This window comes from Hemiscyllium ocellatum, chromosome 23, assembly GCF_020745735.1.
Source record: "Hemiscyllium ocellatum isolate sHemOce1 chromosome 23, sHemOce1.pat.X.cur, whole genome shotgun sequence".
In the NCBI taxonomy this organism is placed as follows: domain Eukaryota; kingdom Metazoa; phylum Chordata; class Chondrichthyes; order Orectolobiformes; family Hemiscylliidae; genus Hemiscyllium; species Hemiscyllium ocellatum.
This window is the reverse complement of record NC_083423.1, coordinates 17,170,808-17,242,896: the sequence shown is the minus strand read 5'-3', so window position 1 is coordinate 17,242,896 and position 72,089 is coordinate 17,170,808. Positions and strand designations below refer to the sequence as shown.

Genomic DNA, 72,089 nt, shown 5'->3' with positions numbered 1-72,089 from the left:
TGATAAACAAAGCTACATGATCCCAGAACCAATGGATCAGATCTAAGCTCTTCAATCCTGTCACATCCAGTCATGAGTGTTGATGGACAATTAAACAACTCAATGGAGGAGCAGGCTCCACAAATATCCCCAGCCTCAAAGATAGGAGAGTCCAACACATTAGTGCAAAAGATAAGGCTGAAGCATTCACAGCAATCTTCAACTAGAAGTGCCAGGTGGATGATCCATCTCATGCTCCAGTGGTCACCAGCATCACAGATACCAGTCTTCAGCCAATTTGATTCACTCTATGTGATATCAAGAAGGCATTGAATGGTATAAAGGCTATGGGCCTTGTCAATAATCTGCCAATTGTACTGAAGACTATGCTCCAGAACTTGCTGCTCCCCTTGCCAAGCCGTTCCAGTACAGTTACAACACTGGCATCTACCCAACAATGTGGAAATTTTCCAAGCATGTTCTGTACACAAAAAGCAGGACAAATCCAATCCAGCCAATTACTGTCCCAAGAATCTACTCTCATCTATCAGTAAAGTGATGGAATGTGTCATCAACAGTGCTATCAAGCAGCATCTGCTCAGCAATGACCTGCTCAGTGACACCCAGTTTGGGTTCCACCAGTGCCATTCAGCTCCTGACCTCATTACAGCCTTGGTTCAAACATGGATAAAAGAGCCGAATCCCAGAGTTGATGTGAAAGTGACAGCCCTTGACATCAAGGGTGCACTTCACTGAGTATGACATCAAGGAGCCCTAGAAAAATCATATAAATGGGATATCCAGGGCAAATACTCTGCTGGTTAGAGTCATACCTGACACATAGGAAGACGGTTGCAGTTGTTGGAGGTTAGCCATCTCAGCTCCAGGACATGTCTGCAGTACTTCCTCAGGGTAGTGTCCTGGGACCAATCATCTTCAGCTATTTCATCAATGAACCTCCCTCCAACATAAGGTAAGAAATGGGGATGTTCACCAATGATTCCACAATGTCTGCAACTCCACAGGTACTGAAACAGTCCATGTTCAAATGCGACAAGATCTTGACAATATCCAGGCTTCAACTGACAAGTAGCAAGTAACATTCGCGCCACACAAATGCCACGTAATTACCATCACCAGTAAGAGATAATCTAATCACTGCCCCTTGACATTCAATGGTGTTGCCGTCTCTGAATTCCCCACTGTCACATCCTTTGGCAACTCGGCTGAACCTATCATATAAATACTGTGCCTACAAGAGTTGGTCAGAGTCTAAGGATACTGCTGTGAAAAATTCACTGCCTGAATCCCCAAAGCCTGTCTACCATTTACAAGGCACACGTCAGGAGTGTGATGGAATAGTTTCCACTTGCTTGGATGAGTGTAGCTCCAATAACACTCAAGAAGCTTGACACTATCCAGGATAAAGCAGCCCACTTGATTGGCATTACATCTACAAACATCTACACCCTCCACCACTAACACCCAGGAGCAGCACTGTGTACTATTGACAATATCCTCAAACAACACCCTCCATACTCATGACTATCTCCAACTAGAAGGACAAGGGCAGCAGATATATTGGAACACCCACCACCTGCAAGTTCCCCTCCAAGCACTCACCATCCTGACATGGAAAGATATCACTGTTCCTTCATTGTCACTGGGTCAAACTCCTGGAATTCCCTTCCTATGGGCATTGTGGGTTATCCTACAGCAGATGGACTGCAGCAGTTTAAAAAGGTAGCTCACTACCACCTTCTCAAGGGTAACTAGGGACTGGCAATAAATGCTGGCCAGCCAGTGACACACACAGAAGTGAATTTTTCAAAAATGATATTAATTTGAAAGTCAGATCAAGGAATAGCAATTTCTTGGGACTCAAAAACAGAGGACAATACCTGCTTCTATCATCCTGTGCTTTTACAGTAAGGCTTACTTTTGGCTTTTTATACTTCTGTGACACAACATTCTCTCCAATGAAGATAACCAAATCTCAGCATCCCAGCTGATGGACAGCAGTCTCAAACTAGAACCCAAACCTCAATCCACTGGTCGATAATATGTAACCGCAAGTATCACAGTGAGACTTGATGATAGAAGACAAAAGGAATAATTATATATATTTGGTTTAAGATCTACACAGTGCTTTAAAAAACTTTTTATTCTATATTTTCATCAGGTTAGATCCTGGGTTGTTCTTCAGTTCAAAAAAGTGCTTCTATGCTTTAAAAGGTTGGAGATTAGTTCTCTAGTTTAAATCTGGAGCCACATTCAAACCAGACAAACTGATAATGTAAACATATTTTTGAAGCAACATTACCAATACGTTAGAAACGACACTTTGGATTTTCTCAAATAAAATATTTGAACTTGTTATTGACAAGATTAATTGTTCTGGAAATATTTTGTGGGCATTTGATTATAAGCAAAAACTAATTATTTATTCTGCTGATTTATGTAATGGTGATTGTAATATTAAAATAGCCACTCAGTGTATTTGTTTGAGTACATTTGGTGGTCAGGGAAATTTTCTTTCACTAGAAGCAGTCACTAAGGGAAAACAAGGAATGTAAAATCACTTTAGAGAAAGCAAATATTGTTCTTTTAATCACATGTAAACTAATCACATGTTCATTTCCACAGAGCTGTGGTTTGCATTATCTGTGGAATGCCAGATTGAAAATGTTACTCGGCTTTTGCGTTGATTATTCCGTAGATGAAATAATCTGTTTTGGAGTGGCACCAGCTTTGATGTGTGAATTTTCATATCGTTAACACATGGTACTGATAAGCCGGTTCTAAAATGATCCTTTTTCTAAATGGTTCTTTCCCTTGGACGATGGTGTGAAGATAAATTCTGTGCCAACTATATTATTTTAGCTGAACAATACTTCTTATGTAATTCTCACTTGGAATTTCTCTCTATGTTTCATTTGGTTTGTAACAGCTACAAATGGTGCGGATTTTTCTTCAACCCGTCAGATTATTGTAATCAGCCAAAGTCCTACCCTCCACATAGATTATGATGAATTGTTAGCTAACTGTTCTTGTCCTGAAGATCCCTGTGTATTTAAAATTACATAGAAGGTACAGCACAGAAGCAGGTCATGAGCCACTGCTCCATGCTCTGCATGAGCCTCCTCTGGCCACCTTTCTCTCAGCATTTCCCACCACAGTAATGCTCTTCTACAATCTCTTCCATCAAGCAGAAGATATAGAAGCTTGAACACATGCACTCACAGGTTCAAGAACAGCTTTGTCCCTGCCATTATTAGACTGCTGAATCGTCTCTGTAACTTCAAATAATGCTGATCTTGCTTTGTGCATGTCCTGTGCAGCTGTAACCTGTATGCCTTGCTCTGTCTAATCACCTGATAATCTGTATGCTGTTGTTTGCTGTGATCTACCTGTACTGCTTACAAACCAAGGCTGTTCACTGTACATGTAAGTACAATAAATCAAAGCAAATCAAATCAATATGTCTTTTCACAATGTGTGCACGACTCAGAGAAGTTTCAGATCTGTGCTCATCAGTTGTTTCATGATTACCCATCACAATAGATAGAGAAACATGATCTCCAGGGATTGGCTAATGTGAGCTCCAAATTGATGAAGATGAAGATTGCAACCACATCTTGATGGGACACTTGATAATCTGACATCTTGATAATTGGAACAGGTTTTTGTTTAATTAAATTTTTAGATATGTCCAAGTGTTCCTCCATAAACTGAAAAATTCCAATCAAATTTTCTCCACCTGTTCCATGACCAGATTCTTTGTTCCACTGTAAGTATTCCATTCTACGTTTTCATCAACTGTTTGCTTTTTAGTTTTGTAACTGTGTCTTACTATGTGCTATCTAATTTACTTAAGGTTTATCTAAAAGCAGTAGAAAGGAGGAGTTAACTGTAATTGTTTAATTTCAAGGCTTCCATGGAGCACATCTTTATAAATTGTATCTGACTTGAGCCCCTTTCTGTAATTGCGAGGGGCTGCTTCTAAATATCTGGATGCACTTCAGTCCCATGCTCCTGATCCTTCGAGACCCAGTCCAGCAACCTTGAGCAGGTCAGAGGAGATACCTGAGCCTGGCCAAAGTGGTGAGCAGTGAGGGGGGGTGGTTGTACCTAACTGTCTGCACTTCCCTCACAGTAATGTCCTCTCCAGACTATTCTGGGAGAAGACGCACACAGTGTCTGATTGAAGCCTTCTGTGACAGGTGAGCACTCTGATGCATCCTTGTCCCATGAAGCAATATTTTAATTTAAATTTGTAAGTTTCCTTTGCAGCATTGATTTTTGTTTCACTGCCCTTCAGGGTGGGCCAGTCATAATTTGTCCTTAAATCAATTGATTGGTTTTATTTAAAACAGTAGAAAGGAGGATAGGGACACTGAATTATCCCCAACCACAGTCTTTGGCGATTGGTACCCAGAGCCAATATGACAGTCAGGTTTTCTCTACTCTTGGTAACTTAGAGAGTTGTCTGCTGATATGTGAGAACATTAATGTATTCACACATTGTTAATTAAGAGCTTGGTGGTCCCTTTACTGAGTAAGTACAATTTAGCAATTACTCCCCAAGTTCTTCTCTTGAATTATTTTGGCACTCTCCAAAGGATTACATATAGTACATAGAACATAGAACAGTACAGCACAGAACAGGCCCTTCAGCCCACAATGTTGTGCTGACCATTGATCCTCATGTAAGGTAAACCTAATGAATGAACCCTCAAATTTCTGTGACCATCTGCATGTCCAGCAGTCTCTTAAATATCCCCAGTGACCTCGCTTCCACAACTGCTGCTGGCAACGCATTCCATGCTCTCACAACTCTCTGTGTAAAGAACCTGCCTCTGACATCCCCTCTATACTTTCCGCCAAACAGCTTAAACTGTGACCCCTCATGTTAACAATTTCTGCCCTGGGAAAAAGTCTCTGGCTATCAACTCTATCTATGTCACTCATTATCTTGTTAAAAATCACACAACACCAGGTTATAGTCCAACAGGTTTGATTATTCCAGAAAGACTAGAAACAGAAGTATTTAGGTACTGACGCACCAGTGGGAGTGTTCATGCAGACCACACGGTTATATAGTTCCTTAATTGGTAATATCTAAAACACAATCAAAAAAATAAAGAGAGATGCACGCATTAAGAGTTATAATGAAGGAAGAAATTCAATTTAAAATAATTTCCAAGCCAACTTCTTCTCAGCCGGCCCTCTATCCATTGTCTATTTGGTTAGTCTGATTGTTGCAAAGCCTTTCTGCCCTAGTTGCTATTTTGAAATAGTGCCAGCATAAATGCAATGTAGATGTGCCGCTGTTGGACTGGAATGGACAAAGTTAGAAGTCACATGACACCAGGCTATAATCTAACAGGTTTATTTGAAATCACAAACTTTCAGAGCGCTGCTCTTTCATCAGGTGAAGTCTTGACATAGGAGCAGCATTCCTGGGATGGCAGGCCTGATGTATGACAAAATGCTGGATTGTTTAGGACTATAATCACTGGGGTTTCAAAGAATAAAGGGTTATCTTATGCAAACAGATGAAATTCCATCAGGACGAGATGGCGTAAATGCAGGAAAGATATTTCTGATGACCAAAGAGTCCAGAATCAGGAGTGATAGTTTTAGAATATGAGATAGACCATTTAATTCTGAGATGAAGAGAAATTTCTTCTTCCACACAATAGTGAGCAGGTGGAATTCTCTGCCATGAAAAGTGGTTGAGGCCTAATCAATGAATGTTTTCAAGGAGGAGATAGATATAACTTTTGGGGCTAAAGGGACCAAAAGGTATGGGGAGCAAGCAGAAACCATATACTGCACAGGATGATTGACTATGGTCATAATAGATGGTGGGACAGCTTAAAGGGCTGAAGAGCCTACTCCTGCTCCTATTTTCTATGTTTCTATGCCAGTCCTTTCTCAGAACTGAGAAAATAATAAAACATACCACACCATCTCCATTAACGAGCTAAAAAGCATGTTCCTTTAGTCAACCCTTTCAGTGTGTCAGACAAAGATTCACTCCATGTCTTATTAACATTTTTTCTCAAGACAGAATGACCTGTACCCTCACCTTACACAGAACCAGAAAATTCTGGAAACATACAGCAAGACAGGCAGCATCTGTGGAGAAAGGAAGTGCTAGAGTGCTTAATTTAATGCCCCCACCCCCAATCATTGGTGAATTTGGAGGTGAATGGGGCTTTATTCAGCTGGAAGGATGCCATGTGGACTAGACTCCAATCTCCATTTGTTGAGTCCTGCAAGAAAGGCTCATGGACAAACCAGTCTCTTCGTTAGGATGATAATGGCTACTTCATGGCATTACCCCTTGTTGGGTTTGTTTCCAGCCTCCCGGAGAGTCATTCTCCGAAAAGCACTTCAGGAACCTGGCATCAGAAATGAGTTCCCCTGTAGGTTGCCCATCTGCCCTTGTATCTGACCTGACTCTAATCCCACTCCTCATCGTCACTGACCTTTGACCTGGGCTCCGTTGTTGATTCTTGGTCTTTGGTGGTTGCGTTGTCAGCAGCTGTCACTGCTCCAGGAATGGACAGTTGCCAATCTCAAATTGGGTTGGTTTTCCAGCCCCTCCCAGGGTAGTCCAAGGGATGATGGTGGCCACTTAAATGCCTGATCGCCACTTACCACAGATGCTAAATGAGGGCAGTTTTGGCTCTCCAGTTGGCAGACAAGTCCCCATCACCTCAATGTTTTAAAACTGTTGTTCTGATAAAAGGACAGCTCCATTTCTCTTTCTCTCTTCACATACTGGTCAGAGCATTAGGGGCCTGATTTTTTTAAATGACTCTCCGGCAGTCTGTGTTAATTTCATCTTATTTATGTGCATTCAATTTACCCAGTAAGAGTTCAGCATGAGCTTAGTGTGTCTCCCTCATGAGACATCAGTCAACTCTATGCTTGACATGTGGCATCATCATTTTATTCTGATCTCTTAGCCTTGTGCTGTGGACCCACTATTTCTCAGTTTCTGTTTTATTTCATGTTTCCAGCATTCATAGCATTTTGCCTGCTTTCTAACCTGCCCTTCTCAAGGAGAGTCTCACGTTAGATCATCTGCAGTTTCATCCGAAAATTGGAAATTTTAGGCAGCGACCTTTATTTGCTCAGGGTTGGTTCATGTCAATTCTATTAATTAAACCAATTAGTGACTAGAGCTACCATAAAACTACACTCTCCTGTTTTGAAGGTGAATAAAGTCATATTTCGCTGTTGGATGGACTGCCAACATCTGTTGTGTAGGCAGTCAACATTCTGCAGGCCTGTCCAACTAGGCTGACTTGAATATGCAATTACCTTGCCACTTACTGCCCACCACCCTGTCTCCCCCTTAACCAACCTTTTCACACCTACCTATAGTTACAAAATGAATGTTAACCCTTTACAAACCCACTTGAGCTTTGAAGTTACTTAATTACAGAAACACAAGATTTAACAGGTAAACAAAAGATAAGGTCAACTGAGTTTATCTTTTGACTTTCCAGCATTCACTTTCTAAAATACAGCAATATTAGAGACCATAAAATCACTGAATCATCAAATGGCTCCAGCACAGATGGAGGCCAATCAACCCATTGTGTCCATGTTGGCCCTCTACAGAGCAATTTGCCTAATGTCAGTCTTCCACCCTTTCCATGTATCCCTACCTTTTTGTTTGAGGTCAACTCATCACAGCAATTCTCAATTAATGTGCAACAAATCCTGACAACCTAATGTGTAATCTCTGATTCTACTCTCTTACACAATTTCAGTTTTCAATGCTCCATATCGTACAAAGTAATATGATCATACAACCCTAACCACATTAATAAGCCTTAAAATTCCTGACTTTAGCTTTAACATAAACACACAACATACAAAGTACTTTAACCCTTGTGTTAAAGTAGAGCAGGGGGCACTAATATACTGACAATACGGAAGCTATTTTAAAATTTGCTGACTGTAAGTTTAGACTTTTCCCAGTAAGCTAGGAATATGGAAGCAGCAAGAGGTGACGAGGCATTCACTAAATGTGCTGTGGTTTCAGTTTATCGGTACAAAGCCCTTACACAAAAGCTGCCCTCATGGTCATACTGCATTGGAATGTGGCAATATGTAATTGTTCAGTTCCGTGCAGTTACAAAAGGGGTTTGCTGCTTTCTACTGTGTCAGCACTGAGGTTACACTGACCAAAACTCACTGTGCCATTTGAAACATTGCATTAATTCTCTCTAAGCTTGTGTTTTCAAGCATTTACTGTTTTCCTGACAAATTCAAACTGGGTACTTGATGATCTTGGTTCAGTCCAGAATATTCGTATCAATATTGGACAAGTCAGATCCCAGACTGGAACTTGACTTCATAGACCATTTATTTTTTGTTTTTTTAAATGTGTACCGAACAGGCCACAAAAACTGGGTAGGCTGAATGTAAACATTGATTACAAAAACTTGAAAGTACAAATTATGTTATACTAAACAGGAAGTGCTTGTAACAAAAATAATACAAACATCAGAAATAAAAATTTAACCTGTTCCACTTCACCCAAATAACCTTAAAGACACCCCTCAGTGAATTGTCACCCTGTCTCCATTTTAATGTTCCTTTTTCAGGTGGTACGATTGTAAACAGTTTCTTTTCAGAAAATATCTGCATCCACTCAGTTGTATTTTCTTTTGTTAACGTCTCTTCCTGAGACCCTTAAACAAGCTGCTGTTTTACACCTTAATGTGAGTTGCCAGAAGCTCATGACTTCAACAGCTTTGTAGGATGCCTTTTTTTCTGACACCTTAAAAACCTACTGGTTCTGGAGCTTTTCTCTAATTGACTTCTAAGCCACTCAGGATTTGTTTCCTTCTGCCATGTCTGTTTTGAAGTCTGCGAAACTAACAGCACATCTGCTGTTGTAAATCTTATGCTCTGAATTAGCCTGCACACTTCCTAGCTATTTTCTGACTTTCTGTGTTAGGAGTCTCTTATTGTTCAGCAATTGCAGCTTTATCGTCTTCTTCCCTTTTTCTAATGTGTTGGACTATTCACCTCAAAGATTTTAAAAACAGCATTTAAATGAACTAATCTCCAAACTCTCTTGTGATATACATAGTTCTTCTCCTTTAACAAGTCAATGATATTATGTTATGAACCTTCATTACAATTATCTCTTCAATTCAGGTTCTGGATCAGTGGTGCTGGTAGAGCACAGCAGTTCAGGCAGCATCCGAGGAGCAGTAAAATCAACGTTTCAGGCAAAAGCTTCCTGATGAAGGGCTTTTGCCCGAAACATCGATTTTCCTGCTCCTCGGATGCTGCCTGAACTGCTGTGTCTTCCAGCACCACTGATCCAGAATCTGGTTTCCAGCATCTGCAGTCATTGTTTTTACCCTCTTCAATTCAGGTGCTATTGCAACCATTATCAATCACGAAATGATGCGTTCAAGTTCCATTCCAGAATTGAGCACAAAAATGTAGGTTCACACATTGGTGCAAACTGAGCAAGTGTGCACAGAGTTGCTGGTGAGATGTAAATGTATACCCTGTCTGCCCTTTCAGGTGATATCGAAAGATCCCATGACAATATTTCAAAGAAGATTTGTTATGTTTCGCCAGTGTCCTGGACAATATTTATTCCACAGTCTATATCTGGTTGTTATCATTTCACTATTTGCGTGAATTTGTCCTATGCAAATTGGTTATTGTGTATCCCACATTATGAATGTGATTACATTTCAAAAACACTTCATTGACTGTGAAGCACTTTGGGATGTCTTACTGTCATGGTAGGTGCTACCTAAATGCAGGTCTCTTGTTTTTCTTCAAGATACAACAGTACTACTCTCAGCCTGTTCTATATTTCCCAAAATGTGGTCTCTGGTTTGCCTGTTTGAGGTTAAACCAACTAGTGTAGAAGCTGTGGTTAGACATAACAAAAAGTTTGCATTTATACAGGGCATTTAATAAAATATCCCAAGGTATAGAATCGAATTCTGACCCACTGCTGGCCCATTGAGCAAAATCCAATAATGACATTGTGCAGAGTAGAAATAGATTGAAAATCTCCTCCATGCTAGGCATTCCAACATTGGCACTATCACTCCAACACTGCTACTCTGACATTGAGACTCTGACACTGGGACTCTGACAGTGGGACTCTGACACTGACACTCAACACTTGTCACTCCAACACAGACACTGCAACACTGACAGTCCATCACTGACACTCCATCACTGGTATTCTGACACTCTCCCACCATCACTGACACTCCAGCACTGCCACTCCAGCACTGTCACTCTAACTCTGACACTCCATCACTGCCACTCCAGCACTGTCACTCTAACTCTGACACTCCAGCACTGCCACTCCAGCACTGTCACTCTAACTCTGACACTCCATCACTGCCACTCCAGCATTGTCACTCTAACTCTGACACTCCATCATTTTCAGGCGAAAGTGTGTACTGCAGATGCTGGAGATTAGAGTCAAGAGTGTGGTGCTGGAAAGGCACAGCAGGTCAGGCAGCATCCGAGGAGCAGGAAATTCAATGTTTTGGCCTAAAGGTCTTCATCAGGAATTAGATTAATGATGAAGGACTTTTGCCCGAAACATTGATTTTCCTGCTCCTCAGATGCTGCCTGACCTGCTGTGCTTTTCCAGCACCACACTCTGGACTCCATCACTGTCACTCCAACACTGACACTCCATCACTGTCACTCCAACACTGACACTCCATCACTGTCACTCCAACCCTGACATTCCAGCACTGTCACTCCAGCACTGACACTCCAACACTGTCATTCCAACACCGTCACTCAATCACTGTCACTCTAACACCGATACTCCATCTTTGTCACTCCAACCCAACACTCCAACACTGTCACTCCATCACTTTCATTCCAACCCTCATACTCCAACACTGTCACTCTAACATTGACACTCCAACACTGACACTCCAACACTGTCACTCCAACCTTCATACTCCAACACTGTCACTCTAACACTGACACTCCAACACTGTCACTCCATCACTGCCATTCCAACCCTCATACTCCGACACTGTCAATCCATCACTGCCACTCCATCACCGTCACTCCAACACGAACACTCCATGCAGATGCTGGAGATTAGAGTCAGGGTGTGGTGCTGGAAAAACACAGCAGGTCAGGCAACATTCTGATGAAGGGCTTTTGTCCTAAACATCGATTTTCCCACTCCTAGGATGCTGCCTGACCTCCAGTACCAGACTTGACTCCATCATTTTCACTCCAACACTGACACTCCAACACTGACAGTCCAACACTGACACTCCAACATTTTCACTCCAACACTGACACTCCATCACTGACACTCCATCACTGACACTCCAACACTGACACTCCATCATTTTCACCCCAACACTAACAGTCCAATGCTGACAGTCTAACACTGTCACTCTAACACTGTCACTCCAACACTGACACTCCAACACTGACACTCCAACACTGACACTCCAACACTGACACTCTAACATTCACACTCCATCACTGACATTCTAACACTGACACTCCAACACTGACACTCCAACACTGTCACTCCAACACTGTCACTCTAACACTGTCACTCTATCACTGTCACTCTATCACTGTCACTCTATCACTGACACTCCATCACTGACACTCCATCACTGACACTCCATCACTGACACTCCATCATTTTCACCCCAACACTAACAGTCCAATGCTGACAGTCTAACACTGTCACTCTAACACTGTCACTCCAACACTGACACTCCAACACTGACACTCCATCACTGGCATTCTAACACTGACAATCCATCACTGACACTCCAACACTGTCACTCCAACACTGACACTCCATCACTGGTATTCTAACACTGACAATCCATCACTGACACTCCAACACTGACACTCCATCACTGGTATTCTAACACTGATACTTCATCACTGACACTCCATCATTTTCACTCCAACACTGACAGTTCAACACTGACACTCCATCACTGACACTCTAACACTGTCACTCTAACACTGTCACTCCAACACTGTCACTCCAACACTGACACTCCAACACTGACACTGTAACACTGTCACTCCAACACTGACACTCCAACACTGTCACTCTAACACTGTCACTCTATCACTGTCACTCTATCACTGACACTCTATCACTGACACTATCACTGACACTCTATCACTGACACTCTATCACTGACATTCTAACACTGACACTCCAACACTGACACTCCAACACTGTCACTCCAACACTGTCACTCTAACACTGTCACTCTATCACTGTCACTCTATCACTGACACTATCACTGACACTCCAACACTGGCACTCCAACACTGACACTCCATCATTTACACTCCAACACTGTCACTCTAACACTGACGCTCTAACACTGACAGTCCAACACTGACACTCCATCATTTTCACTCCAATATGGTCACTCCATCACTGTCAATCCAATCCTGACAGTCCAACACTAACATTCCATCACTTTCACTCCAAAACTGAACTCCATCAGTGAGACTTCATCACTTTCACTTCAACATTGACACTCCATCACTGTTACTCCATCATTGTCACTCCGTCACTGTCAGTCTAACTCTGACACTCCAAAACTAATACTCCATCACTGACACTCCATCATTGTCACTCCAACACTATCACTCCATCACTGACACTCCATCATTGTCACTCCAACACTATCACTCCATCACTGACACTCCATCATTGTCACTCCAACATTGACACTCCATCACTGACACTCCATCACTGTCACTCCATCACTGTCACTCCAACATTGACACTCCATCACTGACACTCCATCACTGTCACTCCAACACTGACACTTCAACACTGACACTCCAACATTGTCACTCCAATACTGTCACTCTAATTCTGGCACTCCATTATTTTCACTCCAACACTGTCACTCCATCACTTTCACTCCAACACTATCACTCCATCACTTTCACTCCAACATTGACACTCCATCATTTTCACTCCAACACTGTCACTCCATCACTCTCACTCCAACACTGTCAGTCCATCATTTTCACTCGAACACTCTCACTCCACCACACTGATACCAACATTGACACTCCATTATTTTCACTCCAACACTGTCACTCCATTATTGTCACTCTAACCCTGACACTTCAGCACTGACACTCCATCACTCTCACCCAACACTGACCTTCCATTATTTTCATTCCAACACTGACATGCCAACCCTGACACTCCAACACTGTCACTCCAACACTGATATTCCATCACTCTCACTCCAACACTGACAGTCCAACACTGATGCTCCAACACTGTCACTCCAACACTGACACTCCATCGCTGACAGTCCATCACTGGCACTTCCACTTTGGTACTGATGTACTGGCACTCCAAAGCTGGCAATTTCTACTGGAATTCGAAAACTGTACTCCAGTATTGAGCTATTGCAATGGCCTCCAGTGCTGACTCTTTGATAGTCTGACTCTGACACTATCAAATTGAACACTGCTATTCCTGGCTCCATCAGTTGCATGTAGGCTATGACACTATGTGAGCAGTGTCTCAGCACTGATGTTACAACTGCCGTTCCAAACTGAGCTGGCCTGATCAGTGGCCTGGAATCTCTGCTGGAGGGTCATGGGTATAAGGATGGTTGTTGTGTGTATTTGCTTTTATCCATCTCTTTGGTGGTTTGGAGAAGATATTGGCAGGTTTCCAGTTTGTCCGGCTATTCAGAGAAGGCTTGTGGCCCATGGAGGCCACTGTAAAAAAGGGATGAAATTGTTTGATAAACTGAAGTGTAACAAAATTGTCAGATCCACCTGTCAACAAACTAAGTAAATTTAGCTGTAGAGGACAGTGGGTACATTTTCCTCCATTTCATACTCACACTAAATGCATTTCCCACTGGAAAGAAACCTATCCAAAAGTTAGGTTTATATACCTGTTCTGATCTCAGTTCTGCGTCAGAAGTAACGTGATAACTGGTCTTAGCAGGATGAACTATGGCACAGTATTAAAATCAGCCAGGAATCTATCTCTGCCTCAATATCTGGGAGCTCTGCTCAAAGTCCGTGATTTTCCATTACTTGAAGATTAGCTCACGCCTTGGCTGGACAAACAACACAAGAGGAGCTTGTACTCATATTCTCCCACCACAATATACAGGCATCCACACATACTCACATCCTGGCCATCGATGGGCTATCCGCTACGGGATACTTTGCTCTGAGCAAAATGGTTTCCGTGATTGCTTGCATAATTACAAGTTGTCGCTCTTTAATATAATCCACAGTGAGATTTATTGAAAAATGTCATAAAAAGCATTACTTATTATGCAAATGCTCTGCTGAGCAATATGAAGATATCTGTCTATTGGAAACCCAAAGTCACCAAAAGGATTTCAGTTTGTGGTTGTGTAGTCACAAAATAGATATAATGGCATTGAATAAAATGTGAAATAGGGCAAAAAAGTCTCATCAGTAGTATAATGGGGATGGGTAAATCATCGGTGAGATGTTCAGATGGAGAATATGATCTCACTTTTGACTCCATATGTTCAGAAGGACAGCACAGCCTCACTTGGACTCTGACATTGGCACTCCGACAGTGATACTCTGACACTTGTACAGAAGGGGCAGACGAGGTCTATTAGAAAGGTATTTGGTATCAACGTATTGAAAGACAAGAAAAACTGAGATTTTTCTCCTTATTGTTGGAGAAGGCTAAGGGGAGATTTAATAAAGCTGCTCAAAATATTGAAGGATTATGATAGAGAAGATAGGGAGAAACCATTTCCAATGGCAAGAAGGCCAGTTTAATATCACTGGGAAACTAACTGGGGTAGTTGAGGAGTACTTGTTTTACATGGTGAGTGGTTGTGACCTGGAATCCACTGCCCGATGGGTTAATTGAAACAGATTCAATAAAACCTTACAAATTGGAATTCATTACATGATTTTTAAAAAAGTGCAAATTTGTAAGGAAAGACCAGGAAGTGGGACGAACTGGATGACTCTTCAAAGGAACTGGACCAGGCATGATGGCTTCCTTTTGTGCTGGAGAACTTTATGACTCTAACTCTAGACCTAACAGAAAAAAATGGTTTTATTTGCATTTCATTGCCTATTTTTGCTTCAAGATGAGGTGGGAAATAGGAAAAGATGGTCTAAGTAGAAATGAATAAAAAAGCAAATTTAAAATAACGTGGTCACAAGAAATCATTACAATAACTTTTTACTTAGAAAACTGAACCTGTTGAGAATCCATTTTGATGTTGCAAAGGGAGAGGTACAAGCCTCATTGAGAGAATTTTTTTGACGTGCCAGACCCAAACCGAAATGCCAACATTTAAACATTAAGGCTCTGGTTCAGAAGAGGTGAGAGATCAGCAGCAATCCCAATCCATTCTGGCAGGAAGGCTGCCTCGTACTTAAACACTTTAAGGAAAGGTGAGTCAGGTAAAGTGAAGTTTGTGAGGTAGATGACGTCCCCACCAGCAAGGTAGGCAGCCCAGAATCCAAAAGTGCCAATAGTCATTATGGTGTGGTTGCAGTGAGCAAGAATAGCAAAGTCTGTTTGTGGTTCAGATTCATTCCCATCTCCTAAGAAGTAAACGTCTCCACTGGAGGCATTGATGTTCTTACGACACCAATCTAATCCATTGCTTGTCACTATGAAGATAACATCCTTGTACTTATTTCTGAAGTATGCCATGGCTTTCTCCAGGTAGTTTCTATCTGCAATGACACCCTTCCATATCTTTGGCATGACATACACATAATCTCCTCTTCGAACATGAACACCAACAAAAGTAACATTTTGACGCTGTGCTGTTATTTTTGTTAAATACAAGTTGACCTTCTCTGTGACATACTCATGAAAAGAGAACTCACGCAGTATTTCTTCTCGAATGTGATGGTAGAATGTCCAAGAGGATGGATATCCAGAGAGTTTAATGTAGTCTCCTAAGATATTTTTATACTTTTCATCCATCCAGTCAGCAATGTGATAGTTTTTCCAAGGGACCTGGGCCTTTGCTTCTTGGTGAAGCATGGGAAGAGTAAGTTTGAAGATCTGAGACAGGCTATTCGCCATATTTGGAAAGATGTAGGCTTGTTTCTTGTTTAACCTGGCCAAAGCAAACAATGTTGCATATTGTCCCATGAGGTTGCCAAACCTCCCACTTGGTGTGATAGTCCACATGCCTTTGGAAGACCTGATGGCTTTGAAAGACTCGTAATCTTCATTTTTGAGGCAGTTTGAGAGATTGGTGGTCACCTGTAAGGTGGTGACATTTGCCAAATGTTTGAAAAAATTCTGTCCAAATAATGTGAGCTTATTATTTTCTTCACAATAACGTATGTGGTCAAATATGTACATGGTGAGCAATGAAAGTGTTGAAAGGAAAAGCAGTATTAGAAAGCAAAGCTGTTTCCCACTGAACAGAGCAGTATGACAACTGTTCATCTTCACAGACTCACTTAAATTGATCCGCCGCTATATCTTCAAGTCAGATGAGATTTTAATCAAGGACCTGTAAAGATACAATTAGAGAACTTATAAAATATAATGTAGTGCAATGTCAATTCTGAATCACTGTTATTGCTGACTGCTCATGTTGAGCAGATGATTAAAGGTGCAGGCATCATGCTCTTTACTTGAGTCTATTTTCTCACTCAGTGCCTTTAAAAAGAATATAGTTAAATATCGCACAACACCAGGTTATAAAGTCATAGAGATGTACAGCATGGAAACAGACCCTTCGGTCCAACCTGTTCATGCCAACCAGATATCCCAACCCAATCTAGTCCCACCTGCCAGCACTCGGCCCATATCCCTCCAAACCATTTCTATTCATATACCCGTTCAAAATCCTTTTAAATGTTGCAATTGTACCAGCCTCCACCACTTCCTCTGGCAGCTCATTCCATACACGTACCACCCTCTGTGTGAAAACGTTGCCCCTTAGGTCTCTTTTATATCTTTCCCCTTTCACCCTAACCCTATGCCCTCTAGTTCTGGACTCCCTGACCCCAGGGAAAAGACTTTGTCTATTTATCCTATCCATGCCACCCATAATTTTGTAAACCTCTATAAGGTCACTCCTCAACCTCCGAGGTTCTTGTCCAACAGTGTTAAACATCAGAGTATGCTCAGAGTGAAAATGTGGGGTTAGTATGAAATGGTTTTGCTCTACAGCAACATGAATTTATATGAGGGAATCCTACAGTTACAATCCTGTTGGCCCGAGGGGTGTGAAATGGGTATCAGGTCAGAATTTGGGGGCATTTGAGGGAATATCTCAGGAGGAGGTTTCTCACTCAGCTTCCCATGAGATCCAGATTAGGTCTCAACACTAGATTTAGGAACATTCCATAAGTTGAGCCTTTTCCACTGTTCAGTGAGAATCATAGCTGATCTGTACCTTCACAGCATTCAGTAGCATTGCGTTCACCTCCCTTTATGTTTTTGTTTAGGATAAACTCACCCACATCAACTGAAAATGATTCATTAAACTGGCTGCTGTTTGTGAGAGGGAGTTGAACATGTCTATTACCTTTGCAAGAAGAAGTGTTTCCTAACTACTTTCCTGAATGACCTGGCTTTGATTTTAATATTAATGTCCCTGTATCCTATACACTCACTCTAGCAGAAAACTGCTACTATCTAGCCTATCATTCTTTTTAAAACTCTAAAATATCAAGCAAATCACCACTCAACTAAAATATCCCAGGAAGTACAAGCCTAATATATGCCCTCTGTCCTTGCAATCTAACTCTCAGAACTTTTGTTGGATTGGTGCTGGCCTCCATCCAAGGTATAGCGCCCAGATTGCAGGTGAGGGTGCAACCAGGTGGGCAAAACATCCTGCACTTTCTATTCCAGTCCTCTGGACATAAGAGTTGGCATTCAATTGCATAACATTTCAACTGTACAAATGTACTCCATAAATTGTATCCAATCCATGCTTAGCTCCTGAGGGTCAATGTTTCAATGACAAGTGTTTGACCAGCTCTGTGTTTTACTGATTACACAGCCTGAGAAGTTCAATTTGCCCAATGGACTCAAAGTGACCAATGCAACTGAGCAGCACAATTTATTCTGCAGCCCATCCAAAAATAATTGACCCGGGCATATTATGGGGGAATCTGTGGAAAAGGTATTAGAAACTAACAAGCAGCATATTGGTCCAGTGGTTATCACTGCTGCCTCAAAGTGCCAGGGACATGGATTCAATTCCAGTCTGTGTGGAGTTTGCACGTTCTCCCTGTGTCTGTGTGGGTTTCCTCCAGGTGCTCTGATTTCCTCCCACAGCCCAAAGATGTGCAGGCTAGGTGGATTAGCCATCCTAAATTGCCCATAGTGTCCGGAGATGTGCAGGCTAGATGGATTAGCAGGGTTATGGGGTAGAGTGGAATGCTCTTTGGAGGGTCACTGCAGACTTGGTGGGCCAAATGATCTTACACTGCACTGTATGGATTCTATAATGAAAGCCCCCAGCCGCTCTGCAAAACATACTGTAGCTTATTTAACCACTGGGGCACGGTGTGGTCAGATGGTGCACTGCACAAGAGGAGGCAACTCAACAGTTTGAATCTGCAGTGCTACTCACTTAATCATGGCTGACCAGATTTTATTCTCAATTCTACATTCCTGCACATCCCATATCATTGTTCATGCCTTGGGAATCAAGAATATCGACCTCTACTTTAAAAATATTTAAAGTTTCTGCAAACACTGCCTTTTGAGGAAGGGAATTTCAAATACAATCCTCTGAGAGGAGAAAGTATTTCGGCATCTCTGTTTTAAATAGGTGATCCCTTATTTCGAAACTATGACCCCAGTTCTCGATTCTACCACAAGAGGAAACATCCTTTCGACAGCTACCCGGTCAAATCACCTCAGGATCTTAATAATGATCAAGAGTAAGCAGCGTGTGACCAGGAGTTGGAATAAAGTGTTGCTCCAGTTTCTGGCTATGATCAGCTTCTTCAACACAGACCAAGGTCACATTATGGTTTCACTGTGCTCCATCTGGTCTCAGGTTGACACTGGACAGTTTTTTTCTGTCACTGAGCTGCAAAAACAAAGTCCCCTTAACAAGTAAAACCTATAACCTTCAGAAAGTTCGTTGCAGATTTCCTTTCCTGTATCAGAACCAAGGAAGGATTAAAAAAGAAGGTTAGAAGAGAATTCTTACCTCAGATAACACTGCAGCCCAGTTAAATGTGAATGCTGGAACATATGCTGTGCTCAGAATCATGCGAACATTTAAATACAACTGAATTAGTGCTGGCTTCCATCCAAGGTATAGTATCCAGATGCAGGTGAGGGTGTAACAAGGTGGGGCAAAACATCCTGCACTTTCTATTCCATCCTCTGGACATAAGAGTTGGCATTCAATTGCATAACATTTCAACTGTACAAATGTACTCCACAAATTGTATCCAATCCATGCTCAGCTCCTGAGGGTCAATGTTTCAATGACAAGTGCACCCTTCCAGTTCCTTACTTTCTCACATGAACATGTTTATTTTGTGAGCAGAAGGGTGCAGTGACCGCAACACTAGGTGATTGGAATAACTGCAGTCGTGCATTAATAATTTATTTGAAGGCAACAGAATCTTTGGACCATCCAGGGAAGGTTGGTTACTGGGAGGGTGGGGAATTGAAGTATAAAATGTAGCTTTTTCTTGCACTTTTTTTTTCAGTTCAATGTGATGCTTTACCTGGTGTTGGTCACCATCTGACACTGTGTACTTTGTGAGCTCTAAGTAGGGGTGTTATGGACTAGGCCAGACCACTCAAAATATTCTTAAGCAGGCAGCCCAGACCTAACTTTGCAAGTTGTTCAGTAAGTGTACAGTGAAAATTACCCAGGGTAGGTTAGCTGGGTTGACTACCACATTTTAAAACAGACAAAACTTTATTCACAAAATTACAGAATGAAGCACAAAGAATAGAATATAGAATACCCACAGAACCCAGTCTATCCAAACTAGACTTAATTATACACAACAGTCCCAAACAACAAACTCCTAAAACAAAGAGTAAAAATGAAACAAAGGCTTTCAGGTCGAAGTTAGAAGGGCAGAAGGAGATAGAGTCTCGAGCCTGTTTCCACACAGCCCAGTGCTGCACTGACTCAAACAAGACTTCAGCTTCCAGGACAGACCACTCCTCTTCCATTATACCGGTTACTTCTAAAACATGAAAGCTTTGGCCAAGTCTCATCTGTTTATGTATAAATGAAAAGGTCTCCCAATACCCTTTTCATTTTGGTACCAATCCAGCCGATTCAGAGCCCAGACTGTTTTAACAATCCCTCTGAAAATAATCAAGGACACAGTATCTTTGAGAAAAGGAACAGCTTTTAGAAAAAAGGACCAGCTTTGTGACACCTGCCCCCTTAAAAATAATGAACCATCAATATCCAAAGATGGCTTCATTTTTAAAACCCTTAAAAAAATTTGGTTTGCAACCTAAAACCACACATACACACTCCACTCCATACATACGCAAACATGCACAACCACATTCGAATTCAAGACTTGGCACACCCGCCACCAAACACCTCTGTATCTCATCCGAATCTTGACAATGCATCAGCAATCATGTTTTCGTGACCTGCCACATGCACAATGGTCAACTTGAATGGCTGTAACAACTGGCTCCACCTAAACAGTCTGGCATTTTTGTCATGAAATTTTTCCACAAATGGCATTGGTTTATGATCAGTGTATACGATTGTCTCAGATGTGTTGCTGGTACTATAAACATTGAAATGTTGCAAAGCCAACACCAAGCTCAATGTCTCTCTCTCCACCATTAAATATTTCTGTTGATGAATGGTCAACTTCCTGGAAAAATACACGATGGGTCTTCCTCCTGCAGGAACACAGCACCGACACCCACATCACTAGCATTGATAACCACCTTGAAAGGCTTTGTGTAATCCAATGTGGTTAATACCGGGGCAGTGGTTAACACAGTTTTTAGGCTGTCAAATGCCTTTTGACAATCTGCTGTCTACTGAAACTTCCTGTCATTTTTTAACATTTCGGTGACTGGAGCAGCCAAAATTTGGCACAAACTTTTGGTAAATCCATTCAATCCCAGGAACCATAGTACTACTCTTTTCATCGACGGTGTGGAAATTTCACCAATTACTTTTGTTTTTGCTTCCCATGGGGTCATTTGTCTGTATCGAATAACATGGCCCAGGAAGGTGACTTGGGTTTTGGCAAATTCTCTTTTAGCTAGGTTTACCATCAAGCCTACCTTCTGAAGTCGATTGAACAAGTCCGAAAAATGCTGTAAATCTTCCTTCCATGCGTGACTAAAAATCACCAGATTATCAATATACACCACACAGTTGGGTAATCTGGCAATGACCTTATTTGTTAGTCTCTGAAATGTGGTTGGAGCGTTTTTCATACCAAAAGGCATGACTTTAAATGATATAGTCCATTTGGCATTATGAAAGGTGAAATTGCCTTTGCTCTTTCTGACAAAGGTACCTGCCAGCAGCCTTCAGCAAGTCCAACTAAGTAATGTAAGTTGCTGTCCCACCTTTTGAGACAGTCCTCCAACCGCAGAATTGGATATGCATCAGTCTTTGTAACTGCATTGACTTTGTGATAGTCCACACATAACAATTGGGTACCATCTGCCTTTGGCACCATGACTATGTGTGAGTCCAGTCACCGTAATTCACTTTGATTATGCCTTCTTGGAGCATGCTTTCTACCTCCTTCTGAACCTGTGTCAATTTTTGAGGATTATGTCTATAAGGATGTTGCTTAATTGGAACAGCATCTCTTATATCTACACCATGCACAATTAGGTTAGTACTTCCCAGTTTATTTCTGCATATCTCCCCATGTGATAGTAATAACTCTTTCAGGTAATTTCACTTCTCTTGTGGAAGGTAACTCAATAATTTATCCCAATTTTTGACACCTTCCTTGCTGACCAGTTTGATTTGTGGAATGTTCAATTCAGAATCCTCTGAACTTGGTTCTTCCCTCTGTGCTGTAATCATTAACACCTTCTCCTCTTGCTTTCCTTCTCTGTCAAAATACCTTTTGAGCACATTCACATGACACACTCTGTGAGATTTCTTCCTGTCTGGAGTCCTTATCAAGTAGTCTACTGCATTCAATTTCCTCTCTATTTGATAAGGTCCATTAAAACTTGCTTTTAACAGTTCGGTTATCACTGGAAGTAACACCAATACTTTATGCCCAATGGCAAAATTGTGAATTTTTGATTTCTTGTCTGCTTTCTGTTTCATTGTGTGCAGTGATACTTTCAAATGCTGTCTATCCAACTCCCCAGCTCTTTCTCACCATTCTTTAAAATTTGACACATAGTCCAAATGGGTGGTCTCTGAATTCTGACATTAATTTCTCCTTAACCAATTTTAACAGTCCTCTTACTTCATGTCCGAACAATTAATTCAAATGGACTGAATTTGGTCGATTCATTTGGTGCATCTCTGATTATTAAAAGCACAAATGGAACTTCCTTATCCCAATCATCTGCATAGTCCTAACTATAAGCCCTCAACATGGTATTTAGTGTTTGATGTCACCTTTCTAGTGCTCCCTGTGATTCTGGATGGTACGCATTAGATTTGAATTATTTTATTCCCAAGCTATCCATAACCTCCTTGAATGGTTTGTTTGGGAAGTTTGACCCTTGATCTGACTGGATCTCTATTGGTAGTCTGTGTCTAGTAAAAAAAAGATTAATTCCTCTACAACCCTTTTTGCTGTGATATTATGCAATGGGACTGTCTCGGGAAATCTATTTGACACACCCATTATTGTTAATAAATACTTATTCCCACTTTTTGTTTGAGGTAGGGGACCTATGCAATCAATCAAGACTCTTGTGAAAGTTCTTCAAATGCTGGAATAGGTATTAAAGGTGCAGGTTTTATTACTGCCTGTGGTTTTCCGATTAGCTATCATGTATGACACATCTGGCAAAATTAAACTGCATCCTTGTGCAGTCCAGGCCAGTTGAAAAGTTCTTGTATTTTAGCCTGTATTTTCCTCACCCCTAAATGACCTCTAAGTGGTAGCTTATGCGCCATTCGCAACACACCCTTTCTATACATTACTGATAAAACAAACTGATGAACTTCTGCCCATTTCTCATCTGCTTGAATGTGTGATGGTCTCCATTTCCCCACTGAGACATTATTTGTTAAGTAATAACACACAGGGATGCATTTGTACAAATGCCTTTTGATACAACTGCTTTAAGTTCTCATTTTTCTGCTGTAACTCAATAAGCTTAGCAGAGCTGAAGATACTTGCATGTTTACCTATTTGCTCCTGTTCTATCCCACTTATCTGGTCAAAAAAAGTCTTTGATAATGCTACTTCAGCTTCCTTGTCTGTTCTCTTTGATCTCTCCTGCTTCAGCTTGTGACTCCGTGATCTCATTACTACACAATCAGGGAAGATTCCTGGATAAATATCCTGCATTTCTTCAGTTGCCTAAGTCTCCACTGGCTTTTCAACTAGAGTAGGCTGCATGAATCAGCGATATCATTTGCAAGAACAAATTGTATTCCTGGAGCTGAAAATTTGTCCAGTGCTCCCGCCACAAATTCTCCACTCTTGTCTGGACTCTCTAGCCTCAATTTACATAATTGAGTGCTTTTTGTCTCACTGTCAATTCCCATTACCAGCACCTTTTCTGGCAGTAGTCCTTCAGTAGTACATATCTCCTCATCCTTCAGCATCACAGATTGAGAGGAACCTGTGTCCCTTAATATTGTAACTTCTTTATCTGCCACTCCTGGCCTATGTGAATAAACTTTACCCTTGCATGTATATTTTTAAAGCAAATCTGGCACATCCTCCTTAATCAACTTCTGATGCAGCTTTCTAGCTTCCCTTGTGCTTTCTGTTCTCATGCCAACAAAACTTCCAGGCTTGTTCAGTTTTCCTCTATGTGGCTTTCTCCTAGCCCAATAACACTGTGATTTCATGTGGCCCACGTTATTACAATGAAAACACTGGAGCTTTTTACCTTCTTCATCCACTTCAAGGGTTTACTTTTTACCCTCTGGTAAGTTATCCTTATGATCTTCACTGAGATCTACCTTTCCCTTTCGCTTTGTCCCAATTTCTATCCCTCATGGACTGAAATTGATTCTGGAAGCCAAGCCATGTTTTATGGACCAGCTCATAATAATCAGCCATTTCAGCTGCTAACCTTGCCATTTTAACTCTCCGCTCTTCCACATGTGTCCGCGCTGCTTCAGGCAGAGTATTTTTGAATTCCTCCAAAATAATTACCACTCTAAAGGCACCGTAGGTTTGCTCTACTTTTAAAGCTCTTATTCACTTATCAAAATTACTCTGTTTGATCCTTTCAAACTCAATATAGGTTTGACATGGGCCCCTCCTTAGATTCCTGAAATGTTGTCTGTAGGCTTCTGGTACAAGCTCATATGCACTTAAGGTGGCTTTTTTAAAATTTCCTCATATCCCCAGAGACCTCCTCTGATAGTGATGCAACGACTCACTGGCTATATCTACAAGTTTTGTTTGGATCAACAAAACCCACATGATCTCTGGCCACTGCATTTGTTTAGCTATTTTTTCAAATGAGATGAAAAAGGCTTCCACATCCTCCTCATTAAATTTAGGCAATGTTTGAACATACTTACACAGTTTCTCACTAGGCTTTTGACTACTAGGCTTGCTCATCCTCACGAGACTTGCTTTCAGCCTTGATCTCCAGCCTGTTAAACTTTTTATGTGTCAATCTTTGAAGTTCAAACACTGTCTTTCTTTCTCTTTTTCTAAAGCCCTCTATTCTTTTTCTTTATCTTCTGCTGCATTATTTTCCCTCTATTCAGCTTTTCATTGTTACTGCTTCATTTTTGCTGCTATTTCCTTATCTCTCGCCTCTGATTCAAGTTGCTTCATTTGCAATTGAATCCTTGCCATCTCTACCAATCCTGATGGTGTTTCCAGCAGGTTTAAATGCTGAGCTACTGCTGAAATTATCTCTCCTTTCCTCACACAAGGAAACAGCTCCAGCCCCAGCATGCCTGGAGGATCATCAACTCAGTGATGAAACCTGTTGATCATCCAGCTGAAGGAGTTGACCCTGACTGAGTGTTGTAGATTGGCACATTCCAAGGTCCAGGGCTACGTGTTGAGGGACGCGCTGAAGCTTGGGGCAGCTGCCACCAAGGCACAGTGGGGAAAGACAACCGTGTAATGTCTGCCTGCCTAAGCACAGGGGGCCGACGCAGTAAGAGGGCTTCGCTGACCCCCTTGCTAAATATGTGGATAGTAATCATACAAACCTGTACATATGGATGATTATTCTGTCTGTGTATGCAAAGAAATGGAATATTTATGTATGTATGGCATGACCAATTGTACAGATCATGAATAAAGTATATTTTTGAAATGAAAAAAAAGTCTGCTCATTCCAGCAGCTGGTCTTATTTACCTTGTGTAAAACTATTAAGTTCACCTCGTCCACCTCCAGAAAACTCTTGGCAACTGAAAGAGCCTTTGCTATCCCAAGCTTTGTCTACCCAACCAAACCAACACCTGAAATAAAGACACTAGCTACTAGCCCTCACTATTTAAATCCCACAAAGAACCTCCAATCTGTTATGGATTAGGCCAGACCACTCAAACATTCTTCAGCAGGCAGCCCATACCGTAACTTTGCAATTTGTTTCGGTAAGTGTACAGTGAAAATTGCCCGGAGTAAGTTAGCTCGGTTGACTACCAGGTTTTAAAACAGACAAAATGTTATTCACAAAATTACAGAAAGAAACACAAAGAAGAGATTATAGAATACCCATAGAACTCAGTCTATCCAAACTAGACTGAATTATGCTATTCCAAAAATAATCAACAGTCCCAATAAACAATCTCCTCAAACATAGAGTGAAAATGAAACAAAGGCTGACAGGTCGAAGTTAGAAGGGCAGAAGGAGATAGGGTCTAGCAGCCTGTTTCCACACAGCCCACTGTTGCACTGACTCAAACAAGATTCCAGCTTCCATTCTTCTTTCATTATACAGGTCACTTCTAAATCATGAAAACGTTGGCCTGAAGTCTCATCTGTTTATGTATAAACTAAAATGCCTCCCAATACCCTTTTCATCTTGGTACCAACCCAGCTGATTCGGAGCCAGGACTGTTTACGACCCCTCTGAAAATAATCAAGGACACAGGGAAAAGGAGCAGCTTTTCGAAAAAAGGACCATCTTTGTGATGGGGGCAGCAATGGTCACACAGTGGACTGAATCTTTCAGGACTTGTTGGGGCAGCACATGTTATGAATGAGCCAGTTTAAGGGACTATTCAGTAAAATGTTTGTAACATGCTTCAGTGATGTAATGATCATATTTTGTTAAATGGGAAGTATTCTTTCGTTTCCTCCAGATTTCTTCCTTCATCTTTTAATCTTGCTTTTCCACTGTCCTCTAGTACCTTATCCACTTCTAATGTGCATTACCAAGCAATAGATGTTCACAGTCTGTTCAAGGAGCAGCCCAGGCAAGTTGCCATTCAATAGACAAGCTTTCCAACAGAGACACATTGGCTAACAGTCAGGAGAATTTACCCAGGATGTTCACTACTTCAACTTGCCAGGAGGAATTGGGTCAATTGTAAACATTAGACACACACACACACACACACACACACACACACACACACACACACACACACACACACACACACACACACACACCTTCTCAAAACAATCATGCCAAAAAACCATCTGTGGTGCTGGTGGTGTCAATTGTTTTTTTCTACATTGAAGCCAATATATTTTTTGTCATTGAATAAGATTATAAAGGGAGCAACAGTGGGTGAATGCCATTGAAATTTAAATCAGCTCTGATCTAATGAAGTGTTTCGACTGACCCCACAAGCATAGTCAGGTCACCGCTTGATAAAATGCACGGGAGAGCAGCCAGAGCCTATGAATTTGGACAAGGACAAAGAAAACTGGAATGGGAAAAAAACTTTTCGAATGATGTAGATTGGGAAAGATGCATAAGAGGAATGTGAATCACATACAATGAAAGATAATGGTAATGCGTTTCACTACAAATTTACCAATTTACTGGGTATATTAACTGGTGCACAAAAGGAAAGCCTCTTTAAAAGAAGTAAAACATTGTTTTTTACTTCTGCTTGGCTAAAGATCCAGTTTATTTTCAGCTGCAATAAAACATTTCTGGCTGACTATTGATTGTTTGCCTTTGACTGTATTTGAGCACATCACTGCACAAATAATGGCTATTATTCTATGAGTTCCTTGTGATCAACACTCAGTGCCAAGTTCATGTTGGATCTTGATTTATAATTTAATACATGGGCCGGATGTTTCCATTAGGGGCAAGAAACAGGACGTGGGACAGATCCACCAGAATACCAGGAAAGTGGGTCGTTTTCAGCTCAAATAAGCAGCCAATGTCAAATGTATGTGGTCATATAAACGTCAGTAAGTTCTTTCGAAGTGGCCAGTGCAAATGGGGAGCTGGGACTGGATTTAGGAAGGGAAAGGCATCCAAATGCTGCTTTCACTGTATAGCCCAGCACTGAACATGCCACTGACTAGCTGGATGGTGAGAAGGGGGCAGTGTGTGTGGCTATCATGTCTTGCAGCTAGGTGGCATGTCTAAAAGGGGAGCTGCACAAATTTCATAGAAGCTGCTACCAGTACAGTAAGTAGCTGGAAGGAGAAAGACAACGAATGGAGCAATACGAGGATTACTGACATAGCTCTGGAGGAATTAATACAAGGCTTGCAAAGTAGGGGAGAAACAACAATTCCCCAGGGGGCCCGCAGACATCAAAGTGACCTTTGAGAAAAAAATGGGAGTAGGTGACCAGGGAAGTCAAATCCCAGACTCTAGCCCTGAAGATGTGACAACAATGCTGCAAGAAGTCTAATGACCTGACATGAGTAATCGAGTTCAGTGAAAGGATCCTCACTGGATGTCTCCTATCTCTCACACCATCACCCTTACACATTGCTTCATGCACTGGGGTCCCATTACTTTCTGATCGACAATCAGAACTCGTGCTTACCATCCAGTCCACTTTGCCCTCACATGTCTTTCAATGATGTCAACTTTGCGCCCAACTCTTGCTGACTCCACATACCACCAGCTCATCAGCTATTTGTAGGCATACCATCCAATCACACTGCATCAAGCTCATCGAATCGCTCTCCTTTCTCATGCAGGACAAGATGCCCAGGACATGAGGGAACTGAGCGGAACAGGAGGGGCACAGGCACGGCCGTACCACATGACCCCTCAAGAGGAGACTGTGCTCCACGTCATGAGGACTGCTGGAACAGAGACCATGGCAGTTAGCATCACTATGAACAAGCTGGATAATGGTATGTCTGTGTCCTTATGGTCCTTCGCAATCCCCATCTCACCTTCATTGTGCTCTGTGGCCTGAAAGCAGCATAGAATCAGGATCTGTACATGGCAACTCAGCTTGTGATAGTGGACTACAACCAGACCTTCAGAGAACATAGAACACAGAACATAGAACATAGAACAGTACAGCACAGTACAGGTCCTTCAGCCCTTGATGTCATGCTGACCTTTTATCCTACTCTATGATCAAACTAACCTACATATCCTTTATTGTACTATCATCCACGTAACTATTCAAGAGTCACGTCATTGTCCCTAATGTATCTGACTCTACTACCACCACTGTCTGTGCATTCCACACAACCACCACTTTCTGTGTAAAGAACCTCCCACCTCTGCCATCCCCCCTAAACCTTCCTCCAATCAGCTTAAAATTATACCCCCTTGTGATAGCCACTTCTGCCCTGGGAAGAATTCTCTGACTATTCACTCTATCCCTGCCTCTCATCATTTTGTACACCTGTATCAAGTGACCTCTCATCCTTCTTCACTCCAATGAGAAAAACCCTAGCCCCCTCAACCTTTCTTCAGAAAACATGCCCTCCAGTCCAGGCAGCTACCTGGTAAATCTCCTCTGCACCCTCTCTAAAGCTTCCACATCCTTCCTATAATGAGACAACCTGAACTGAACACAATATTCCAACTGTGGTCTAACTAGGACTCTATAGAGCTGCAGCTCTTAAACTCAATTCCCTGATAATGAAAGCCAGTGCACGATACTCCTTCTGAACAACACTATAAACTTGGGTGACAACTTTGAGGGATCTATGAACATGGACCCTAAGATCTTTGTGTTCCTCCACACAGCCAAGAATCCTGCCTTTTACCCTGTATTCTGTATTCAAAGTTGACCTTCCAAAATGAATAACTTCACCCTTTTTCATCTGCCACTTATCAGCCCAGTTCTGCATCCTGGGTCCCTTATCGGTCCCTTTGCAACCGATAACAGCCCCCTACACTATCCACCACTCCACCACCCTTTGTGTCATCAGCAAACTTACTCATCCACCCGTCCTCTTCCTCATCCAAGTCATTTATAAAACTCTCAAAGATCAGAGGTTCCAGAACAGATCCCTGCAGGACACCACTGGTCACCAAGCTCCAGGCTGAATCCATTCCATCTACTGCCACCCTTTGTCTTCTATGGGCCAGCCAATTCTGTATTCAGAGAGACAGGTTTCCCTGTATCCCATGCCTCCTTTCTTTCTGAATGAGCCTACCATAGGGAACCTTATCAAATGCCTTGCTAAAATCCATGTACAGCACACCCACTGCTCTACCTTCATCAATATATTTGTCACATCCTTAAAGAATTCAATAAGGCTTGTGTTGCATGACCTGCCCCTCACAAAGCCTTGCTGACTATCTCTAATCAAACTATGGTTTTCCAAGTAATCATAAATCCTGTGTCTCAGAATCCTCTCCAATACTTTGCCCACCACTAGTCAGCAAGTGCTCCCTAAACAACCTCCACATTTCTGTCGTGCATTTCTCTGAGAGTATCTGTTCCCAGTTTAGGTGCCCCAGTTCCTGCCTAATAGCATTGTAATGCTCCCACCCCCAATTAAACACTTTCCCATACTGTCTGCTCATATTCCTCTCCGTGACTACAGTAAAGGCCATTATCACTGAAATGCTCTCTCATTGAGAGATTTGACACCTGAAGTGGTTCGTTGCCAAGCACCAAATCCAATATGGTCTCTCCTCTAGTTAGCCTATCTACATATTGAGTCAGGAATCCTTCTTGGACACACCTGACATAAACTGCTCCATTCAAACATATTTGAACTAAGGAGGTTCCAATCAATATTAGGAAAGTTAAAGGCACCCATAGCAACAACCCTGATACTTATACACCTTTCCAAACACAGTCTCCCAATTTGCTCCTCCATGTCTCTGTTGCTACTGGGGAGTCTGGAGAAAACTCCCAATCAAGTGACTGCTCCTTTCCTATTTCTGACTTCCACCTGTACTGACTCTATAGACAAACCCTTTCTCTAGCTGTGATACTATCCCTGATTAGCAAAACCACTCCCCCACCTCTTTTACTTTTCCCTCTATTCCTTTTGTAACACCTAAACCCTGGAACATCCATATAACCATTCCTGCCCCTGTGATATTCAAGTCACTGTAATAGCTACAACATCATAGCTCCAAGCACTGATCCATGCACTAAGTTCATCACCCTTATCCCTGATGCTTCAACCCATCACACTGACTGTAACTTTATCCTATCAACAGTCTATCCCTCCTCACAGACTCTCTGTACGCTGTATCTGACTGTTTACTAGCTACTCTATCCTCAGATCCGCAGCTCCGGCTCCTACCCCCCTGCCAAACTAGTTTAAACCCTCCTGAAGAGCTCTAGCAAACCCCTGCCCAGCGTATTGGTGCCACTCCAGTTCAGGTGCAATCTGTCCATCTTGTAAAGGTCCCACTTTTCCCAGAAGGTGATCCACATATCTAAAGCCCTCAACGAACCACATATACAAAGCCCTCCCTCCTACACCAGCCCTGCAGCCACGTGTTTATCTGCACTCGCTCCCTGTTCCTAGCTTTCCTAGCCCGTGGCACCAGTAGCAATATTAAGGTTTCTACTCTGCTCATCCTGCCTTTTAGCAAGAATGGAGCATGTGCCGGTTCCCTAGAGGGCAACGCCACAGATTAGTTCTGGGCATTTGACAAGGTGGTAGTCAGGGTGCACACAGTGAAGCTTGATGCATTGGCAGACCTTCCAGGTGGCCTGTCATCATTGTTAAGCAGTAGGGAGCTTATTCCAATTTGGCCCAGAGATTTGCTCAGAGTTGGACCCCGGCATTTCCAGCATGAAATCTGTGACCACCTCCACAATAATAGTTGCGAAACTACCCATGATGTAGTGAGCAGAGGCTGATATTCCAGTCTCCTCGGGAATCATCACATCAGAAATCATCTCTCCAGAACGGCTGGAGAAATATCCATAGTGTCTGCACTGTATAGACTGAGGTCATGGGACCCAAGCTTGATACCATGGAAGCTCAGAGTGTTGTCATCATTGCTGCAAACTTCAGTACCCAAGTAGACTTGCAGACTATCCCAGCAAGTACACAACCTGCCCTTTAACAGATTATTAGGATTATTGATATACTAACCTGGCGGTGCGAATTCTCAGATGCTGAGACATTTCCCCTCATTGGGAGTTTGGATTTAAGAGGGATAGTCGCATTTAAAGCCAAATGAGGAATGTTTTCCTCTCAGACGGCTCTCGGGGTGGGGGTGGGAGAAATGCAGGATGGGAGGGTGATTCTATCTACCTTTTTGCATTACCAGTCCAGGTAATTACCCTTGTTAGGGTGTATTAAACAGTCTCAAGACAAAGGTAAAAACAATGACTGCAGATACTGGAAACCAGATTCTGGATTAGTGGTGCTGGAAGAGCACAGCAGTTCAGGCAGCATCCAAGGAGCAGTAAAATCGACATTTCGGGCAAAAGCCCTTCATCAGGAATACAGGCAGACTGTATTCCTGATGAAGGACTTTTGTCCGACACGCCAATTTTACTGCTCCTCAGATGCTGCCTGAACTGCTGTGCTCTTCCAGCACCACTAATCCAGTTTCAAGACAAAGGCCTGTTCAGCCTTTTGTCGTTTGTCATGTTAGCAGCTATTCTTTAGTAAATTCTTTGTTGAGTTTGGCTACCTTCAGGTCAGGTGACTTTGGCAGCCATTTTAGTGTCCTAGGCCATTTTTAACAGTTTTCTGTTATATTAAAGTCCAAAGCTTTTAAGTTTATTGCCAAGTACTGAAGCTTTAGGGTTGGTATTTTCACAATAACCTGAGTACGGTTTCAGAGTAGACCTGGCAAAAGCCTGCATAGGTTAAAGGGGCGCGGGGAGGAAGGTAGTGTCACTGTAATGGCCTCAGACATGATCAGTGCAGAGTCTTTGTTGAAGATTGGACCAGAAGTGAAATACCGAAGCTTCATATTCTTTAAACAAAATGAAACATGTCAATATGTTCTTAAAACCTGTTATCAGTCTTTAGTCCTGTGAATTTCAAGGGTGCAGAAAGAACATGTTATGGGATAAATTCCCCTCTCAGCAGGTGTTGTGAATTCTAAATAGGGACTGGCAGAAACTGGAGGTGTGGTTGAATTCAGCTCATTATACTGTGGGAACTGGACAGCAGGGAGACAAAAGATACATGAGGAAAAAATATATAAACTTTAAGCAATAATTAATAAAGGCACTTGGACTAAGATAAGAAATCTTTATAAACGTCAGTGAAAGAAGCTTTTTTGACACGTTTCCTGATGAAAATGAGGGCCGTGTTGGTTCTTGGTGCTTTCCTAGTGGCTGTTTACAGCCAGGAGACATTTATTGGGTAAGTAAATGTCATTTTCCCTGACATGCGTGCTTTGAAAATTCAACCAAAGTGTGCAGTCAGCATCCAAAAATACAGCAAGGGATTGTCACACAACTGGGTCATTTGGAAGCTTGTCATTGTACCCTCTGTGAAGTTATATTCATTGAAATGAATGCTGGAATATTTTGGGAGAAGTAAATAATCCCAGTATGAAGGCCGACAGAACCTGGACCCTGTGGAGGGCAGCAGAATCCAGGATGGCATGTTACTGGTCATTGCTAAATAAGAGGCCACCCCGGGGACCTCTGCCTAATTGAGGATGATAACCATCCCTGAAGTATTTCCCAACCAAAGAGTCAGTTGCTCAGCAGCATCATCATTATAAATGACCATACCTGAGTCTTTGGAAAGAGAAAAAGGGCACTTTCATGCTAAGGGGAGTTGGAAAGTGGTCAAACTAAATGACTACCTGCCTCTGACTGAGCTATGAGCTTCTTGCCACTGATAACATTGGCAGGAAAACATGAGGTTCCTGGATTAACAACCTTTCTCATGGCCTGATAAAATCCAACCCTTGAGATTCTCAATTGGTGGCACACGAGGTCCACAGATTGGCAGAAAAATCTTGTTTGGCACAAATAGGCATCCTAGGCATGTGGGATCACAAGGAAACAATGTAGAGTTTTAGCCCTCCATTGTTGTCTTTTCCAGAGAATGGAGCAGGGTAAAACAGGCTGACAATTCACAATGGGCTCCTTATGTATAAGACTGGAATACAGCCAGACAGAGAGCTGTGTGCAGCGGTGAAGGACAATAGTTCGGGTGATGGCCAGCCCTCCTACATCATCTAATTTGTTGACAATGGTCACAGCTCTAGGGTAAAGTCACACCAGAAAAAGGGAGTCCTGAGGCCAAAATAAGCTTATTGCTTGTATGCATTATTTTCAATAGCAGATGATCCTGTTTATATTGGAGAACGGTTGCCATCTGGGGCTGGTGCCTTGTGTATGGACATCAGCACATGAAGACAGAGCTCTATGGTGAGAGCTTGATTTAAAGTGAGGCCCCAGAATCTGTCTTGTATCTTTTGGCAGACACCGAAAGCTTCAGTGTGAAGGCAGCCTGGCTGATCATGAAGCTAAGTCAATGACAGATTGTGAATCTTAATTATTAGTTACTTTCTCCAGTCCACAAATGGTTTAATGCCAAGGCTCATGTCAACAGATGACATTAACTGGAAGGTAATCAGAGACTTATAGTGGCCTACAGCACGGCAAAAGGCCCTTTGTACCATTGAGTCTGTTCTGGGCAAAAACGACCACCGAATTATTCTAAACTGATTTTATAACATTTTGCCTCTTATGCTTTGGCATTGCAAGTGTACATTTGAATAACTCTTAAAGGGTTTCTGCCTCTAATACCCTTATAGGCAATGAGTTCCAGATTCCCTTGAGTGAATTTTGTTTTTCCATTTTTTCCCTGTAAACCTCCTGCCCACTCCTTACCTTAAATCAATGTCCCTGATGATTAATCTCTCCACCAAGGGGAAAAGTTCATTCCTTTTTACGTTGCGTATGTCCCTCATAATTTGATACATTACAATCACATCCCCCACTCCCCAGTTTCCCAATGCACAGCCATCCAATGGTTGCCAAATTTGTTTGCACATATTCCTGAAGATTTCATCACATGATTATTGGCTTCCAAATGCCCCATCCCCACAAATCTGCCAATTGGTGTCCATTTATGCAGTATACCACCTTTCTAAAAACAATCAGGAAACTAATTCACTCCTCATTAACCAGTTAGATAATTCTGTCAGTCAAGTCGCCTTTTATCCTCACCTCCAATACGTTTCTCACTGGTAGACAAGTGTTTGCAGAAATTAGTTTTGAAAAACACAATTTGTTTCCTTGCCCACATGATTTTTTTTTCTCCTGGGATAGACTTGCAACAGAGTCCCAGAGATTAGTCTAGTCGAGTCCAAGGCAATTCTGGCGGGTTGTCAAACCCCCTTCATTCCATGACTTCAGAGTTGAGCTGCTGAACTTGATCATTGACACCTGCTCATAGCATTTGAGCACATGTTGATTGGTTGAACATGAGTTAAAGTGACCAGGGCAATAAGAACAAAATGGAGAAATGAAAGAAGGAAAATGGAGATTAAAGGAGACAAAAAGATCCACTAACAAATGACCAGTTTTGACTGTTATCCCTACACTGTTAGAATCCTTCAAGGTTTGTCTCTGAAACATATTTGAATGGCCTAGGAGAGCACAGGGGATGAATTGAAAGCATAGGGACTTCACAAGATTAAAACCGAAAATGGGGGGGGGGGCTCGAAGGGTGCAGTCTCCATGTGATATCTTATGCCCCCTGTTGGTTGATTACTTGTGTGGTGTCAATAGCTTGTACCCGAGGACTCACTGTTCTGCAAGTAACGGGGGCGGGAGTCCCAGCTGGATTTAAAGGCATGGGGTAAATAATGAGCATTAATCCTAATCGGACTGAAAGAAAACTTTTTTAAAAATTACTGGGTTGCAGAACCATGGGTTCTAAGATCATCACAAAAACACTGCCTGACCACCCAGGAAAGCTACTCATTGAACGTTTGGACAAATAAGCTGTTTAATTAAAATAAACTATTTAATTAACAGAAACTATTACGTCAATACAATATTTTTCCGAGAAATTCTATTGCGCAGTTTCTTGAGTAATCGAGTTTAACTTTTGCAATGAATAACATTTGTTTTCTGCTACAGCACGTAACAAAGATCTGTGATTTCTGAAGGTGCCAATCTTTTCAATTCAGATAAACAGGATTAAGGTCTCAACTTTCTCTGATACCTTTGTAGTTGTGTTGCCATAGTCATACCAGACCATAGGGGCTGCTTTCTTATTAGAGAGAAGCGACTTGTGGTGATTTAACCTGAGGGCCACCAGACATCAGGAACGGGAAGAGGTTGAAGAGGAGAGTCCTTCAATGGTAACCTCAAACAGGTGACAGGAATTGGACCCACGTTATTGGCATTACAATACTCTGTATACCAACTGGCCAGCGAACTGAGCTAAACTGATTCCCTCTGATATCTATAGCGAATCTGAATGAGATGGTTTTGGGTTGCTAAATACAACCCATCATCAAAAACATGTCCTATGAAATTGTAAGACTAAGCAACCACTTAGTTCACTGAGTTTGCTTTGCCATTCAATGAGATCATGACTCATCTGATAATTCTCAACTCCACCTCCCTACCTAATCCCCAGAACTCTTGATTCCATTCTCATTAAAAGTCTGTCTCTCTCAACTATGAATATACTTAATGACTCAGTTTCAAAAGCCCCCTGCATAAATAATTCCACAGATTGATTACCTACTGAAAGAATACATTCCTTCTCAGCTCTGTCTTAAATGTGGCACAGCTGAAAATGTGTTGCTGGTTAAAGCACAGCAGGTTAGGCAGCATCCAAGGATGCTGCCTAACCTGCTGTGCTTTAACCAGCAACACATTTTCAGCTGTGATCTCCAGCATCTGCAAACCTCATTTTTTACCCTTAAATGTGGCACCCCTTATTCTGAGTTTACGCTTTCTGGTCCTAGACAAAGAGAAATAAACCCTCAGCATCTGCCCTGTCAAGCAACTTAACAGTGTTATATGTTTCAATTAGGTCATTCTCATTCTTCTATATTCCAATGAGTAAAGGCTCATCTTACTCAACCTCTCTTTGTAAGAAGATCCTCCTTACTGGGATCAACCCTATGAACCTTCTCTAGACTGACTCTGATGCCAATATATTATTCCTTAGGTAAGGGCATCAAAATTGTTCACCATATTCTAGGTGTGATCCACCTGACGCCTTGTATAGTTTTATCAAAATTTCCCTATTTTTAGACTTTGTTGCCTTTGAAATAAAGTTCATTTGCCTTCTTTATTGCAACTGAAAATGGATGCTAGCTTTTGTGTGCTTAGTCCATGAGGACACTCAGATCCCTTTGTAACACAGCTTTTTACAGTCTCTGTCTGCTTAAATAATATTCCTCTATTCTTTCTGCCAAAATGCATAAACATACATTTTCACACATTATATTTAATTTTTTATGCTCTCACTTCATCTGTCTCCAACCTTCTGTAGACTGTTTGCGTCATCCACACTATTTGCCTTCTCACCTATTTTTGTGTCATCTGCAAACCTGGTGACAGTATTCCACTTCTGTTTTCCAAGCCAATAATCTAGAAAACAATTGTAACACCAAGCACTGATTCCTGTGACCTTTCACTTGTTACAGGTTGCCATCCTGAAAATGCTCCCTCTCCAAATTCTCTGTCTTCTATTACTTAGCCAATTCTTTATCCATACTAATATACCACCCAATATCATAAGCTCTTATCCTATTAAGTTGCTTTATATGTGGTGCCTTATCAAATGCCTTTTGGAAAAGCCAATATATTACATCTACTGTTTTCCATTTATCTTTTCTGTTTTTTACCTCCTCAAAGAATTCTAATAATTTTGTCAGGAATGATTTCCCCTTCATGAAGCCATGCTGACTCTGCTTGATTGTGTTATGTATTTCCATATATTCTGCTTTCACATCATTTGTAACAGAATCAGCCATTTTCTGAATGACAGATGTTAAGCTAATAGGCCTATCATATCAGAGACTCCCTACAGTACAGAAAGAAGCCTTTCGGACTATCAAAGTCTGCACCAATCCTCCAAAGAGCATCCCACCAAGAACCAGACACCCAACCTATTCCTATAACCCCACATTTCCATGGCTAATCCATCTAGCGTACACATCCCAGGACATTACAGGGCAATTTCCTATGGCCAATCCACTTAAATAGCACATTTTTATCTGTGGAAGGAAACCAGTGCATTCAGCAGAAACTCACATGAACGCAGGGAGAGTGTGCAAATTCCACACAGTCACCCAAAACTGGAATCAAACCCAGGTGCCTGGTACTGTGAGAGGACAATGCTAACCATTGAACCATTGTACCTCCACATCTCTTGTGCTTTTATTTGTCTGTCTCAACATTTGAATAAGGGTGTTACATTGTTAGCTTTCCAATCCTTTGGAACTTTTCTGGAAGTCAAGGATTGTTGGCGAATTGTTACCAGTGCATCCATCATCTCTGTATCTACTTGCTTTAAAATTCCAAGATGCAACCCTAGGCCTTTGGCTTCATTAGTTTACCCATTAACTTTTTCTCTTGTGATAGAATCATATTTATTTCCACACCTTCTTTTAGCTCTTTATTTAGTGTTTTTTTGGAATGCTGTTAGTGTCCTCTAACATGATGACTGAAGTAAAGTAGTTATTCAACTCCTCTGCCATTTCCTGGTTCCACATTATTATTCCACAGCTTGTTGTAATTTTTGGTACAAAGCTTAAAGTAACACACAGTAATCAACCATTTCAGAAACAGCGTAACACATTCCTCTCTCAAGGGTTGAGATGAAAAGACTGCCCCATGGCTTTTAACTCTCACATGAAGAATTTCAATTTTCTTTCTTTCATGTTTGCTTCCTACAGTGACCAGGTTTTACGAATCACTGCCAGCAATGAGGCACAGCTTGACATGGTGCGGTCTCTCCAAGAACTACAGCATCTAAATGTGAGTTAGCATGCATAAAGATAATATTTAATTAATATAAATCAATGCAATTCTTGGGCATCCCTTCATGCTTTGTCTCCCATTTCAGTCTGATCAGTGGTCACATATTATCTTTGCCTTATGCTTTTCAGTCTTAGTTGGTACGACATTTTAGATTTCTCACTATATTAAAATGCTTTACCTATCAGGCAATCATCAATTGCAGTTAAAAACATACAAATAATTATTGAACTGAAATAATTGCTAATGTGTCATTGTGAATCCCTGAAATGTATATATTAAAGAAATCAAGGCAATTTCTGATTTCCAAAAGGCATTTAATAATTTGCCATATCAAAGGTTATTAGGCAAAATAAGAACACATAGTGTAAGGATAACACATTAGTATGAGTAGACGAATGGTTAGTGAACAGGAAATCAAATGTACTGATAATTGGGTTATTTTCAGGTTGGAAAATGTAATCAGTGGAGTGCAACAGGGATCATCATTGGAGCCTCAATTAATTAAAACCTATATCAAAGTTGGAGGAATCAAATGTATGGTTGCTAAGTTTGATGATAACACAAAGATGTGTAGGAAATTAAGTTATGAAGAGAACATAAGCAATCTGCAAAAGGATATTGATAGATGAAATGAATGGGCAAAAATATTCCTGATGGACCCATGTGGCAAAATGCAAAATTGTCTCTTTTGGCAGGAACAATGGAAAAGCAACGTGCTTCTAAATGGAGAGAAATTGCAGAACTCAGCAATATGGAGGGATCAGAGGATTGTTATTGATTGCAGCTAATGGTAAAATTGGCAGAGTGAGGCCTGGGTTGATAAGTTTTATTTTGACAATTTGGATCCTGCCATGGTCGGTCACTGAACATATTTACAAAAGGATGCTAATGTATTTTTAACTTCATTACACACAAGCAAAACAAAAATACAAAATCATACGGCAACTTAGAAAGATTCAAACAGCAAAAAGAAACATTCAGTCATCTTTCCCAGATTATACTTTGCAGAATCTCAGCCTCAGTGAAGCCCCCCCCACTCCTGCCTTCACTTTAAGATTTCTTCTCAACAGAAGAGGTTGCAAGCATTTCCTCTTGTCAAATTTCTGTATGTTCAACAGAATTTGAAGGTAGATGCAATACAATAAAAAGTTAACAGGAGTAGATAGGAATGTGTAATTCATAACATGAACAGATAAGCCATGACTATATTGATGGCAGAGCTGGCATGAGCCAAATAGCCTAACTTTGATCCTAATTTTTATGTTTGAACGTATGATTTTACATGATTCTCTCCATTACTATTGTTCCTGATATACACAGCTACAAGTTAACCATGTGATTTTTCTCACTGAACTCTCAGAAAAGTGTTTTCCAGCAACCTTGACCATTAATTAACTGCCACTTAGTGCATCTTTCTCAGATCTTCTAAAGCGACCCTTCTTGGCTTCTTTTTCTGGGTCATAAAGAATCAACGTAGTAACTATATCAGCAATTATCTCAGCAGGGAGCTTCGCCAGTCATTGAGCTTAAGCCACATGATGCCTTGGAACTGCTGTTTTGATCCACTGCTTATAAAAAAAAGCTGATCCTGAAAAGAATTGCCACCTTCATTAGCAGAAACCCAAAAATCTACTTTAAAACTTAAGTTGCCAAATAATAATGATATATTACAGTCCTTCATCAGCGATCTGGTACATTAACTACAAAAAAGTTAGTTTGCAGAGATGGTGCATGATTGGGGAGGCAAATGGAGTTTATTGTCATTTATAGCAAGGGAGATAGAATATATAAACATAGTGTCACACAAGATGTTTTTGAGACGACCTATGCACCAGTTTTGGTACCCTGATTTAAGAAAGACTTAGGTTGCATTAGAAACAGTTCAGAGAATGTTGTGTTAGCTGATACCTGGGATGAGGTGGTTATGTGGAAAGGCTGGACAGATTGGGCCTCTATCCACAAGAGTTTAGAGGAATGAGAGATGATGTTATTGGAACTGGCGAGACCCTGAGAGGAAGTAAAAGACAGAAGTTGCTGGAAAAGCTCAGCAGGTCTGGCAGCATCTGTGAAGAAATATCAGAGTTAACATTTCAGATTCCTCAGAACAGGAAAGGTCACTGGACCTGACATGGTCACTCTGATTTCTCTTCACAGATGCTGCCAAACTTGGTAAGCTTTTCCAGCAACTTCTGTTTTGGTTTCTGATTTACAATACCTACGGTTCTTTTGGATTTTGTTTAAATCCTGAGAGGACATGACAGGGTGGATGCTGAAAGCATATTTCCCTTGTGGGAGAGACTAAAATGAGGGGATACAGTTTAAAAGTAAGAGATATTACTTTTCGATGGATGTGTGGAGAAACATTTTGTGTCAGAGCATGATTAGTGTGTGGAACTTACTTCTCCAGAAGGCAGAGGCTGGGTCATGGAATCATAGAGTTATAGAGATGTACAGCACGGAAACAAACCCTTCGGTCCAACTCGTCCATGACGACCAGACATCCCAACCTAATCTAGTCCCATTTGCCAGCACTTGGCCCATATCCCTCTAAACCCTTCCTATTCATAAACACATCCAGATGCCTTTAAATGTTGTAATTGTACTCGCCTCCATCTCTTCCCCGGCAGCACATTCCAAACACATACCATCCTCTGCATGAAAACATTGCCCTTAAAGTCCCTTTTATATCTTTCCCCTCTCACCCTAAACCAATGCCCTCTAGTTCTGGACTCCCCCACCCCAGGGAAAAGACCTTGCCTATTTATCCTATCCATGGCCCTCATGATTTTATAAACCTCTATAAGGTCTTTCCTCAGCCTCCAAGACTCCAGGGAAAACAGCCCCAGCCTAGTCAGCCTCTCCCTATATAGCTCAAACCCTCCAACTCTGGCAATATCCTTGTGAATCTTTTCTGAACACTTTTAAGTTTCACAACATTAGGGCATTTAGGGCAGCACAGTGGCTCAGTAGTTAGCACTGCTGCCTCACAGAGCCAGAGACCCAGGTTCGATTCCACCCTTGGGTGACTGTCTGTATGGAGTTTGCACATTATCCCTGTGTCTGTGTGGGTTTCCTCCAGGTGCTCTGGTTTCCTCCCACATTCCAAAGATGTGTAGGTCAGAGGAATTGGCCTTGCTAAATTGTCCGTAGTGTTAAGTGCATTAGACTAGATTAGATTCCCTACAGTGTGGAAACAGGCTCTTTGGCACAACAAGTCCACACCGACCCTCTGAAGAGTAACCCACCCAGACCCATTTACCTCTGACTAGAGCACCTAACAGGGATAAATATATGGAAACGGGTCTAGGTGGGCTACCCTTCGGAAAGTCAGTGTGGACTTGGTGGACCAAAGGGCCTATTTCTACACTGTAGGTAACCTAATCTAAAAACATCCTTCTGATAGGAGGGAGACCAGAATTGCATGAAATATTCAAAAAAATGGCCTGACCAATGTTCTGTACAGCCGTAACATGACCTCCCAACTCCTGTATTCAACACTGTGACCAATACAGGAAAGCATTACAAACACCTTCTTCAATATCCTGTCTACCTGCGACTTCATGTTTAAGGTTCAGTTAGATAGATTCTCTATTGACAAGGTAGTCAAAGGACATTGCGGCTAGAATGGAAATTAGTGGATCAACCATGATGATATCAAATAACAGAGCAGACCTGAGAGGATGAATGTTTCACTGCTCCTCCTAATTTGAAACATTATCAGAAATTGACAGAAAAACTCAGCAGATCTGGCAGCATCTGTGGAGAGAAAGCAGAGTTAATGTTTTGGGGCCACTGACCCTTCTACAGAACTGATTGTAACTGGGAAAAGGTTGGTATATTGTATATGTTAGAGAAGGCGGGGGGTGGGGGGGGGGGGGGAGGTGCAATGAGTCAAAGATAGGTGGAAATGGAGCACAGAGAGAGAAAGAAAAAACAATTGGGCAGACAACAAAGCAGGTAAAGGTAAACCTGAGAGAATCAATAGCTGCTAATAGGGATTGTTAGTGGCTGACAATGGGTTGTTTGTGGTAGCAGCCCATGTGATACCAAGGCCTGGTTGTGTGGGGATTGGGGTAAGGACATGGAGAAGATGTTCAGGCCCTAAAATTATTGAATTTGATATTGAGTCCAGAAGGCTGCAGAGTTCCCAAGAGGAAACTGAGGTGTTGTGCTTCTGGCTTGTGCTGAACTTCTCTGGAGCAGTGTAGCAAACCCAAGGCAGGGGTATTGGCTGGGGAGCATGGTGGTGTGTTGAAAGGGCAGGCAACTGGAAGCTCAGGGTCTTTTTGAGGACAGAATGTGGGTGTTCTGCAAAACTGTTGCCCAGTCTGCACTTCTGTAGAAGAGACCACGTTGTGAGCTACTCCCAACTTGTTTGTTCATATCAGCTTACTCCTTCTACAGAACATATAACTTGCTCCACTGGAAAATGCCTCATTTTCTCTCCTGTCAAATTTGTTGGTGGTCCTATACTGCTCCTATAATATAAAACAGAGGTTCAAGTTAACAAAGCACTGCATCTAATGTAGCTATGCAATTCTTCAGTTGAACCTTAGAATTCTCTTCAAAAAGCTGTTGAGATGGTATTCAATTAGAATATTCAAAACCAAACTTGATAGATTTTTGTCAGGCAAGAGTGTTAAAGGTGACAGAACCATAGTTGAAGTTAAGATATTAATCTGCCATGGTTTAATTGAATGGTGGAATTGGATTGGCAATCAACCTCTATTCTAAGTAATTGGTACACTCACAACCCTCCACTCCACAGTGTACTTGGATCCACACAACGCTGCAACGCATCTCTAGCCTGTCTGTCCATGAATGGATGGTGAGGGGGAAAGGGAGGGGGAAGGGGAAATGACATTTGATTTGCTAAAGGTCGGACATTCTCTGGAACAATGGTGAATCTGTGTGACTGGAAATAAACAGACTGTTGAATCCGGCAGATCTGTGAGATCTTTCAAGCTTGCAGTAACTTACATCAAAGAACTATAGGATGCAACAGGATCGCAAAATGCCATTTCATCTATCAAGTTCATGGCAGCATTTCTCATCTCATCTTGCCTGGTGTCACTTTACTATTTGATCCCTCATAGCCAGGAGCATAGTATTTTTTGTGATTATCTTGGAATTTGTTCCTTTTGACAATAGACAATAGGTGCAGGAGTAGGCCATTTGGCCTTTTGAGCCAATACCAGCATTCATTGTGATCATGGCTGATCATCCACAATCAGTATCCTGTTCCTGCCTTATCCCAATAACCCTTGATTCCACTATCTCTAAGAGCTCTATTCATCTCTTTCTTGAAAATATCTTGAGGCTTGGACTCCACTGCTTTCTGGATTCCATGTGTCCACTCCTCTCTGGGTGACGACGTTTCTCCTCAACTCTGTTCTAAATGGTCTACCCCTTATTTTTAAACTGTGTCCTTTGGTTCCGGAACCATTCATCAGCGGAAACATGCTTCCTGCCTCCACAGTGTCCTATCCATTAATAATTTTATATTTCTCAATCAGATCCCCTCTCATCCTTCTAAACCCAATTGTATACAAATCCAGTCACTCCAATCTTTCGCCAATCATTTTTGTTTACTGTCCTTCCAACCAAGTCATCCTTATTTTTGATATTATTTTCATAATAATCTTGGAGATCTCTTTCTGTTCGCTCTGTCACCTTCTCAGCTCAATTGGAAAAATGGATCAACTTGTCAAGTTCCTATTCAAAGTGTTAACCTTCAGTCCTGGTAATGTTCTAGTGAGTTTATATGTCATTATTCTTGTTGTCCTTTATGCTTTTACTAAAATATTCACACCAACACAACATTGAACCGTTAACCAAAGACAAAATAACTTGCATTTGTTTAGCATCTTTCACACTTGAAGGATGTTGTAAAACACTTCACAGTTAGTGAAGGTCTATTTAATGTACCAATATAGCAGGCAATTAGAACACAGCAAGCTCCAGGGAAAGTTTTAGTAATGTTGATTGAGAAATAAGTATTGATGAACAATCTTTTACACACACCTCAAAGGGATAATGGACTTTAGTAAGGTATTCGACAAGGTTCCCCATGGGAGACTGATTAGCAAGGTTAGACCTCATGGAATAAAGGGAGAACTAGCCATTTGGATACAGAACCGGCTCAAAGGTAGAAGACAGAGGGTGGTGGTGGAGTGCCTGTGCCCAGTGGAGTGCCACAAGGATCGGTGCTGGGTCCTCTACTTTTTGTCATTTACATAAATGATTTGGATGCGAGCATAAGAGGTACAGTTAGTAAGTTTGCAGATGAGACCAAAATTGGAGGTGTAGTGGACAGCGAAGAGGGTTACCTCAGATTACAACAGGATCTGGACCAGATGGGCCAATGGGCTGAGAAGTGGCAAATGGAGTTTAATTCAGACAAATGCGAGGTGCTGCATTTTGGGAAAGCAAATCTTAGCAGGACTTATACACTTAATGGTCAGGTCCTAGGGAGTGTTGCTGAACAAAGAGACCTTGGAGTGCAGGTTCATAGCTCCTCAAAAGTGGATTTGCAGGTAGATAGGATAGTGAAGAAGGCGTTTGGTATGTTTTCCTTTTTTGGTCAGAGTATTGAGTACAGGAGTTGGGAGGTCATGTTGCGGCTGTACAGGACATTGGTTAAGCCACTGTTGGAATATTGCATGCAATTCTGGTCTCCTTCCTATCGGAAAGATGTTCTGAAACTTGAAAGGGTTCAGAAAAGATTTACAAGGATGTTGCCAGGGTTGGAGGATTTGAGCTATAGGGAGAGGCTGAACAGGCTGGAGCTGTTTTCCCGGAGCGTTGGAGGCTGAGGGGTGAACTTACAGAGGTTTACAAAATTATGACGGGCATGGATAGGATAAATAGACAAAGTCTTTTCCCTGGGATCAGGGAGTACAGAACTAGAGGGCATAAGTTTAGGGTGAGAGGAGAAAGATATAAAAGAGACCTAAGGGGCAACTTTTTCACACAGAGGGTGGTACGTGTATGGAATGAGCTGCCAGGGAATGTGGTGGAGGCTGGTACAATTGCAACATTTAGGAGGCATTTGGATGGGTATATGAATAGGAAGGGTTTGGAGGGATATGGGCTGAGTGCTGGCAGGTGGGACTAGATTGGGTTGGGATATCTGGTCGGCGTGGACGAGTTGGATCGAAGGGTCTGTTTCCATGCTGTACGTCTCTATGACTCTATGGCAGATGGACCACTGGTTTAATGCCTCACCTGAAAGTCACAGCTCTGACAGTGGAGCACTCCCTCCCTGATGTATAGAGCATGTCAACCTGGATTATGTCATGGCTTGTACAAGTTAAAAACCATGGAAACATTTCAGTGTTTTTTCTTAGATTGTGTTTTTTCACTTGTGCCAATCCACACGCTAATAGTCTATTGTACAATTCTTATCCTCAGATTGATTTCTGGTTAGAACCAAGCAAACCCTTGATGCCCATTGACATCCAAGTCCCAAGAGAACATGTGCAATCTGTGAAAGCCTTCTTTGAGTTCAACGGTATCGGTTACTCAACCTTGATTGAAGATCTGCAGGTATTGTCCTTCACCTGACCCTTAGTGATTTATAATCTGATTACACTGCAGAATGTGCACACTGACTCTGGAGTCACCATTATGGTCACTTGATTTTAAGGACAACTTACTAATCATTGTACTCGAACCTTTCAGCTTCTATTGGATGAAGAGAAGAAGGAAATGATACTTTCTCGGCACAAGGAACGTAAAAGCCAAACATTCAACTATGCTTCTTACCACACACTGGAGGAGGTAAAGTCAAGCAATTTGATTAGATTAGATTCTCTACAGTACAGAACTTGCCCTTTGGCCCAACAAGTCCACACCGACCCTCCGAAGAGTAACCCACCCAGACGACCCATTCCCCTATCCTATATTTCCCCTGACTAATGCACCCAACACGATGGGCAATTGAGCATGGCCAATTCATCTAACCTGCACATCTTTGGATTGTGGGAGGAAACCAGAGCATTTGGCAGAAACCCACGCAGACATGGGGAGAATGTGCAACTCCACACAGACAGTCACCCAAGGTGCAAATCGAACCTGGGTTGCAGCAGTGCTAACCACTGAGCCACCGTACTGCCCTTTCATAAACATTGAAAGCGAAGTCGAACAGTCATAGGTAAAAATGGAAACTTTTGTTTTTAATGGAGTGATCATTCTTGAAGTTTCACAACTTAAACTTGGAAAGGATACAAAAATAAAGTTAGGAAGTGGTAATTAATCCTTTATTCAACCCAACATTCCATATCACTTTCTTGCCTGTTTTCTTGTTATGATTATTAGTGTGCTTTGTATTTATTCTATCACTCTTCCAAAGCTCCCAACATTCATTATACTTGAGTTACACAAAGTCTTGAAAGGACCCTGCCTATAATGTGGAACTCTACCTTCAGGAAGGATATATTCTTCTTGGACAAGGGACAGCACAGATTCATCAGAATATAGAAGGCAGAAGGGTGGCCACATCAAATGTTGTTGTGTTGATAAAAGAGAAACTGTTTTCTCCACTGAGGAAGTCAAAACAAGTTTTTAAATTAGAACTTACTGAGGAAGGTGGAAACTGAAAATGTGTAGCTGGAAAAGCGCAGAAGGTCAGGCAGCATCCAAGGAGCAGGAGAATCGATGTTTCGGGCATGATCCCTTCAAAGGATGCTGCCTGACCTGCTGCACTTTTCCAGCAACACATTTTCAGCTCTGATCTCCAGCATCTGCAGTCCTCACTTTTTCAAGGAAGGTGGAAATCCCATATTCTGAAAATCTGTGTTTGATTGTCATTTGGGGTGAAATTGTAATCTGAAATTAATGCGTAGTTAATCAACTGCTCATTTTAAACTGAGCGTCATTTCCATTGCAGTTTACGTTGTACAATTTCTTCCTTCCTCCACCTTCCAGAGAGACAACACAAGGGAATTTCATTGTCTAATAATAAATCATTCTGACTGTTGATTTCATCTCTCTTCCTCAGATTTACACTTGGATGGACTCGTTTGTAGCTTCAAACTCAGGCCTGGTCAGCAAAATGCAGATTGGTACCACTTTTGAGAACCGCCCAATCTATGTGCTAAGGGTGAGTATAAACAGGGAGCTGGCATATCTCTTCATGTTATATATTTTAATCAAACAACTCCCAAACTGCAAGGCACTGCTTAAAAGGGTAACCCTACATGATAAATAAAAAGATGATTAGCTTTGGTAAGAACTCACAGTCATGATGAAAATATAGTTTTGGCAATGAGACTGTCTGAACAACTTTATTTCAGATTCAAGGATGAACCGAGGGTGAGAAATTGGACTTAGATGTGCCTGTTTATCAGAGTAAAATAAGTGAACAAAGCCTAAGTTTGGAGGCCAACACCAAGGACCCCAATTATACTTCTGAATCAATAAACCTGATGTTGGGATTTTAGGGGTCTACATAATTGAGGAACCTATTGCCTGATTGCAATGCCCTTGCCAAAACTGGAGGGTAGTGAGTGGAGCAAGATCTGGGCCTGTTCTACTCAGGATCCTCCAATAGGGATTGCAGCTACCAACAAAATGTAAGAGTTCACAAAGCATTCCAAACGTCATTCCTGAGGAGCTAGGAGGAACAGCAGTGCTCACATAACACCATTGCACTCTTGTTCACTATATTTGCATATCTCTAGCTCTGCCCCAGGACTTACTCGATATATCGATGAGGTAGAGACATGTTGCCCCGCCACAGGCAGCTTACCTAAAAATAAAAGCAATGAAATCCTAGCCCCAACTTAAATTTTTCCTTGAAGTCCCTGCACATGGAGAACATTCCAGGACAAAGACAGATTGCAAGAAATACCCACCTCCTGTGGTGATATTAGTGGTAAAAAAGGAGGAATTGCTGTTCATAGAACATTGAACATAGAACAATACAGCGCAGTACAGGCCCTTTAGCCCTTGATGTTGCATCGACCTGTGAAACCAATCTGAAGCCTATCTATCCTACACTATTCCATTTTCATCCCTATGTTTATCCAATGACCATTTAAATGATCTTAAAGTTGGCGAGTCTACAACTATTGCAGGCAGTGCATTCCATGCTCCTACTACTCTGAATAAAGAAACAGACACCTGTCCTATATCTATCACACCTCAACTTAAAGCTATGCCCCTGTGTGCTAATCATCACCATCCGAGGAAAAAGACTCTCATTGTCCACCATAACTAACCCTCTAATTATCTTGTAGATCTCAATTAAGTCACCTTTCAACTTTCTCCTCTCTAACAAAAGCAGCATCAAGTCCCTCAGCCTTTCCTCATAAGATCTTCATTCCATACCAGGCAACATCTGGTAAATCTCCTCTGCAGCTTTCCAAAGTTTTCGCATCTTTCCTATAATGTGGTGACTAGAACTGTACGCAATACTCCAAGTGTGGCCACACCAGATTTTTGTACAGCTGTAGCATGACCTTGTGCCTCTGAAATTCAATCCCTCTACTAATAAAAGCTAACATACCGTATGCCTTCTTAACAAACCAATTAGCCTAGGTGGCAACTTTCAGGGATCATTGTACATGGACACTGAGATCTCTCTGCTCATCTATACTTTCAAGAATCTTACCATTAGCCCAGTGCACTTTATTCCTGTTGCTCCTTCCAAAGTGAATCACCTCACACTTTTCCGCATTAAACTCCATTTGACACCTCTCGGCCCAGCTCTGCAGCTTATCTGTGTCCTTCTGTAACCTGCAACATTCTTCAGCACTATCCACAACTCCACTGACTTTTGTGTCATCCACAAATTTACTAACCCACCCTTCTTGGCCCTCATCCAGGTCATTTGTAAAAATGACAAACAGCAGTGGCCCCAAACTGATCCTTGCGGTTCACCACTAGTAACTGAATTCCAGGATGAACATTTCCCATCAATCACCGCCCTCTGTCTACTTTCACCTAGCCAATTTTTGATCCAAACCGCTAAATCACGCTCAATCCCATGCATCCGTATTTTGTGCAATAGCCTACTGTGGGGAACCTTATCAACATCTTACAGAAATCCATATACATCACATCAATCACTTCACCTTCATTCACCTGTTTGGTCACCATCTCAAAGAACTCAATAAGGTTTGTGAGGCATGACCTACCCTTTGCAAAACAGTGTTGACTATCCCTAATCAACTTATTGCTTTTTAGATGATTATAAATCCTATCTCTTATAAACTTTTCCAACACTTTACCCACAACTGAAGTAAGGCTCACTGATCTATAATTTCCAGGGTTGTCTCCGGTCTATTTCCGGTCCATATCCCTCCAAACCCTTCCTATTCATATACCCATCCAAATGCCTCTTAAATGTTGCAATTGTACCAGCCTCCACCACATCCTCTGGCAGCTCATTCCATACACGTACGACTCTCTACGTGAAATTGTTGCCCCTTAGGTTTCTTTTATATCTTTCTCCTCTCACCCTAAACCTATGCCCTCTACTTCTGGACTCCCCAGCCCCAGGGAAAAGACTTTGCCTATTTATCCTATCCATGCCCCTCATAATTTTGTAAACCTCTATAATGTCACCCCTCAACCTCCAACGCTCCAGGGAATACAGCCCCAGCCTGTTCAGCCTCTCCCTGTAGCTCAGATCCTCCAACCCTGGCAACATCCACGTAAATCATTTCTGAACCCTTTCAAGTTTCACAACATCTTTCTGATCGGAAGGAGACTAGAATTGCACGCAATATTCCAACAGTGGCCTACCAATGTCCTGTACAGCCACAACATGACCTCCCAACACTTGTACTCAATACTCTGACTAATAAAGGAAAGCATACCAAATGCCTTCTTCACTATCCTATCTACCTGCGACTCCACTTTCAAGGAGCTATGAACCTGCACTCCAAGGTCTCTTTGCTCAGCAACACTCCCTAGGACCTTACCATTAAGTGTATAAGTTCTGCTAAGATTTGCTTTCGCAAAATGCAGCACCTTGCATTTATCTGAATTAAACTCCATCTGCCACTTCTCAGCCCATTGGCCTCCTCGGACTCCACGCATAACTTCCCACTACTGTCCTTGATTGGTCTTAATCTTATTCTCGTCATTCTTTTATTCCTGATATATCTCTAGAAAACTTTAGGGCTTTCCTTGATCTTATCTGCCAATGACTTTTCATGTCCCCTCTTGGCTCTTCTTAGCTCTCTCTTTAGGTCTTTCCTGGCTGACACATCACTCTCAAGTGCCTAAACTGAGCCTTCATGTCCCATCCTAACACAAGTCTTCTTCTTGACAAGAGATTCAACTTCTTTAGTAAACCACAGCTCCCTCAATTGACTACTTCCTTCCTGCCTGACAGGTACATAATATCAAGTAGCTGTTCCTTGAATATGTTCCACATTTCAATTGTGCCCATCCCCTGCAGTTTCCTCCCCCATCCTATACATCCTAAATCTTGCCTAATTGCATCATAGTTGCCTTTCCCCCAGAAATAACTCTTGACCTGCATTATATACCTATCCTTTTCCATTGCTAAAATAAACAAAACCAAATTGTGGTCACTATCACCAAAGTGCTCACCTATCTCTTAGTCTAACATCTGACCAGGTTCATTACTCAGTACTAAATCCAATGTGGCCTTGCCCCTCATTGGCTTGTCTATATACTGTGTCAGGAAACCATCCTGCACACATTGGACAAAAACTGACCCAACTAAAGTACTCAAACTATAATATTTCCAGTCAATATTTGGAAAGGTAAGGACCCAAAACAGTTACCCTGTTACTCTCGCTCTTATCCAGAATTATCTTTGCTATCCTTTCCTTTATATCTCTGGAACTATTCGGAGGCCTATAGAAAACTCCCAACAAGGTGACGCCTCCTTTCCTATCTCTAACCTCAGCCCATCCTACCTTAGTAGACAAGTCCTCAGACATCCTTTCTGCCACCATAATACTGTGCTTGACTAACAATGCCACACCACCCCTTCATTTACCATCTTCTCTGAATTACTGAAACATCTAAATCCCAGCATTTGCAACAACCATTCCTGTCCCTGCTCTATGATCACAACATCGAAGTCCCAGGTACTAGCCCATATTGTGTTCACCCACCTTATTCCGGATGCTCCTGATATTGAAGTAGACACATTTCAAACCACCTTCCTGCTTGTCGATGAACTCTTGCGACCTTGAAACCTCATTTCTGATCTCACTGCTCTCAACCTCCTGGACACTGGAACTACAATTTAGCTTCCCCATTCCCCAGCTGAATTAGTTTAAACTCTCCCGAAGAGCTTTAGCAAACATCACCCCCCTCCCTCCAGGATATTGATATCCCTCTGGTTCAGGTGTAGACCATCCTGTTTGTAGCGGTCCCACCTATCCCAGAATGAGCCCCAATTGTCCAGGAATCCGAATCCATCCCTCCTGCACCATCTCTGTAGTTCAACTCCTCTCTTTCCCTATTCTGTGCCTTGCTAGCACATTCCTCACCTCGCTAGCACAATAACATTTGGGATATCAATAGGAGATAATTGACATTTTCATCTTAAAATAGAAACATATTAGAATTATAAAGGTATTAAAATTACTATATGCCCTTAAAAAAAAGGGAGATATCAACATAATTACCTCTGCAGGCAATTTACATTTGAAAAGACTGAGTTTTCAGGAAAAACCCAATCCCAGTTGTTTCTTATGTTGGTTATAAATTATGTGAATTAGTCAATTAGATTTCAGTCTATGTCACTCTTGAGTATTCTTAAATTATTAACTAGCTGTACACCCGAAGTATTTTCCAACATGTGATTTGCTGCTATATTGCTAATTTTCCATAAATCACATTAAGCATCAATTAAATTCCAGCACAGAAATCATTCCCACTCTGAATCATTAAACAAAGAAAGAGGCCACTTGATTTACCTGCTTATCCTATCATAGAACTATCCAGTTAGGTTTACGATATTTTTCCTCTTCAAATAGTTCTCTAATTCTCTTTTGAATCCTACTATTCAATCTGCATCCACCGCTCTTTCAGGTACTGCATTCCAGAACACAATAACTCAATGTGTCAAAAAGAATTTTAGTGAAAAGGAAGACATTACTGTCAGGAGAAATGCAAGAATGTCAAAATTCAAACCATCACAAAATTTATGTCAGAGGAGAAAAGGGATGCTGATTGGTTATTACACTGACTGTGATTGGCCTGAGGTGTTGTCATGGAGAAAGCAACAGTGAACTATAGACTCTCTTTATTTCCAAAAATTAAAAAAAGTGCAAGGCCTGAACTTTTGGTCAAAGAGAAGAGTATCCATCTAGCAAGCATAAATGAGCCATAGTGAAAGCTCAAATTATTATCTTAAATTAGTTCTTAATGTAACAATTAGCACACAGGATTGTTCAGTAAGTGCCTACCCAATTGCATAATCACATTTAACAGCAGAGGAAAAATAGTCACTTTCTCTTTTTGATTATCAGACATTATTTTTGTTTTATTTATGTTATTTCAGATGATGTATTAGAATTTAATAATGCTGGCTATTTTGTAGTACAGTTTACCCAAAACCAACTGTTTGTGATTGGTCTTCCTACAGTTCAGCACTGGTGGGATAAACCGACCTGCTATTTGGATTAATTTTGGTATTCATGCCCGTGAATGGATTAGCCCTGCTACATCCCTCTGGCTTGCAAATAAGGTAAGGTTTAGAAGATTGTGTTTGTAGGAAGAATGAAAAGTGTTTGGTTCTTACAAATCTGACTGTGCCATTGTTTAGTCAGTGATTGGAAAATCCTGTTCATAATTTGTAGCAAATGGGATTGTGAGCTCACTTTTGTTTCCATTTCTGATGTGACTCTAACAGCATCCCACTAGTCCAGAGATGGAAGCACTACATACCTGTAGCTCTTTGAAGGCTCACCATTGGTAGGATGACCATCCTATTACTTCCAGTACACCAACGTATGTTAAATACAACTCATGACCAGTTGCTGTTTCCCCACTGATAACTGTAACACCTAATCTCAAAACAGCCTTGCAGGCAATATTTAAACCCTCTCAAGTTTCCTTTTCTTGATCACATAATTAGGGTTGCTAACATTCTAGGCTTGTCTATAGAATTAAAGGTTAATCTCCTAAGCCCTGCTGACAGCAAACTCACAAACATTATAAAATAATTGTGGTATCATTTAGTTTGAATGCTTTTGTGTATTAGTCTTAAAAAAAATTGGTATTTTGAGCATTTGGAAATTTGATTGCTTGGGACAATTGCAAGCTGAAACTCCTGCTATGAAATCACCAGCAATTCAGAATTGGTAACCCAATGACGCTAACCTAATCCCAGAAGAATATTCTGATTGCTCAAGTGTGTATTTGCACTGTGTGCTTTAGCATTTCGAATTAAGAATACCGCATTTGGGGCAACATTACTGAGTTAAAATCTTTTCAGGATGGGCGATGTGAGGAAGAAAAGTCAGTCACTGTTCCTGCTCTAGATTACGGATCAATCTGCAGGGAAATGCTGCTGTGCTTTTTCAGTTGAGGACGGGTCCAGACTTGAGTTTGATGCCTTCATAACTGGATTACTTGCTGATATTCACTGTCTAAGTTCACACGAAAGATGGCAATTTGGGAATGGTAGGGAGAGAGGTAGAAAAGGAAAAGCACGTTGAATGAGGAAGGAGTAAGTACATGTGGGAATGTCCTGACACAATAACACAATAATTCCTTTTGTCTCTTATACAGTTTGTCAGTGAATATGGCAAAGATACCTCTGTGACTTCACTGCTGAACACAATGGACCTTTACCTCGAGCTTGTTACAAATCCTGATGGATTCCAATTTACGCACACAAATGTAAGTGCAAAAATACTAAAGCAAAATACCAAGAATGTTAGCACCTTGAAATATAGACAGAAAATGCTGGAAATACTCATCAAGACAGGCAATATCTGTGGAGAAAGTGAGGACTGCAGATGCTGGAGGGACTTGGGGGAGGGGCGTTGGGAATGTGATAGGTGGAAGGAGGTTAAGGTGATAGGCTGAAGGGGGGTGGGGGGGTGAGAGGTTGGGAAGAAGATTGCAGGTCAAGAAGGCGGTGCTGAGTCCGAGGGTTGGGACTGAGATAAGGTGGGGGGAGGAGAAATGAGGAAGCTGGAGAAATCTGCATTCATCCCTTGTGGTTGGAGGGTTTCTATGTGGAAGATGAGGTGCTCTTCCTCCAGTCATTGTGTTGCCATGGTCTGGCGATGGAGGAGGCCAAGGACCTGCATGTTCTTGGTGGAGTGGGAGGGGGAGTTAAAGTGTTCAGCCACGGGATGGTTGGGTTGGTTGGTGCGGGGATTCAGGGCAGAGGAGATGAGCTGGGGGGGGTGCAGTGAGAGAGGGACTCACTGAAATCCTTGTAGAGGGAGGAAGAGAGCTTCTTCAAGGAAGGCATCCTTGCAAGAGGATTTGCAGTAGGTTAAAATCAACTAGGAGAAAGTGGGGACTGTAGATGCTGGAGATCAGAGCTGAGAAGTGTGTTGCTGGAAAAGCGCAGCAGGTCAGGCAGCATCCAAAGAGCAAGGATATGCAGGTCCTTGGCCTCCTCGATTCCCCTGCTCCTGGGATGCTGCCTGACCTGCTGCGCTTTTCCAGCAACACATTTTTCAGCTCTAAAGTCCATGTAGACAATGTCTCTCACTCTGTCCTCATCTATCTTCTTGGTCGCATCTGCAAAACATTCAATTGCTTGTAAGACATGATTTCCCATGGAAAAAGCCATGCTGAATATCCCTAATCGGTCTTTGCTTCTCTAAAATGATGTAGGATTAATATTCATCAGCTTCAAAAGACAATGCGTCAACATTAGATATTAAAATATTTTCCAATTCTTGATGCCCTCTTTCTTGCTACCTCACCAGTTTTAAGTTGAACATGAGAATTTGCAATCTGGATTTTCATGTGTACCTGAATTTCCAATCTCATATTCCTTCCATCACCTAGACCATCTATAATCATCTCTGTAACATCATCTGTCTGTGACTCTACCTTAGTCACAGAAACTATTCTCCATGGCTTTGACCCCTCTAGACCTGACTGCACCAAAAGTTCTCCTTGCCAGCCCTGTATTCCCATTTCATACAAACTACTGTTCACTGAAAACTCTGTAGGAATGAACCATCCTGTCCCAGGTTCTGCTCAGTCATTACTACAATCTTCACTGCCTTATGTTCACCTCCAGTGGCTTAATACTTCACGTCTGAACTTCTCATCGTTACATTTAAATTCATACTTTTCCCTTTGTTTCTCTGTAACCTGTCAATCACCTCAAAATATTTTTCTACATGAAAAGCTTTAATTAAATGCAAGTTCTTGTTGTGTTAACACAAGGGTTTGCAAGTCAGGTAAAGTATAGTCAACTGCAGAGCAAGGAGTCTTTGACTCCGCCTCAGTAGCAGAATGGCACCAATGTGTGTGAGGTTTCACTTCCAAGGACCCTGTGAAATGAGAATGCCAGTTTAGTAATTCTTAAACCAGATTAGGGCAGTTTTAGGGTTTGCATCCCATCATCATTACACACTACATTGCGGTTGTCCCATAATCCTCCTATGGATGATCCTGACAAACAAAACTCATTTCTTGCATTCTTGTAAAAATTTCGGCTAGTCTGCAACTTTCTGCTCTTCCTTCTTTGGCCCCAGTTGCTAGTCACTGGTTGTTTTGTGAAGGACTCTCCATCAGGTTGCTGTACTGGTGCAGATTTGTCTCCATCTACATCCTCCTCGCACCATATGATTAGTAAATCAAACTTGATTTAGAACAATTTGTAGACCCCTAAGATGGCATTTAAATAAAAAGAATGTTCATTTGAAATAGCAACTGGGTCCTCAGTTTAATATCTTATTCAAAACACTGCACCTTCCTTTATTCAGCTAATAAATGTAATGCACAACAGTTATTTTCCTGATTGCATTAGGAGAAAATGAGTATTAATTCGAAGTGTTTCTTTTGTAGTGAAATAAAGTATTGTTCAATGATTTGTTGGAAATCTTTATGCAATTTCTATTGCCCAATCATGTAAAAGATTGTATTTCTGAGACAGTGTTCATAGAACTCAGAAGTAAGAGTTACAACAGGGATGAATCTAATAAAACATTTATTTTGCTGAAGATTGAAAATGATGAGCTTATTATGTTTGAAAGTTGGGAAGGTTTACAAATGACCTAATAACATTTTAAAGACTATGAAAAGAACAAAAGATCATAAGCAAAATATGCCATTTGGCCCAATGAAACCAGTCCACTAATCAAGGAGATCATGGCTGATCTGATAATGCTCAATTCCACTTTCCTACCTTACTCTCAGGACTCTTGGTCCACTGAATGATCAAAAATGACTGTCTCAACCTTGAATACAACCCAATTTTGACAGTGCTCTGCAGTAAATGATTCCATGGATTGACTACACTTTGAGAGAAAACATTCCTCCTCATGTCTGTTTTAAATGTGAAACCCCTCATTCTGAGATTATGTCCATTGGTTCTAGACTCTCCCACAAGGTGAAATACCCTCTCCACAACTATCTTGTCGAACTCCTAAGAATCTCATATGTTTCAATAAGGTCACCTCTCATTCTTCTAAACTCTAATGAATACAAGCCTAATTTACTTAACATCTCCTCGGAAGAAAATCCCTTGGTATCCAGGATCAACCTAATGAACCTTCTCTGAACTGCCTCCATCACCAGAATATATTTTATTAGATAAAGAATCAAAACTGTACACAGTATTCCAGGTGCACTCTACCTCATGCCTTGAATAGTTTTAGCAAGACCTCTTTATTTTGATACTACATTCCCTTTGAAATAAAGGAAATATGGATAAAGGGAATAAATTAGCAGGTAAAGTTACTAAAGCAAATAATATTTTGTTTTGTTGATTGATTGACAAATGTGAAGTTCTATAGCCTATGTTAAAGGAAACAATTAATCATTCATGGAATAGATTAGATTAGATTACCTAAAGTGAGGAAACAGGCCCAACCAGTCCACACTGACCCTCTGAAGAGTAACCCACCCAGACCCAGTTCCCTCTGACTAATGCTGTGGACAATTTAGCATGGCCAATTCACCTGACCTGCATATCTCTGGATTGTGGGAGGAAACCGGAGCACCTGGGGGAAACCCACGCAGACACAGGGAGAATATGCAAATCCACACAGACAGTCACCTAAGGCTGGAATTGAACCTGGGATCCTGATGCTGTGGGGCAGCAGTGCCAACCACTGAGCCACTGTGTCGCCCAAAAGTAATTCAACATAGCTGTCCGTTTTGGCACTTAGGAATCTGGAGAACAGAAATAAAGACTGAAAGTAGAAAATAGCTTCTAAAGTTTATTAACCACATTTCCAGACTGTAAAGAGATTAACAGTGAGAGTCGGGAACAGGTTAATGTATCTCAGATAGGTTTGATCAAATTAAAATATTTTTCCCAGCCACCAATATTATGATGGTTTTTCTTTTTAGAACCGTATGTGGCGGAAGACCAGGTCTAAACATGTTGGCTTGGCATGTACAGGAGTTGACCCAAACAGGAATTTTGATGCCAATTTTGGAGGTAGGATTACACTGTGTGCTGAGGTAGAACATGCATTATCAAACTACAAGTAAAAAATGAGGTCTGCAGATGCTGGAGATCACAGCTGCAAATGTGTTGCTGGTCAAAGCACAGCAGGCCAGGCAGCATCTCAGGAATAGAGAATTCGACGTTTCGAGCATAAGCCCTTCATCAGGAATGGGCTTATGCTCGAAACGTCGAATTCTCTATTCCTGAGATGCTGCCTGGCCTGCTGTGCTTTGACCAGCAACACATTTGCAGTTATCAAACTACAAGTCTAGTTAAACCCAAACAAAGGTTTGATGTTTCATCACATCAATATTGCTTTTGCAGGTATTGAGTATGTTTCAATAGTACAGAGGATGAAAAATGAATGAGAACTAATTGATTGTAGAATTGAGCAGGAGCTTATTATTAATACATGAACCCAACAATAACATTGAACAAAGCATCATTTGCAGAAGATGGGGAAGGGGTCACTGCAGGACAGTCTCTCAAATCAAAACCACCGAGAGTCAGGGAGACAGGAGAAAAATCTGTGTCAGGAAACTATTTGCCAATGATCCACTGAAACAGTTCCAGGTATAGAGATAGGGCTGAGGTCATGCTTTGGCAACTGGGCTGGCAAGACCAGTGCTGGGAATGCTGACAGACTCTTTGCAAATCTTGCCTGTGTGGATTCCACAGAGAGGTAATTTACACCACCCTTTGTGTGAAAATGCGTTTATATTGATATCACCCCTGAAAGGCTAAGATGTAATATTAAGGTGATGCTTCTTGTTCAAGACTCACCCATCTTCAGGAAAAGTATGTTTAAATTTTTGCTTTCATGGGATATGAACATCACTAGGAGAAAGTGAGGACTGCAGATGCTGGAGATCAGAGCTGAAAATGTGTTGCTGGAAAAGCGCAGCAGGTCAGGCAGCATCCAAAGAGCAGAAGAAGGGCTGAAGGAGAGCTCATGCCCAAAATGTCGATTCTCCTGCTCCTTGGATGCTGCCTGACCTGCTGCGCTTTTCTAGCAACACATTTTCAGATATGAACATCACTGGCAAGGCCAGCATTTGTTGTCTTTCAACTGAATGACCTACTAGAGGGCAGCCAAGAGTCATGGAAGTCACATGTAGGCTAGACCGGATAAGGACTACAGATTTCCTTCCCTGAAGGACATTGATGAACCAAATACATTTGTAACAACAATCAACAATAGTTTCATGGAGCTGAATTTTAGCAAAAATCAATGAAGAATCAATTTTAGGAAATTTCAAGGATGTTTCCCCTTTGAATGTTTTAGCAAGCTACCTCAGTCAATGGTACATTGCTCACTCGCCTCTATAGTGCCGTGCTTGTGCCACCTAGCTGTCGCCAGCAGTTGACATAGAAGGCAACATTCCCTCTATGCTATACAGTTGTGCATGCTCAGGTGGTTGCTGTCTGGAGATGTTAGGGATTGTTGGCCAACATATTAGATTAGATTAGATTACTTACAGTGTGGAAACAGGCCCTTCGGCCCAACAAGTCCACACCAACCCACCGAAGCGCAACTCACCCATTCCCCTACATTTACCCCTTTACCTAACACTATGGGCAATTTAGCATGGCCAATTCACCTGACCCGCACATCTTTGGACTGTGGGAGGAAACCGGAGCACCCGGAGGAAACCCACGCAGACACGGGGAGAATGTGCAAACTCCACACAGTCAGTCGCCTGAGTCGGGAATTGAACCCGGGTCTCAGGCGCTGTGAGGCAGCAGTGCTAACCACTGGGCCACCGTGCCGCCCATGAGGCCTGGCGGGGCGGGTGGTGAGCTGGAACTGCTGCTACACATTCTGACTTTCATGACACATCAAGGCTCTCTTTGCTGCAAGGCAGAATAGTAATCTTCATAGAAAAGAGGTGAGAATAGGTAATAAAATAGATTAAAGGTAAAGTCACCACAGCCTGACCAGATCATAAGGCCATTCTCTCATTAGAGAGAGATGACTGGTGTTGGTTTAACCAGAGGGCTACTGTACCTCAGTGACGGGAAAGTTTGAGAGAGTCCTTCATAATAAACTCAGCTAATGCAGGACTTGAATCCACAATGTTAACATCACTCTGCATCGCAAAGCAGCTGCCCAGCAGATCAATAATGAGATATAAATGTATGCAAATAGGTCACTTGTCACTTGTTAGCAAAATCTTCATCTCACCATTCAAAGTTTTGATGGAAGATCGGTCATTGTATTTCTAGACATGGAGAATCACATTTTCTACTGTCTCTTGTTTTCACAACTGGCTCATGATTGTCCTCATCATCCAGGGGCTCATAGTCACTGTTACTGAAATAGGCTTTCAATTCTACCTTTCATTAATTGAGTTTCGGTTCCACCATTTGCCCTGATGCATTTTGAACCACAGTATTAACCTGAGCCTCTGGCTTAATAGGCCAGTGACAGTATCACCAGACCATTGTCTATCTACTTAATCAAATTCCTTTATTGCATTATAGACTTGGGAATACATACCATGTTTACCTACATTCTACCTCATAACTTAACCCTTAATACATTTCTGGAAAACCTGCACTGCTCTCCCTCCGAAGCCAAAGGGTCAATGCCCAAAAGTGAACACAATGCTCTAAAGGAAAGACTTTCTGGGTCCAACTCCAATTATACAGTGCAACCTGAGGGCAGGATCTATTAAACACCAGGCAGGTCAGAACACATATTTCTATCAAGGAAGCTGCACATGTTTCCTCCATTTAAATGAATGAATGAAATTCAGGTGAGCTAATTTACAGATGTGTTTCCACCTGTCTGATTTCCCAATTTCATTGCACCACGCAATCCAAAATACCTTTGTACAGAAAAAAAACATTTTATGTCTGCTGTGTTGTTATTGCCCTTCGTCTTTGCAATTTCATTTTTCTTTAAAACATTGAAATTCTCGAACATGTCTGAAAAGTAATGAGGCCAATCTTGAATTTCACAATCATTTTTTCAAATAAAAGAGCACTAAATGGTTAGCCATCAAATCTTATTTGCTGATTTTATTTAACAGGACCTGGTGCCAGTGGCAATTCTTGTTCATCAACATATTATGGACCTTATGCCAATTCTGAGAAGGAAGTCAAAGCCATTGTTGACTTTGTCAAAAGTCATGGAAACTTCAAAGTCTTCATTGATGTTCACAGCTATTCTCAGCTCTTAATGTTTCCTTATGGTTACACCTCAACTAAGCCAAAAGACTATGCAGAACTGGTAAGTTTTTCTAAACGTTCTAAGCAACAACTGTAACAGGACTCAGAGCCATTTGTGCCAACAATCCACTGAATTGTGGTCCTCCAAAGACCTCTGGGCCTAGCTATAGGATGTTAACATTTGGTCCCTGATTTCTTCCTCATTCCTGAAGAAGGGCTTATGCCCGAAATGTCGAATTTCCTGTTCCTTGGATGCTGCCTGACCTGCTGCACTTTTCCAGCAACACATTTTCAGCATTTGGTCCCTGATGGCTGGCAGACTCGTTCCAGTTCTAAAACAGCAAGTGCGAGGGTCCCATTGGTCTAACTCATACACCTTCTGAGCTACTAATATAACTCACACACCATTTGGACAGGCAACTTACCTGTTAAAGGAAAATAGTGAATTCAAAGCAGGAAGGATGATGTTTAAGAAAACCAATGTTACTTTTTAACATTATTAATAGTGGAGAGGAGCAAGAGATCATATTCTATCTGAATATTCAATGCATTTGTCATAGTTGCTCCCTATGAATTAATGTGAATGAATAGGAACAGAGATTAGGAAGTAACTATGGTGCTGGATTTTAAAAAAAACATACACTTTACAAGCATGGACATTCATCTGTTGTTTCTTATAGTAATGATTTGGTAAAGAATTGGTTATCAAATTCTCCAAATTTGCAGATGCTTACAAAATAAGGACCAAAGTAATCTGACTCAAAAAATATTTAGCCATTACAGCATGGGGTTGAGAAGTGACAGACTGTTCAATGTGGATAAGTGAGAGAAAATAAACAAGAAGGAATATTTAATTATGTGCTGGTCAGGAAAGGGATTTGTTGTTAAATTTATAATAACAATTTGTTAAAAATACCTATGAAAGAATAGCTTCTAAGAAAAGTTTTGCAATGTAACTAATGCACAGAAATACAGAATCACTGAACCACAAGATTATTATTTCCATCGAAAGGACTTGGAGGCAATTAACAGAAGTTTCACGTGTAAGGATTAAAGGATGAGAAAGTTTGGATTAATTGCTTTGCAAAAGGTATTTCAAAATGAGATGGAAGTTTCATGCATATAAACATCAAGCAGCAGTGGGCACAAATAACAAGTTAGGTAGATGAGATCTTTCCATCCAAATAGAGAATCTAGTTCATTAAGATGGTAAATATATGATTGACACTGGGGTCGGTATCTAAATAGTAACATGCTGTTGACTTTTCATATAAAAATTACCTGGCTTGTGTCCTTATTAGTTTCAAATTTTAAATATGTCCTTTTTCACGCAGCTTGATCTCAGCAAGATATCTGTCACTTCTTTAGCTTCACTGTATGGGACCGACTACAGATATGGACCCATCTTCACCACAATCTGTAAGTAATTGCTCACAGGGAAAGTAATGTAATTACCTCATAGAATCACAGAGTCGTTACGGTGTAGAAATAGGCCATTCAGCCCATTGTGCCTGCACCAGCTCTTCAAACAAGTATTACTACCTCCTGGTTTCCACCCATTACTCTTGTCCCTCCTATTTCTCAATTGAACCTGCCTCCATCATATTGCAGTGCAGCACATTTCATGCCTTTACTACCTGTTGTATGAAAAAGATTTCTTTAACATTAGCATGGCTTTTTTTGCTTATCACTTTAAATTTATGTCCTCTCATCTTTGTTCCTTTAGCAAGTAACATAAAAATGGATAGTAAGAGCTTCTTTAAATATTTAAAAAAGAAATGAGGGTCCAATGTAAGTCCTTTACAGAAAGAAAAGCTGGGGAAATCAGGGACAAGGACATACATACTTGGCATCAGTCTTCATGGTAAAGGACACTAATAGCATTCCAGAAATAATCGAAGGGCAATGGGGGATAGGAAATAAATTATACCTGATAGCTATATGAGAAAAAGGGTTCTGGAGCGACGAATAGGGTTAAAAGCTAATAAGGACTTTAAACCTGAGTGGTTGTATCCAAGGATTTTTAAAGGAAATAGACAGAAATGATGGACATAGTGATTCTGAACGGTCAGCTAGATGGACATAATAGAATATGAGTTCCCTGCTTGGGGCTGCTAATCTGGTTCAATCATGGGGCCCTGGCTGACAGATAAGAACAGGAGTGTCAGATATCCTGTTCATTCTGACAGCTGGCTCTGAGGGAATTGATTAGTGTTAAGGATTCTGCACTCCTGAATTAAGACTGAATTGGTGATGGATAATGATTCTGTGGAGTTACTTCAGTGGATTTACTGGTAGTAATCTTCCAAGAATCCTTAGATTATTGAAATGTCCTAGAGGGTTGGAAGGGTGTCAAAGCAACACCCTTATTCAATAAGAGAGGGACAAATAAAGATACTGTAGTTAGCTTAACATCTATCATCATTATTAGATATGAATACCACATTTATACGAATATTATGAAGTATATAATAGTAGAGCATTTATAAATGCATAATATAATCAAGCAGCATAAGCATGGTTTTTTGAAGAGTAAGTAATGGCTGGCAAATTAATTAGAATTCTTTCAGGAGGCAACAAGATAGATAAAGGTGGACCAATACATGTAATATATTTAGATTTTCAAAAATGCATTCCACAAGGTACCACATACAAACCGACTTAATAAGGTAAGGTGCCATGGTGTTGGGGATAGTATATGAGCATCTTTGAGGATTGGCTAACTAATAGAAAACAGAGAGGTGGAATAAATGGCACATTTTCAGTATGGCATCTATAACCAGTATGGCAATACAGGGATCAAGTTTGGGACCAGAGTTATTGACAATATATGTATTAATGATTTAGTAAGGGAAGTGAGTGTTCCATCAACAAATTTGCATATGACATTAGAATAAATGGAAATGCAAATAGTGTGGAATTACACAAAGAGTCAAGAAAGGACAAGAGATTGGGCAAACATGTGACAGTTGGCAAGTAATGGGGGAATTGTGAAGTTGTGCACTTGGTCAAGAAAGATAAAAGAAATCATTATTATTTAATTGGAGAAAGTCTGCAGAAACCTTTAGCACATCAGGATTTGGGGGTCCTTGTGGATGGATTACAAAAAAAATGCATCCAAGTTCAGCAGGTAATAAAAGAAGACAAATGAATTGTTGGCTTTTATTTAAAAAGAATTGGAATTCAAAAATAGGGAGCTCTTAATAAAGCTATACAAGGCATTCCACCAATATTGTGAACAGTTTTGTTCACCCTGTTGAAGGAAAGAAATACTGACATTGGAGGAAATCCATAGAAAGTTTATCGAGTTGATTGCTGATTGGGAAATACTTTATGATGAGAGGTTGAATAGATTGGGATTTTACTCATTGGAGTTCAGACAAATGAGAGGTGACCTTATTGTAACATGTAAGATTCTTAGGGGACTTGACAGGGTAGATGCGGAAAGGTTACACCTTGTGGAAGAGTCTAGGACCAGAGGGCATAATCTCCGAGTAAGGCATTGTCCATTTAAACCATCGATGAGGAGGATTCATTTTCCTATCAGATGGTAGCCAGTTTTAGGAATTCTTTACTTTAGAGGGCTATAGAGGTTATGCATTTAGTCTATTCAGGCCTGAAATAGGCAGAGTTTTAATCAATAAGGCAATCAGGCGTAATGGGGACAATTAAGGAAAATGAAATTGATGATTGAATGTTGAAAGAGTCGATGGGCTGAACGGCCTACTTCTGGTCTCATGTCAATTAGTCATTTTGTTGACACATTTTAAATGGACACTGATGAATTGAAAGGATGCAGGAAGACCACCAAGATTGAAGATCAACGAAAGCCTAAGTCTTTAATTTGGAGATAAAGGGTGAAGTCAATGTTATATTAATGACAGATGAAATGGGCTGAAAATGCTTTATAGGATGAATCAGGGTTAAAAATCACACAGCACTAGGTTATAGTCCAACAGGTTCATTTGAAAGCACTAGCAGGTGGTTGTGGAGGGTGAATCAGGCCAGAGATGAGTAATAAAAATATTTATTTTTCAACGAGGTGATAAAATGTTTGGAATGATTAATTAATAATAAGAGTGGTGTCAATGAAGAATTAAGGGAATTAAAAAAAGCTTTGCTTATCCCTCCCTATATGCTTTGCAACACTTACCTAAACATCAAAATATTAACCTAGTTAAAACAACAGGGTCATGATAGTCTCTAGGCTTCTAAATGACAGTTAGCTGGAAATACCAAATTCTCCCAAAATATTAAATATTACTTAGCACTAAAATTCTCTATAGATTTATTTAATGCTTCTTCGTAATGTGCTTCCCTCACTAGGTATCCACTCACTATCTGTCAACGCTCTGAAATATTGCTTTGCATATAAACAACTCTTTAGAAATACATATTACCCAATGTTGTGGCTTATTGTGTGAATAAACTTTAAATGGTTATCTCCCTCATCGTAAAATTTCCTGCGATTATAGGAAATGTTTTGACAGTCTATTTTGCAATACATCTTTCTTAAAGTGTAAAATCAAATTGCAAACCCAAGCAGTGGTGCAATGTCAGCATGAGTGTCAGCTATCAAATTATAAGTCTTATTCTTTTGGTTTAAAACTGTTAAAATATCATATACCACTTTATCATTTTTTTTCTTTTGTTATAGTAAAAAATTCCAGTTCAATATTTAGAATAAACATTTTTCTTAATGATACATTCTTTGTTTATAATTCAAGGCAGATTTAAGTGCAAATTAAGTGAAGCTCAGAATAAAAGGGACCATCAAGTGATAGTTGTGTGTGGTGTTTCTTTGAGGCTATCAAAATCTTCCCTTTAATTTAAGAGTAAGCCTAAAGTAGTATTTTGTTGATGCAGACTTGATGGGCCAAAGGGCCTCTTCTACACTCTATGATTTTATAAATCAGCTCATACAGGTTCTCTTCAGGATCATAAGCTTTCCAAAGTCCAAAGGATAGTTGGACAGCCTTCTTTTACTTATGCTTGTGTAATAACTGTTATGGAGATGTGGGTGTACTGTACCTTTAAGAGAGTTAAGAGCTGCCTGACAGGATCAAGCGTTCTCAATAAGGTAACAATGTAACACTTAGTCAAAAGCTAGATTAGCTGGGTTGCCTGGAAATGACAAAACAGATTCAAATTAGGCCAATCAGTTTAAATTATATCCCGAAAAATATCAAATTCCAATCAAGTTTGAATTGAGTGTATTGACAATCTTAAAAGCCAATGACACAATCTGATGCTTTGAGGTTATAAGACCGGGAAACCTGAGCAATTGGAGGAGAACTGCCATGCCACCAGCATGTAGAGACTGCCTGAAAAATTGTTCTCTTAAAGGTACCTTTATTGATCAGTGACCTGTGAAGTATAAAGAAGACACAGGAAGATCCAAATAGAAGATTTGACAGCTGGCTGAAATTTTAGTAAATTTTAATCAGGGGTTTATCAGATGAGTATTATAGAAGGCAAGATAAAGGATAGAGGAAGGAGTTATAAATAGTTGTGAGTTAATTATTCTGTTATACTTTAAGAAATAAAGTTGTTAATTTTTACTTTAAATAGTTCTCGGCCTCTCGAATTTTCACAAATTACTGGATAAATCTTTTCTGTGTTGCTGATGTAAATTAAGTAGGAGGGTTTAGCCCGTGCCCGAACATAACTGAAATGGGTTATCATCTGGATGAGCAAAGGGATAATGGCCCTATCAATAAGTGATTGGAATATCTTAAATCCATCTAAAGTAGTAATGGAAAAAGTGATCGACACTGATTAATCGAATCTTGGAGGTGTTGAGAAAACCTGCTATATGTGCAGGTGTGAATGAGCTTGAAAGTAGTTCCTGATATTAAATGGCAATGGGACAATTGGGCAAAAATAGAGCATCAGTAAACATAACACAGTCATCAGCATGAATGGAGGAATCCTGAAATCACTTAACAACATTGAAGAAACAAGATACCTCTCCTTCTTTATGTGGAAAGTGTTAACTGCCTCCATGAAGATTCCAGAGAAGCAATAATTTATTGTTGATTGCAAAATATTTTCTAAGGCAATGATTTCTTTACAAATAATCAGGCCAAATTACAGCAATTATACTCCGAGGGAAAGGATTATGAAGGAAACACTTACCTTCCCCATCCAAAATCTTTCTTCCTCAAGATTGAGTCAACAACCAAATTGATCTACTTCCAGTGCATTTCTTTTAAATTGAGAAGGGTAAGAGCAATTGGGACCACACTCTTCCTATGATTTCCCTTTTTGTATTGGTAAATATTGGGCTTATAGTAAACGCTTTTCCATACGTGATATAGGTGCAATTGACAATCCAATATTGGGTATTCAAGGTACAAATCAAAATCCCAACATCCTAGGCATGGCACATCATTGTGCAAAGAAAGAATTACTTTAGAACAGTAAACTATCATAAAGTATTTATTTGTTTCCTCATTAGATCAAAGCAGCGGTTCATCCATCGACTGGGCTTATGATCAAGGCATCAAGTATGCTTTCTGCTTTGAACTGCGTGACACTGGTCGCTATGGCTTCATTCTACCAGCCAATCAGATTATTCCAACAGCTGAGGAGACCTACCTAGGTTTGATGGAAATTCTAAACCATGCCAGAGAGAACCCCTATTAAAATTAATTCAAAGAATTCTGCAATTATGGTTTAAAGGTGCCTCTGTTTTACATTTGTATTATTACTATGACTACCACAACATATCTAATCATGAAATACATTGGATTATACCAATAAAGCCTCACTCAATCAAGATACCAAGTTTTAAAATAATTTTATTCCTTCATATTGGATCAACAATCACCTGGATGTTTTGTACAGATTTTCTTCTTGCAATAAAGACTTTGGTGGAGTACTCAGTATTATTGTTGTCTCTAGGAATTTAGGTTGCATATCCTGTAGACTTTTTGGAATGGATCTTTTTCTGACAAAGTACATGAAGTGAAAATGGTTTTGTAAAGCCTTGACTTAAGAGTGTGGTGTTCATAATAAAATCCTCTAAACTAGAGTTACCAAAATCATGCAGAAAATTGCTGATATAGAAAGTGGAAGCATCACTTCTCCTGGACTCCTTTGAAGAAATGATATCCTAATTTGAACTGTAGCAAACCTCACAATGTTGTGTACTTCGATTTGCAGAAGCCATATGACACAACTCCACTTGATTCAGGGTAAATCTTTGATATGAATGAGAAATTAATTGAGGAGCAGAAGACATTCATAATATTCATAGAGAGCTGCATTGAAGTTGCAGTGGCTAAGGGATTGGGGTTGGATAGAGTAATATTTAATGGAGGAGAAAGTGAGGTCTGCAGATGCTGGAGATCAGAGCTGAAAATGTGTTGCCTGATGAAGGGCTTATGCCCGAAACATCGAATTTCCTGTTCCTTGGATGCTGCCTGACCTGCTGCGCTTTTCCAGCAACACATTTTCAGCTCTAATATTTAATGGAGTCTCCTAATGGTTGATCTTGGAATACTGCAGTTTACAATTTACATCAAGTGTGTAGTTTCAGATACGCAAGAAAATGAGAGATTTGCAAGTACTAAACTGTAGATTCAGGAGTGGAAGCTCAAAATTACAACAAGAAAACAGAATGGCGAACTAAAGTAGATTGAATGGCCTTCTGTTATAACCTTGAGAAAAAGGTAGAGGGAAATTCAATTCAATTGCATCTGTGTTAATTCACAAGTATTTGATGTAATTTGGGAAGATTCAAAGCTGGGGTGGGCCTTTGGCTTAGCCGACTGGGCCAGAAGGTGCAGGGTTAAAAATTGCTCCACACCCTGAACAAGTGCAGAGTAGAGCTACAGGTTGCACATTTTGAGATACGGCACCAACCTTGTCCTTTTTATTTTACAAATCAAGGGATTACTAACCACACTGAGTGGAACATTCACATTAAAAATATCCGACCAACTGCAATCAGTTGTTGAATAAAGTCTTAGACTTGTACAGCACAGAAAGACCCTTCAGTCCAACTTGTCTATGCTAACCAGATATCCTAAATTAATCTAGTCCCATTTGCCAGCATTTGACCCAACCAGGTTCCTTTTAAATGTTGTAATTGTACCAGCCTCCACCACTCATTCCATACATGCATCACCCTCTGCATGAAAAAAAATGCCCCTTAGGCCCTTTATACATCTTTCCCCCCCTCACCTTAATACCATGCCCTCTAGTTTTGGACTCCCCCCTCACCCTCTCCCATCCCAGTAAAAAGACCTTAGCTATTCATCCTATCCATTATCCTCATGATTTTATAAACCTCTAAAAGGTCACTAATGAACCTCCAATGCTCCACCCTGTTCAATCTCCCACTCTAACTCAAACCCTCCAACCCTGGCAACAGCCTTGTAAATGTTTTCCAAACCCTTTCAAGTTTGCAACATCTTTCCTATACCAGGAAAACCAGAATTGTACGCAGTATTCTAAAAGTGGCTGAACCAATGTCTTGTACAACTGCAATATGACCTTCCAACTCCTACACGCAATGCACTGACCAATAAAGGAAAGCATACTAAATGCTTTCTTCACAATTACCTGTAACTCCACAATCAACAAACTATGAACTTGCACTCTGAGGTCTCTCTGTCCAGCAAAACTCCTCAGAACCTTACCATTAAGTGCATTTTGCTTTTCCAAAATGCAGCACCACATATTTATCAAAATTTAACTCCATCTGCCACTCCTCGCCCCATAGGTCCATCTGGTCAAGGTCCTGTTGTTCTCTGAGGTACTTTCTTTGCTGTCCACTACATCTCTAATTTTGGTGTCATTTGCAAACTTACTAACCATACCCCTTATGTTCACATCCAAGTCAGTTATATAAAATGACAAAAGGCAATGGACCCAACACCAATCCTCTGCAACACCACTGGTCACAGTCCTCCAGTCTAAAAGCAACTGTCTACGATGATGCTCTGCATTGTACCTTTGAGCCAGTTCTGTATCCAAATGGCTAGTTCTCCCTGTATTCCATGTGATCTAACTTTGCTAACCAGTCTACCATGAGGAACCTTGTTAAAAGCCTTGCTGAAATCCATAGACATCATATCCACTGCTCTATCATCAATCCTCATTACTTCTTCAAAAAACTCAAATCAGGTTAGTGAGACATGACTTCCCAAACATGAAGCCCTGTTGACTTTCCCTAAACAGTTCTTGCCTTTCCAAATACATGCAAATCTAGCTCTCAGGATTCCCTGTAAAAACATGCCCACGACCGATGTCAGGCTCACCGATCTATGGTTCCCTGGCTTTTCCCTACCATCTTTCTTAAATAGTGACACCACATTAGCCAATCTCCAGCATTCTGGCACCTCACTTGTGGTTATCGATGTTACAAATATGTCAACAAGGGGCCCAGCAATCATTTCCCTAGCTTCCCAAAATTCAAAGGTACACCTGATCAGATCTGAGAGATTTATCCATCTTTACACGCTTAAAAATATTTAGCACCACTGTCTTTGTAATATGGACATTTTTCAAAATGTCACTATTTATTTTCCCATGTTCTCCATCTTTGATATACTTCTCCACAGTAAACACTGATGTAAAATACTCATAGTATCTCCCCCATCTCCTGCAGTTCCATTCATAGGAGGCATTGCTGATCTTTAAGGGGCCCAATTCTCTCCCTACCCTTTTGTGCTTAATATATTTGTAGAATCCTCAGGTTTAGCAAGAATCCAATGTCCAAAGGTTTTTCCTCCAGATTTCCTTCTCTTAAGCATACTGTTACTGCCTTTATACTCTTCCATGGATTCATTTGATCCTGCTGTCTTATGATCTGACATACGCTTCTTTCTTATTCTTAATCAAAACCTCAATTTCTCTTGTCATCCAGCATACCTTACCAGCCTTGCCCTTCACCCTAATAGGAACAAACTGTTTCAGGACTCCCGTTATCTCATTTTTCAAGGTCTCCCATTTTCCAGGCATCCCTTTACTTGTGGGCATTCATCCCCAATCAACTTTTGAAAGCTCTTGCCTAATACTGTCAAAAATGGCTTCCCTTCAATTTAGAACTTAGATCCAGTCTATGCTTTTCCATAACTATTTAAAACTAATAGAATTATTCCTCCAATACTTTGCATTCTTCTCCAAGCAAGGAGTGTACAAGTATGACAGTACAATCCCATAAACAATCAAACTTCCAAGTTCTCTGCAGCATTAAATCAGATCTTGATGATATTTCATAGCAGCAGGAATACTGGCTGATTTTATTTCATCACTGGCTTAAAGAATGTAAACCACAACATTAACCCTCAGAGCTCACCCATCTGTGGATCTAAATTACCAATTGAACTGTGCCTCACTGAGTCATTTGAAGAAAAATAAACCTCTTCTGCTGTATAAAGACAACTTTGGTGAAAGGTTTAAATTGATGCAAGGTTTGTGAAGGTTTGTAGCTCAGGTTGAGGTTTAGGGTGTAGGTTTGCTCGCTGAGCTGTAGGTTTGATATCCAGACATTTCATTGCCTGGCTAGGTAACATCATCAGTGGCGACCTCCAAGTGAAGCGAAGCTGTAGTCTCCTGCTTTCTATTTATGTTTGTCCTGGATGGGGTTCCTGGGGTTTGTGGTGATGCCATTTCCTGTTTGTTTTCTGAGGGGTTGATAGATGGTATCTAGATCTATGTGTTTGTTTATGGCATTGTGGTTGGAGTGCCAGGCCTCTAGGAATTCTCTGGCATGTCTTTGCTTAGCCTGTCCCAGGATAGATGTGTTGTCCCAGTCGAAATGGTGATTTTTTTCATCAGTGTGTAGGGCTACGACACCAACGGTCTTAAACAAAAACTAACAAACTTAAAAAGACCCAGTACAACCCATGGACAAAACCAACGTCATCTACAA

General features: G+C 41.0%; 2 protein-coding genes across 2 annotated transcripts; one reads left to right on the top strand and one right to left on the bottom strand.

The window, feature by feature from the left end:
• Window positions 1–15,355: 15,355 nt before the first annotated feature.
• Window positions 15,356–17,026, bottom strand: LOC132826575 (galactoside alpha-(1,2)-fucosyltransferase 2-like; the record flags this gene model as incomplete). The annotated part of the gene is made up of 2 exons (XM_060842531.1): window positions 15,356–16,212; window positions 17,017–17,026. Coding segments are annotated over 2 exons (867 nt in total), but the record flags the coding sequence as incomplete, so codon positions are not given.
• Window positions 17,027–32,761: 15,735 nt separating this feature from the next.
• On the top strand, window positions 32,762–67,923 carry LOC132826857 (carboxypeptidase A1-like). Its single transcript, XM_060843113.1, has 11 exons — window positions 32,762–32,830; window positions 38,355–38,436; window positions 45,853–45,987; window positions 46,123–46,221; window positions 47,441–47,542; window positions 53,021–53,122; window positions 54,169–54,279; window positions 57,931–58,021; window positions 61,066–61,265; window positions 62,539–62,623; window positions 67,665–67,923. The coding sequence occupies exons 1-11, from the start codon at window positions 32,766–32,768 to the stop codon at window positions 67,850–67,852; spliced, it is 1,260 nt and encodes a 419-aa protein (XP_060699096.1). The 5' UTR covers window positions 32,762–32,765; the 3' UTR covers window positions 67,853–67,923.
• The last annotated feature ends 4,166 nt before the right edge of the window (window positions 67,924–72,089 follow it).

Excerpts from the sequence above, each read along its gene's own strand:
- LOC132826857 (XM_060843113.1), top strand. The coding sequence starts at position 32,766 with ATGAGGGCCGTGTTGGTTCTTGGTGCTTTCCTAGTGGCTGTTTACAGC. Across the intron at positions 53,123-54,168 it reads CCCTCTGGCTTGCAAATAAG|TTTGTCAGTGAATATGGCAA; the intron begins GTAAGGTTTAGA and ends TCTCTTATACAG. Across the intron at positions 61,266-62,538 it reads CAAAAGACTATGCAGAACTG|CTTGATCTCAGCAAGATATC; the intron begins GTAAGTTTTTCT and ends TTTTTCACGCAG.